Below are 63,568 nucleotides of genomic sequence, written 5' to 3' on the forward strand. Positions count from 1 at the left end.
GATGCAAATTGGGTAAATGACGGTGATGATGTAAGCTCAACTAGTGGATATGTGTTCACTATGTGTGGAGCTGCTATATCATGGAAGTCAAGAAAACAATCATGCATTGCCAGATCAACCATGAAAGCTGAATTTATAGCTCTAGATCTGGCAAGCCAAGAGGCCGAGTGGCTAAGAAACTTACTGGTAGACGTGCCATTGTGGGGGTGTCCAGCACCCGCGATTCCTATACATTGTGATTCACAAACTGTCATTTGTGTTGAGCAAAATAGTGTCTACAATGGGAAAAGAAGATACATAAGAGTCAGACATGAGTCTATACGACAGTTGATACTAAATGGGTGATCACAATGAAATTTGTGAGATCAGAAAGGAATATTGCAGATCCTTTCACAAAAGGCCGAAATCGAAATGTCATCCTTGATACTTCAAGGGAGATGGGTTTGAAACCCAATGATGTAAGAAATTCGTGATGGACACCACCTCTGTGGTCAAACGAAGTCACGGAAAACCTTACATTAAAAGACTGTAAATCAGTGCTTACTCTGTAGCATGTTGTGAGTGGTCTATGATGAGATAGACTTGACAGAGATGTCTATGCTGAGATAGACTTGACAGAGATGTCTATGCTGAGATAGACTGAGCTGGGATTCATTCGAGGTCAAAGAGTGTGATTACACACAATCTGTGATCGTTAGAGTTAATAAGTGCATATAAGTTCAAAATTCAACTAACCGATGAGTTTAAGAGTCAATTCACTCTCAGGTAGCAAATTACTTAATGTCACTACATGACATTTCAAGTTTCATACATTAGCATGAAAGTTAGCGCTTGTGCTTACTCAGACGTTGTTAGAACTAGCCTTGTCCCTTTAAATGTGTGGGGGATTGTTGGAAAACATTTAAATGCAAAGGAATTTATTGAGTTTGTCTTTACCTAGTTGTCCCACATTACTTTGCTAACTCATCTTTTGTTTCCTTGTATACTCAAACACATTATAGAAAGCTTGAATGGCCCGTTTGGTTCACAGAATAAATTTGGACGGAATAGGAATGTTATTCCATAGGGAATGGAATAGGTAAGGAATAGAATATGAATTATATTCTGTTGTTTGGTTGGTTAAGAAATAGGAATGAAATATATGTTCAACAGCGAATAGACATTGGGAATTGTATTGTAATGTTTGGTTGGTTAAGGAATAGGAATGAAATATATGTTCAAAAGACATAAATACCCTTGTACAAAAATTATTATTATTATTATTATTATTATTATTATTATTATTATTATTATTATTATTATTATTATCATTATTATTATTATTATTATTATCATTATCATCATCATCATCATCATCATTATCATTATCATTATCATTATTATCATTATTATCATTATTATTATTATTATTATTATTATTATTATTATTATTATTATTATTATTATTATTATTATTATTATTATTACTATTATTATTATCAATATTATTATCATTATCATTATCATTCAGAAGCTTTTGTCGATCCGATGAGTGCTTTTATGACGGCCAAATTGGTTCCGTTTTCTCCATTTTCAACCGCAAGCTTTTGTTAGATGCGGAACAGAATTGAATCAAGGAGATGAAGATAAGGAGGAATTGTGTGCTAGTGATGTGGATAGTTTCCGCTGAGGGAGATGAAGGTAAGGAAGATAATGACCTCGAACCGCAGTCGTCCTCATCGTCATCTATAGTCGATCATAATATTATTGTTCTGTTAAGAGCCTAACTCACCGATGGAAACTTTTTCCCCTTTGTCTTGATTGAAATAATGTGCTGAAACTATCTTTTGCTGCTGTTGGAGTTTGATTTTTCTATGAAGATTATTGGCTGATGTAAAAAAAGAAAAAAAAAAAAAAAAAAAAAAAAAAAAAACTAACTGTATTGTGTCAACCTCCATACGCCGTCTTTTCATCCGACTTCCCTCCTATTGAATGTAAGAAGAGTAGCTCTACAGGATTGGCATTGAAGCGATGGAAGCTTCACCATTTGTTGTGCTGGATGAACAATGACGTAAATGGTGGAAGAGTTGAAAAGACAAAGAGAAAGATAGTTTAAAAATCTTTAGGTTAAACAAGGGTAAAATAGGACATGAAATATAAAAGCTATTCCTGCGAATTGAGGAATAACTTAGTAGTAGTAGTAGTAGTAGTAGTAGTAGTAGTAGTAGTAGTAGTAGTAGTAGCAGTAGCAGCAGCAGCAGTAGGAGTAGTAGTAGTAGTAGCAGCAGCAGCAGCAGCAGCAGCAGCAGTAGTAGCAGTAGTAGTAGTAGCAGTAGTAGCAGTAGTAGCAGCAGTAGTAGCAGCAGCAGTAGCAGCAGCAGCAGCAGCAGCAGCAGCAGCAGTAGTAGTAGAACTACTACTACTACTGATGATGGGCGGCTCTAGGAACTAGAACCCGCCATGGACAAGTTTTTTGATACATCAGACATTGCAACATCCTCCTCATCACCTCCAAACCGCCGACCACACTCATCCAATTGTTCCCTTCGGCGTTTCGACACAGCCACCACCGCCAGTAGCAATAGCAGTAGTAGCAGTACCAGTAACAGTAGCAGTAGTAGCAGTAGTAGCAGCAGTAGCAGTAGTAATAGTAGTAGCAGCAGCAGCAACAACAGTAGTAGCAGTAGCAGTAGCAGTAGTAGTAGCAGTACTACTACTACTACTGATGATGGGCGGCTTTGGGAACCATAACCCGCCATGGACAAGTTTTTTGACACATCAGACATCGCAACATCCTCCCCATCACCTCCAAATCGCCGGCCACACTCATCCAATTCTTCCCTTCGGCGTTTCGACGCAGCCACCACCGCCGGACTGTCCTCCTGCCCGTCCTCCACCCTAACCCCAACCACCGAACCACCCCTAGCCACCGTGGATTCCCCAACACCTGTGGAACCCGTCGTCGGAATTAACCATGGTTCTCCGGCCAGTCTCGGACCGATCCTACCCCCTGCCCGCATTCATTCCCCGAACAGGTATATCTCAACCGGTAGCGTTGAATTTCTTGCCTTTAGACAAAATTTAACCGAGTGCCCTAACATACCGCAAAAGAAACAAAAGGTATGCAATCGTTCATATTTGAAATTTACCCAACATGCGAACTTGTCACGTTTGAGCAACTTCATACGGCGTCGTAAGGATGAAGCGGCCTAGGAAGTTTCCGACCTGTTCGAGAATGACATCCGAGGTATACCCCATAGGAAGCGCATGGCACTGCACCCACATATCCACAGAATCCAAGACCACATCCCCCGGGAGCACACCATCCTTGACCTGACGACACACGAGTGTATGATTATCAAACGACCAAGGCCCCTCCTCAAGAACCCTAGTCATATCAGTTTCATGCCGGAATGCAAACAGGAACAGATTAGGTTGCAACTCCGTCACCTGAACACCCAAGACCGGTTGCCAGACCGACGCCATGACCTGACGCATGAACTCAATTTTGATCAATTTTGTCGTTAAAAAGCATCCGACGATCGTCCAGACTCCATCGCCTGCAGCATCCTCCTTCCCGGCGTCAACTACCGGTTCGAAGGCCATCGCTTCCTCCTCCTCTAGGATCAAATCTGCCCATCGTGCCGTGATACCCGCTACCTCGTTCTCCGTCGTTGTTGTAGCCATGAGAAGCGAAACAAAATGTAACAAAGACAGCGGAGTTTCGCCGGAGAAAACCCAAGAACACCGAAACCCTAGCAAAAAACCGGAGAGAAACCTTAAAACCCTAGGTTTACGTAGGGAGAGAATTTTCCATAAGGGGTGTTTGGTACACCGTAATTGTAATTCTTTAACTTGACAAATTACATTGTTTGGTTGGAAGGAATTGCAATTCCCTCTTATTGAATTGGAATTCATACCTCCCCTATGGATGACAATTTCAATCCGCACTGCGGATATCTACCCCGCATGGATCGAGTTTTTTAGGTGGTAGTGGGTGGTGGGTCAGAGGTGGGTATTTAAAAAGTGAACCGGCAGTGGGTCGGGTTTGATTTAGGTTCTATGTACAAAACCCACCTAGAACCCCACTCGACCCACCATGTGTGTGTCTATATATATATATATAATTTTATAATAAGTACTAGTATGTAGTTATGAGTTAATTCCTTTTTTGGTCTTGGATTTATAAGTGACAATCTACTTTTAGTCTTTTTTTATCAAAACATCCCTTTTTGGTCCTAGTATTATTGTGACATGGCCAATTTTGGTCCTCTATCAACAAAATCGTTGATTCCATTTTTAGACCTAGATTTATAGGTGGCAATCCACTTTTAGTTCTCTTTTATCAGAACATCCATTTTTGGTCCTTTATAAAAAAATCGTTGAAATTTCGTTAAATACAAGGACATGACCCGTTATTTTTTTTACGTTTATTTTTTTTGAAAAAATTCATAATTGAAGAGCGAAATGCCCTTGTATTTAACGAAATTTCAACGATTTTTTTATAAAGGACCAAAAATGAATGTTCTGATAAAAAAGAACTAAAAGTGGATTGCCACCTATAAATCTAGGACTAGGACTAAAAATGGAATCAACTCATTAGCTATTTATAAAAGTTTCTATAACTTCGTGTAACTTTTTACTATTTTTATATCTAAACAACTAAGTTTACTTTTAAAATTTAAAAATTTAGTTATTATATTTAAATATTTCTATTATTTTATATTTTAGTATAACTAATGAATTTTATTACGAGTATTCTATTATAAGTAAATTAAATATTTTATTTTGAAAAAATAATAATAAGATAATAAGTAGTGGGTACCCGTACTGGGCACGTGCACCCAGTGAGAAGGGTGGGTTTTGAAAAAGTTCACCCGGTGCGGGTTGGGGGTGGAGGTGAGTGAAAAAAAAATATACGGTGGGTCGGATGATGGATGTAGCCCTCCCCTATGAATTTCAATTCCATGAAGCATGAAAGAAAAAAGATAAGAGATTTATTTACCCTTGGCATTTATTATTATTATTATTACACATATGCGTTTTAGTCTTTATATCACTCTTCTTTTCTCATCCTCAATAATTTTATTTCTCACAACTAAACAATGAAATTTAAATTTCTATTTTATTCACACATTATTCATTTTCCATGGAATTACCATTCATTTCCCTCTAATTCCTTTTTTCCAACCACAAGCCCCGTAATATTTTTCCTCTTCAATATAGTTTATAGTTTATTTTTATTGAGTGATAAATTAATTGACCCCACACACATTTAATTAAATGCTAAATAATAATCCAATTACATTGTGTCATATTGAGAGAGAAGTTTTATAGAAGAGATACCTAATATTACTGAAATTACAATTTCATAATAACATAAGAAAAAAGTTTAAAATGTGAGTACCAAATTGTCCTCCCTAACTAACTTTTTCAATTCTCAAGCACTACACTTGAAATACAATGAAATTTGACTTTATTACACCTAATTCTTTACGAAATGTTTGTGTTTTTTTGAAATTTCAATAGGTTCTATATTACTGACAAGTGTTCACATTACATCATTTCTCATGTTCAGACAATTTTGACCATTTTATGGGTTGTGTTGACAATTTTTGACATTAAGAATTTAAGACCTGGTGATGCGGTTCATTTGTGAAAACGCAGAAAATTTAACACGCAAACACGAGAAATGTAACAATTTGAGCAAAAGCAGTCAGAAATTATTTTGCTGGAAATGATTTAAGAATCCAGTTTCAGAGCACAACAAAGGTAGAAGAATCTAGAGTCGAAACCGAAATACTAAACCCAAGCTAGGCCTTTCTAATGATTCAAGCAAAAACACGCCATTTCCATCTACCTTGTTCAACACCAGCTTAAGCTTCTGCATATCTGCATAACCAAAACACGTTTAAGAGACTTGCCTTGATTATTAAATAAACCATTTCAAAGCAAAGATCCTTACCCAAGTTCAGAGAGCTTCAAATGAGCCTCAGCATAGTCAGCAAAGAAGGCATCTTCATCCTGAAACAGCATGCAAAATAACATTAGTAAATCAGTAGGTAAAACAGCTCTTTTGAATGAATGCATATCACACAATACATACTGCAGCATATTTTTCAACCAGTGGGCGGAAAACAGGATCATTAAGAAGTGCCTTGTCAGTGGGCAATTGTAGAAGCCCTTCTTTCTCACCGCTCAGAAGCTCTCTGATTGCAACATAAACAAACAATATATCAATATGATAGCCACAAAAAACATGTACATATCTTTTTGAGAAAGGCGAGTAATACTAGTCTTCTTACGTAAAGTAAGAGTTATCGAAGATGAGTGGGTTGGTAGTCCACGGGCCTTCAAATCCAGAGCGCTCCTTGTGGCACCTTCCCTGAAACCAATTTGGAACCAAATGTCAAATCACATAACAAAGAGGGGAAGGGGCAAATGGAAAACAAATTAAAGCCATAATGTTGGAAGTACCTACCAGGGTATGGCCACCAGAGAGAGCAACAATATCCTTGTCAGAGAGACCCATTTGTTTGACAAACACATCTCTTAGGTGATCATTTCCTAAATAAAGAGGAACATATCATTAATTCGCAAACAAATCTCAACTTGAGAGTATATTTGCTAATTCCCATGGGGATGACATATTAGATATAACCAAGCTACACATAAAAAGACTTACCTTGTGTGGCATCAGGAAGACGACCTTCAACTGGGGGCTCTGTCTTATCCTGATAAGAAGTAAGAACAAACACAAATTTATAGAGATGAAAAACTAACAAAGGGGTGCATGTTAATTCAAAGTACACTTCTAGTAATGATCAATAATTACTTGCACAACAGGGAAAAATGGAAATGAATTACCCTGAAGCTACTCCTCTATATTTTTGCCAATAAGATCAAACAAAATGTTTATTTCAACTTCTTTAAATAAAAGAGCTAATTTATAAGAAAGATATCAAGTCTACCTACACAGAAAATAAAATAACGAACAAGCACCAACAGGAAACTAGACTTGTACATTCAAGATATACCAAAAAGATGGCATGCTTAGTAACTGAATTTACAAAGAAAATACGCCCACTGACCTCTCTACCAGGATGGAAAGGAACATCAGGTCCTCCAGTGATTTCAACAGCAACAACACCAGCAAGCTTAAAGCATGAAAATGGTTTAAATTAGTAAAACTCCTCTTAGAAATAGAAAAGCACTGAAAATAAAATCCAGACTTTCCAAACTCCAAGCAGAACAAAGGAAATGGCAGTACCTGATAGAAATCTGCATAAGAGACAATAGGGAATTGCTCCTTGAATGGCTCCAACAACCTAACTGCAATGTCAAGACCATTATTGGCACCATGAGCTTGCTCAGCCTTGAGCCTCATGGTTCCGAATGGACCTCCAGTCTTGGTCGAGACATCAAAAGTTCCAGCAGAGTGCCATCTACAATGACATCAATCAAGCCAAATTCACATCAGCACACAACTATAAAATTCAAGAATATCAACAGACTTCCATAATGTACAAAAAGAATACAACATTAGTAAATGGCAAGGGAGATTCAGATAAAGTGAACAGATATTTACGCAAGACGAAGCATGAGAGGAGCACAGTTCTTGTCAGCAATGAATCCTCTAAGCTTTCTCCTCAATTTTTCAATAGCCTTCTGGTACTCCTCACTAACAGTGGGATAGCACTTCCCCATTGCAACTATTCTGCATTACAAACACTCACACACACAGATTAACTTCCAATCCAGCATTAAATTTAAACACATTTGTAACTGCATTTTTACACCTAAAAATACAATCCAGTGAATCCACTACACATACAACACAAAAGTAAGCAACAATTAGAGTATTAGACCAAGATCCCAACATCTGAGGTCAACACAAAATAACAGAAACAATATCTTATATTCCAATCAAACTAACAAACATATATCATCAACTTCAAATCAAACTAACAAAAAGACATATATACTAAATCCATAAAGGTTTTTAAAAAAATGACTACAACACAATTGCTCCGGGCCTCATTCAAAATGAATATTCAACAGTATTGTCTACAGACTACACAGCTAATGAAATCAGGAGAGTTCACACTAGATGTTTATACAAGCACTTACGCACAATCCACCCAAGCTCATACAGGCATATACAAAACAAACGAAAGCCAAAAATTTAGGACATGAGCGAAACAACCAAAGACAATATTTGTTTAGTTGAAAACTAGAATTACAAGCACTTACACAAAATCCACCCAAGTTCATACAGGTATATACAACAACGATCGAACGCCAAAAAATTAGGACATGAGCGAAACAACCAAAGGCAACTATCTTTATTTAGTTGAAAACTAGAATCGGGATAAACTATACTTTTTAAAACACAAATGATAAACTGAACTAGATGTAAAACCATCTTCCCCACAAACTCTCTGCAGCATTGTCCCTAGAATCATACATTTTGTAAAACTCGCAGTCACCACCCCTCTGCCTCTCATATACTTCGACATTTCGACTCTTCCGTCAAATACTTCCCTCCAAACAGACTTTCCACTACCATGGCGTGAAGCATCACCAACGCCTCTAACCTCACCCTTAAATTCTAGATCAAAACTAAAAATCTCCAGATCTTATGACAAACTCAGATTATGTTTGACTTTCCGTTTACCAGAAAATCACCCAAAAAAAAAAAAAAAAAAAAGAAATCAAAGCTGCATTGAAGTTGTGAAGAGTCGAACCTTTGGTAAGCAGAGAGAGAGGCGACAAAGGCACGAGCAGACCACAAGCAGAGAGTGAGGAATGAGGTGAAGAACAATGGGAGGATATTATTATATATAAAAGAGCAAGGGGAAAGAAAGGTACGGTGTTTTGATCTCAGCCGTTGGATCTGGATGATCTGGTGGTCCACCAATGGAAAATGAAATCTACTTTAATAGGGAAAATAGTTAATAAAATTGGAAATTGGAATTTGAAATTTGAAAACGGCCCTCTGACCAATAAAATATCAGTCGTCGTCGTGGTACTGCTGTGGCTGCTCTAATTAAATGACGATAACAACCCTGTACCCCAACCAACATTTGTATGGAGTAGATGAATTTGCACAAGCCTATTTTAGGTCATTACAATACGAGAGTCGAGAATGCAGGTGTGAACGCATTGAGCTACCGCAGATTCCTTGGGAAGAGATTGCTAAAATCACCTCACACAATATCTTTCGAATCTCACAGTCTCATTTTTTTTGGGAGAAATCTCTTTTTTTTTCTTTTTTTTTTTTGAAAACTTGGGAGAAATTTATTAAGGGGGTGTATTCCATCATGACTTTCATAGGCTTTTTTTTGGCAAACTTAACTGAAAAGCTATAAGTTATGAGCTGAAAACTGAAAAGCTATAAGCTCGGAGGTAAAAACTAAAGAACTGTTAAGTTAATTGTTATGATTGAAAGTGTTTGATAAAATTAGTTTTTTGATAAGGTGATAAATGTAAAAAGATTAAAAAGGACATATTCATAAAATTTAAATTAGTTTATTTACATATTAAAATTTAACATTTTTATATAAAACTATTAGCATAATCTATATCTATATTCTATATTCTATATATCTATCTATCTATCTATATCTATTCTATATATATATAAAAGTAAAATCCTCCTAACAAATTTTCCCTCCAAAACTTTTGTAGTAAAACTTATTTGGTAAGTAAATGTCAAATGGAAATTAAATAAATAAATAATAATAATAATAATAATGTTATTACCTTAAATAAATAAATTATTATACTTTCCCTTAAATAAATAAACTATTATACTTTCCTTTTGAATTAGTATTTTCTACCTATAAATACAAGAGCTTCTTCAATCAAAGAATCTCAGGCTCATCTTTCTGCTTTCTTTTTGTATGAATTTTCTACATTTTTCTAACTATATTCTCACGTACTCCAATATGTTTTGCAGTTTGGACATCATGAATAGCTTCATCAACGATATCTTCTTGAAGCTTGCCCGAGAGGTGACTCGCTTGGCCCACTACAACAAGAAGCCGATAATCACTTTCCGCGAGATCTAGGCTGGCATGAGATTGGTTCTTCCTGGCGAATTGGTAAAGTACGTTGTCTCTTTAAAAACACTAAAGCAGTCACCATATTTACAAGCTCTTAGATGAAATCATTTAAATCTATGTTTAGTTTTTATATAATCTCAATTAGGGATTAATAGATGTAAAGTAACTTGGATTTGAGTTTAATTTCATATTATTCTTCCAAAAGGTTTAATTTCATATTATAAGTATTGTTATCTACCTTTAACTATCAGTGAATCGATTAGCATTCTCAAAAAAATAAAATAAAATAAAATAAAATAATTGAATGTCTATATCTACGTGCATTTAAGATGCAACATGTGTATGATTCATTAGGCTTTGAGGCAGGAGAACACATCTGGGTACATTGGTGGATCTGTATATCATTGCAAAAAAATATCCATACAATTAATTAATTAATATAATTACAATTATCATTATTCTAATTCAAAAAAAAACTAAAGAATTAATTGTAATAATGAAATTTGTTATTAATATTCTGTTACTAATTGACACAGAAATCAGACTAAAAGAAAAACGAAATTAATATTAAAAATAGACTCGAATTATAAAAAAAAAATGTGTTTAATAAGTAAATAACTAATTTGCTAGACAGAAAATTAGGGTAAAGGAAAAAGAAAATGATTATTAAACATTGTACCAGATTGTTTTTATGATTGAAAATGAATATTACAAACGTACCAGATTGTTTTTATGACCAGAAATAAGAATGAATTTTACACACGAGAATCTATTATTAATATTCTGTTATACTAATAGGCATGGGAATCATGCCAAATGAAAAAAGGATTTAATATTAAAAATTTATTGGAAATATAACATAGTTTTCCAAACGAAAAAATTAGTAACCACCAAATGAAATATTAGGAAAAAATTATGAAGAAAAAAGAAATGAAAATAAATATTAACTCTTTCTATGAATGAAAAAAGGAAATGAATATATCCATATTTCACTTAAAATATAATCAGTAATTATATTATATTATTATAATTATATTAATTATTTATGAAGAAAAAAAGGAAATAAATATGAAAGGAAAAAAAAATAAAATTTAGACACGAAAATCTATTATTAATATTCTGTTATACTAATAGACACGGGAATTAGGCCAAATGAAAAAAAAAAGATTTAATATTAAAACTTTATTGAAAATATAACACCGCTACCTATGAAAAAATTAGTAACCACCACGTGAAATATTAGAAAAAATTATGAGGGAAAAAGAAATGGAAATGGAAATGAATATTAACTCTTTCTATGAGTAAAAAAGGAAATGAATATATTCATATTTCACTTAAAATATAATCAGCAATTATATAATTATAATTATTATAATTATATTAATTATTTATGAAGGAAAAATGAAATGAATATATTAATAGTTTATTGGAAATATAATCAGTAATTATATTTTTTATAATTATATTACTTTTTAATTATGTGAAAATGAATATTAATTATTTTTATGAACAAGAAAGGAAATGAATATTTCACAAAGAAATCTGTTATTAATATCATGTTACTAATCGACATGGAAATCAGGCCAATTATTCGACAATTATTAGAAAAATGAATACAAATCAATATTACTTCTTTTTATGAAGGAAAAAAAAAAGAAATATATATATTCAAAAGGAAATGAAATATGAAGAAAAACGAATGAATATGTTTATATTTCACTAAAAATATAACACAGCTTTTGGCACAGAAATCAGACCAAAAGAAATTAATATTAAAAATGGACTCGAATTAAAAAATATATATGTGCTTAATAAGTAAATAACTAATTTGCTACACAGAAAATTAGGGTAAAGGAAAAAGAAAATGATTATTAAACACGTACCAAATTGTTTTTGTGATTGAAAATGAATATTACAAACATACCATATTATTTTTATGACCAGAAATAGGAATGAATTTTACACACGAAAATCTATTATTAATTTTATGTTACTAATAGGCATGGGAATCATGCCAAATGAAAAAAGGATTTAATATTAAAAATTTATTGGAAATATAACACAATTTTCCCTACAAAAAAAAAAATAAAAATTAGTAACCACCAAATGAAATATTAGGAAAAAATTATGAAGGAAAAAGAAATGGACACAAATATTAACTCTTTCTATGAATGAAAAAGGAAATGAATATATCCATATTTCACTTAAAATATAATCAGTAATTATATTATTATAATTATATTAATTATTTATGAAGGAAAAAGGAAATAAATAAGAACAGACAAAAATGAATTTTACACACAAGAATCTATTATTAAATTTTGTTACTAATAGAAACAGGAATCAGGCCAAATGAAAAAAAGATTTAATATTAAAAATTTATTGAAAATATAACACCGCTTTTCCTACGAAAAAATTAGTAACCACCACATGAAATATTAGGAAAAAATTATGAAGGAAAAAGAAATGGAAATGAATATTAACTCTTTCTATGAGTGAAAAAGGAAATGAATATTACCCATAATGAATAAATATATGAATTATTATACATAGTAGCATGGAATTAATTAGTAGGACAATTATATTAGGTAATCTAATTAATAATTTACTTTTTAAATTATATTCCCTTTTTAATAATGAATATTTTCTTAAAGTATATACACAGATTATGCTTATCAATATAGAATTAAAAGTGTATAGATGTATAATATTATTAGTACAAAATCAATTATACTTGCCTTAATAATTAATTATTAATATTATTGCCTAATAATTATGTGTTGTCACCTTTTTCGGGGTAATTATTATGGTAATTTATATACATATATATTTTTATACTTAATGTATAATATTATTGGGCACAAAATAAATATACTTACCTTAATATATATAGATTATTTTTAATATAATTTCCTAATTTATTAAATGTAATTATTCTCATAATTTTTCTTTCCTTCTTTTGTGTAATTATTATGGTAATGTATTTAAATATTGGAAGAGAAAAAATGTTATAATTAATATAATTAATGAAATTATTATTGTAATTGCCACAATATTTGGTAATTATAAATAATATAATTAAGAAATTTGAGAAATATAAGATTTCTTCCGTAGAAATATTTGTGACAATTTCATTAAATTATAATTAATAAAATATGAAATATAATTAAAGAAATGAAATTATAAAATTAACAAAACATGAATATTTATAAATTTTTTTTAAATATACATACATACACTTTTTAAATTTCTAAATATAAATTTTTAAGTATAAATCTATCAATATAAATTAAAATTAATGAAATTATATTATAATTTTCCTATATACATATTAATAAATATTATGTGTATACAATGTATTATACAATCATATAAGGATATGCGTCCGATTAGAGTTTATATTTGTTCATACAACATTTAGAATTTACATTTTTATTGATTTCTAAATACAATTCTCTTAGTTATTATTATTCATATTTTTAGAATTAATAATATATATAATACAATTTGGAATAAATCAACTTAATTATATGAAATTTTTCTATAAATTTATCTAAATATGTACATGATTAGAGATTATATTAACGATACAAAATTTAAATTTAGATTTTGTATGTTATGAAAATAGATACTTGACCAAATATATAAAAGTCCAACTATATTATTATATTGTACATTTTAATATTTTTTTATTTTTTATTTTAATTTTAAATTCATAAAAACAAAAAAGCAAAAAAAAAAAAAAAATTCCGTGCAACACACGGGTAAAACACTACATTTAAAAAAAAATACAATTTCATAAATATCATAAATTAATTAGTACAATATCATTTATATTTATAACAATTAAAGAAAAAATAAATAATTTCAAATATATGAACTAATGATTTCAAAATGAAACTAATATACAGTTACAAATAAATATAGCATGATTAGATTTACTTTAATTAGTTTTAATTCCCTTAATGATATGACTTTTCTTTATCAGTTTTTTTGTGAGAGACTAAGGGAGTGCTTGAGTTGCTGGAAATTATTATTATTTTTTGAATACTTACTAATAAAAAAAAATTAAAATATTTTTTTACCCCTCTCCCCTTCCCCCAATAACATGTGTAAATCTTATATTTTTTAAAATTACAATTTGATAAATATTATAAATTAATTAGTAGAATATCATTTCTATTTATAAATTATAATAATTAAAAAAAATCATATATGTGAACCAATGATTTCAAAATGAAATTAATATACAGTTACAAATAAATATAGCATGATTTGATTTACTTTAATTAATTTTAATTTCCTTAGTGAAATGACTTTTCTTTTATCAGTTTTTTATGGGAGGCTAATGGAGTGTTTGGATTGCTATAAAATATTTTAAAATAAAAATTCATACTAATAAAAAATCATTTTAAAATATTTTTTTAACCCCTCATAATATGTGTAAATCTTATATTTTTAAAAAATACAATATGATAAATATCATAAATTAATTAGTACAATATCGTTTCTGTTTATAATAATTAAAGAAAAAATAAATAATTGAAATATGTGAACCAATTATATCACAATAAATCTTTCAAAATTTAAAAGAAAAGAACGGAAATTAAAAATAGAACGAAAATATTTCAATAATAATATTCTACATCATCAAGTAAAAGTAAATTAAAAATGAAAAGATAATATTTCAATAATAATATTCTACATCATCAATAGTAAAGACATATTTTAAACAATAGTAAAGGTAAATTAAAAATGGAACGGAAATATTTCAATAATAATATTCTACATCACCAATTAAAAATAAAACTGAAATTAGGTAAAAATACCATTGCATATGATATTCTAATTGATTAATTGACGGAAAATAAAAAGAATAATTGGTTGAAAATGAATATGATATTACTAATTGACTGATATTTTACGATGATATATTTTCACCCGAGTCACCCATTCTAATGGACTGAAGATGTTAGCTATAGACGATGACGGACAAGATTATGTTGTTACTACCAACATCGTCTACAATATGAGGTTTTAATAATGTGTAAATACAATTGGTGATATTATGTTTTTTTTTAATGACAAAATTGCTATATATCTACACACAAAAAAATAAAATTTTTTAAAGCAATTTAGACAAAAAAATAAAAAATAAAAAATTCATACAAATGAATTAGGATAACAATTCATTCCTATAACTGAGTTGCTAAAGAATGAGCACGTTTGCCTAATTTATAAAAATACTAAACAATGATAAATAAAAGCTTCAAAGTTACAACACTGCATGCGTATATCTACACATTAGCTATTAATTTGAGCAATTATTTGTTTAAATTCAAGCAACGATAACATCAAAACATATAAACGGTCCAAACTATATCTTCAATTGCACTATATAATATTTAATGTTCTAATTTAAATAATTATATATCAATCCAGATATTCTTAATATATTACAACAAATTCACGGGCGAAACCATATCTTTAATTGCACTATATAATATTTGAGTTATTACTGAAAAAATCAGTCTTTAATCACGGTTAATTGTATGTTACTTTTTTCCGAATCACCCATCCTGATAGTCTGATAGTTTTAACTTTAGATGATGATGGATAAAATTCCGTTACTACTACCAATGTCGTCTAGCTATAAAGAGATTTTCAATAATGTATAATTTAAGCCATTGATATTATGTTTTTTTTTTACATACAAAAATGACAAAATTGCTATATAGCTGATCTACATAGAAAATATATCTTCCGTATAAATAATTTATATAACTGAGTTGCTAGACAACGAGCTAATTAGCCCAATTAATACAAATTATAAACACTGATATATAAAATCTCTAAAGTTGCAACACCGAATGCGTATATCTACACGTTAGCTATTAATTGGGCAATTATTTATTCGAATTCAAGCATTGATAACATCAGAAAACATAATCGGTGCAACTCAATTCTTCAATTATATTATATAATATTCGATTTTATAATTTATACAATTGTATATCGATATAAATATTTTTAAAATTTTATAACAAATTCATTCCGTGCAAAGCACGGGCGCAAATACTAGTCATGATCTAACAATATTGTTGCAAATCTCATAATAATAATAATAATAATAATAATAATAATAATAATAATAATAATAATAATAATAATAATAATAATAATTATAATAATAATTGCGTTGAAAGTTGCGAATAAGGAGAAGAGAAAAAGAGTTTTAATTGGGAAGGATAAATTATATCATTTCTTTAAAATAATAAGGATAAAGATGGAAAAAAAAAATTAGGAAGCTAGGAGCTTATTTTGAAACGCTACCTAAGGTAGCGTTCTAAAATAAAGTCTTATTTTAAGCTAGGAACTTATTTTGAGAATATTACCAAACAGAGCTTATAGTTTATTAGTAGCTTAAAATAAGCTATAAGCTCCTAAATAAGCTCTGTCAAACAGAGCCATAGAGTTTTAAAGACTTTTATAAACTTTAAAAGTTTGGAGGTATTCAATTTAAACTTTTAGAGAGTTTTTAAAAGTCGGGCGAAATTCAATCAAAATTTTTAAAAGTCATGTGGTATTCAAAAAGTTATAAACTTTTGTAGACTTTTTAATTTTAAGACTGGTAGGGAATATCCCGACCGACATAGCTTTACCCCGACCGGTGTGCCTTTGTCCTTTCCTTCTTGTCTTTGCAGGTAACAGGTCGGGCTTCTTGTGAAGAACCCGGTCGGGGTCCGACCGGGAGTTGCCCGAGCGGCAGTGTCGACCACCGAGCGGTAGCCCTTTGGCGAGAAAGCTGACAAAGGACACGTGGCGGCTCCTTGCGACGACAGACAGGGCGCCCGGGAGGATGACACGTGGTGGCTACGTGGAGAGCATGCTGAACGACCGGATTTGTGTCTCAGGCGCAGCGGCTATAAATACCCACAGTAGCTACAGTGTGGGGGACTTTTGGACGATCGATAGGTTGTTGTTAGAGATTCCCGACCGCAGTCAGTCGGTACTCAGAGCAACCAAGTAGATTGTACTTAGGGCCTTCGCCGTGATCAATAAAGATATTTACTTGCTTTAATTGGTCTCGTGTTTATTTATTTACTGCGTACGTGGCAATTAGCAGTATCATTTTGGCGCCGTATGTGGGGACCCGTGCAAGAAAGCAAATGTCTTGACGAGCACCCGATCCTTCCTCAACAATGTATCCGTGGGCACAAAACCTCTTTGCCGACGACCAGGCGGATGCAGCGAGCTCATCCGACCACCAGGCGACACAACAACAAGGTCAGACGATGGACCTCAACCTCAATCTCTCACCACCACATCCATCCAACACATACCCGGCCGCCCAACAGATGGTGAACTACATTCAACCGGGGTATCCAACACCCGGTCACCAATATCCACCGCAGCCGATGATGTATCCCGGCCAGTATCCATACCCGGTCCCACCTCAGCCGTACGGGTATTGGCCTGGTCAACCGATGTATTACACGCCCCCGGTTGGCTACCCACCATACACGCCTGCGTACACGGCTCCAGCCGCCGCCCCTCCAGTCTACCCGGCCGCACAAGTAGAGCCGCAGCATCAGCCCGCTTCCCGGGCTCGACGCTCGGCTCGTTCGCGGTTGGGGTCGGGGGGTGCTGATGCGATTGAGGCACCACGGCAGGCCCAGCAAGCAGCCGAGGTTCCCACCCAAGTGGAGGACCCCGAAGAAGTTGCCCGACTGGTAGCTTTTGATCGTCTTCGACCGGAGATGCGGCAACGTTTGGGGCCCCAGGACCCGAACTGCCAGCCGAAAGACATACAGATGCAGGAAGCCAGCCAGGAGGCTTCATCCGGGCATAGCGGGTCGAGATCTCATCGACGACGACGCGCTCGGGACGCAGCCCAAGCTGCCCAAGCCGCCGAGCTCAACGAGACCCGAGGATTGCTCTACAACCTCCAGGCGGAGTTTGCGCAATTCAGAAATGCGCACCCTGCAACACCCCCGGTCGACCAATCGACCTTACTCCGGACACCCTTTACGGCGGCAGTGATGGCTCAGCCTTACCCGCTTGACTTAAAGGTCTCCGAGGAGAAAAGTTATGATAGCCGTACGGACCCCGAGGTCCATGTCAATGACTTCTACGGCAATATGATGCTGAAGGGCGTATCAGACGCCGTAATGTGTAGGGTTTTTTATTCCATGCTTACTGGTCGAGCGGCGGAATGGTTCCGAACTTTGCAGCCGGGTTCAATCGACAATTTTGATGCCCTGGCGATCAAGTTCGTGAGGAAATTCATCACCTCCAAGGTGGTGAAGAAGTCCTATATGTACCTGGAGAAGGCCAAGCAGCTTGAAGGGGAGAGCTTGACCGACTTCCTTGTCAAATGGAAGGCGGCGGTCGGGGAGGTCGAGCCCATGGATGACGCGACCGCCACCCACATGCTACACATCTCCCTCCGGGCGGGTTACTTGTATCAGGATTTCATTCTACACCCCCCGGCCACATATGAGGAGGCCCTTCGAAGGGTCACAGATTATGCCAACGCCGGCGAGGCGAATGCCGTAAAGCGCTCGCAGGAGGTCGGGTCTTCGTCCCGTAAACCGGCCGGCCGGGCGGAACATCGATCGGGTGATGACCATCCCCGATCCCGCACCAGGCCTGGTGAGTTTACGGCCTTGAACCGATCCGCAGCGGAGGCCATGCAGTACGCTCAGTCCTGCAATCTCATCAAACTCCCCCATCCCGATCGAGACGGCCCTAACAAGAGTAAGCATTGCGCTTACCATCGATGTGCCGGGCATGACACTGAGGAGTGTACCCACTTGCGCCAACTGTTGGAGGATTTGCTCAATCTTGGGAAATTGGACAAGTGTGTGGGGAAGAGAGAAGACACCAAGAGGAGTACCGATCGGAGAGAATACGGGCGTTTCCATCACCGCTCCGATCGTTCTGATCGTGATGGACGCTCCGATCGTTCAGGTCAGGACTGAAGAGACGATCGAAGAGACGATCATCGCGATGACCGACGGGACCCTGACCCTCCGTCTAGCAGCCGACCATCAGGAAAGCCGACCATCCATGTCATTTTTGGTGGATTGGAAGACGCTTCCCGACCGAGGAGTAATTGCCCGGTCGCCATAGTGGATTCCCGGGAGACCGGGAAGAGGCAAAAGATGGAGCCCATAACCTTCACCCTCGAAGATCAACCCAACAGCGGTGACCATGGCATGGAAGCGCTCGTGGTCACGATTGATGTGAAAGGGACGGATGTCCAGAGGGTTATGGTGGACACTGGCAGCAGTGTGAACGTCCTTTATTTGGACGTGTTCGAGAAACTTGGACTTGACAGGAAGGAGCTGACTCCGGTCGGTGTACCACTATCGGGTTTTACCAGGGCTCTTGTTTACCCCGAGGGAAAAATAACGCTCCCGGTTGAGATCGGCACATCCCCAAAGTCGATCAAGACGGAGCTAGAGTTCGTTGTGGTCAACCTCCATTGCGTCCACAACATTATCTTGGGCCGACCCGCCATTATGAAGATCGGTGGGATAATTTCTATGCCCCACCTGTGCATGAAATTCCCCACCCCCAATGGAGTCGGTATAGTCCGCGGCGACGTCCAATCCGCCCGGAAGTATTACACCCGAGCGGTTAACAGACGCGACTCCGGTCAGTCTTCCCGGGTGAACACCATAGCCAAAGAAGAGGCTAAAGACTGGAAGGAACAACCCGAGCCTTCCGAGGAAATAGAAGAAGTTCCCCTGTCCGAGGACCGACCGGATAGGAAGATCAAAATTGGCCGGGCCCTCACCCCCGAGCTACGAACAGAAATCTTGGCCATACTCCGGGAGTATGCCGATATCTTCGCGTGGGGGCCTGAAGACATGCCCGGGATCGATCGATCGGTAATTTGTCACAAGTTAGCTGTCGATCCCGCAGCAAAGCTGGTCGTACAGAAGACCCGGCACCTTTCTTCCGATCGCTGCGAGTTTGTTAGGGAAGAAGTCAAGAAGATGGCGGCGATTGAGCACATCCGACCGGTGATCTATCCCGAGTGGGTGGCCAACATTGTTCTTGTTTCGAAGCCCCCAGCTTGGAGGATGTGCATAAACTTCACCGACCTCAACAAGGCCTATCCGCTCGACCCGTATCCTCTACCGAGTATCCATCAGATGGTCGACGAGACGGCCGGGGCCGAGTTGATGAGCTTCATGGATGCATTCAAGGGATATCATCAGATAATGATGCACCATGAAGATGAGAGCAAGACAGCCTTTGTGACCCCGGACGGGCTGTATTGCTACCGAGTGATGCCGTTCGGCCTCCGTAACGCGGGAGCGACCTACCAAAGGATGGTCAATATGTTTTTCGCTGATCTACTGGGCTGAACGATGGAGGCCTACATTGATGATATGCTGGTCAAGAGTCGAGACCGATCCGACCATACTCGGGATCTCAGGGAGTGCTTCCAGATCATGAGGAAGTACCAGTTGCGGCTGAATCCGACCAAGTGCACATTTACGGTTCAGACCGGCAAGTTCCTCGGCTACATGATGACCAAGAGGGGAATCGAGCCCAACCCGGCCAAAGTAAAAGCGATTCTGGACATGCAACCACCTTCTACCGTTCGGGAGGTCCAACAATTGACCGGTCGGTTGGCAGCTCTCAGCCGGTTCCTCTCTAAGTTAGCCGAACGCGCTTTACCTTTCTTCAAGGTATTGCGGAAAGTTAATGGATTCGTCTGGGACGAAGAATGCCGAGCGGCTTTCGATGAGCTGAAGGAATATCTCATGTCACCAATCGTGCTCTCAAAGCCCGAGCTCGGAGAAGAGCTAGACGTGTACCTCGCCGTCTCCGATCGTGCAGTAAGCGCAGTATTGTGCCGAACCGATCCGGAAGGGGTCCAGCGACCGGTGTACTATGTAAGCCACGCGCTACATGGTCCCGAGCTCTGGTACTCCCGGTTAGAGAAGGTCGTCTACGCCTTGTACATTGCCGCGAAGAAGTTGGCTCCCTATTTCCAGGGTCGAGCAATTCGCGTGTTGACCGATCAGCCGATCGGGCCAGTCCTCCGAATTGCTTCATCATCCGGTCGCCTAGTCAAGTGGGCGTTAATGCTAACCCAGTACGCGATCGAATACCGACCAAGACCAGCCATTAAAGGTCAAGCCCTTGCTGATTTCTTGGTCGAGTGCACCGCCCGGGATACCCGACCCCCTGAGGTTGCGGATCCCGAGGCTGAGTGGTGGTCGTTGGCTACTGATGGGTCAAGTAGCAAGAAAGGAGCAGGAGGAGGAGTGGTGGTCACGAGCCCGGAAGGATTCAAAGTTTATTTTGCTCTTATGTATCAGTTCCATCCGACCAACAATGAAGCCGAGTACGAAGCCTTTGTGAATGGCTTACAGTGCGCTCGAGACTTGGAGGCTGAATACATTCGAGCTCAAACAGACTCCGCGCTCGTGGTCGGGCAGGTTCTCGGAGAATATGAAGTCAATGGAGAGCGTCTACAGCTATACCGAGACCTGGCCATGGAGAAGCTTGCTCAGTTCCGGGGGTATACCGTCCGGCATATACCCCGATTGGATAATGCCGATGCGGACATCTTGTCTAAGTTGGCTCAAGACGCCCCGGAACACATGTCAAAGATAGCTCGGATTCTGGTGATCCCGAGACACAGCATCCATCGCCTACTGGTCAATCCAATCTAACCGGTAGAAGACAGTTGGATCATCGATCTGAAGGAGTTCCTTGAGCACGGTCGGCTTTCGGACGACCCTCAACGTGCTCAGAAGGCCAAGCTTAGAGCCCCGAGGTTCCAAGTCTTGGACGGTCGTCTCTACAGGCGATCGTACGGAGGCCCTCTTATGCGTTGCTTGACCGCATTTGAGGCCGATTTGGTTATGAAGGAATTGCATTCGGGAATATGTTCTTCACATCAAGGAGGCCGATCACTAGCCCGTCGTATCATGCTGATCGGGTACTATTGGCCGTCCCTCCAGCTAGACTGTGAAAAGTTAGCTCGGGAATGTGAGACGTGCCAACTGTTTGCCCGGATGCCTGGACGACCGGCAACCTTCTATCAGCCGGTCACGACTGCAATTCCCTTTGCTAGGTGGGGGGTAGACATCTTGGGCCCCTTCCCACAGCTCTCCGGTCGGAGAACGTTCGTGATTGTCGCCATCGATTACTTCTCCAAGTGGATAGAAGCCGAGCCCTTAGCCACGATCACCTCTCAGCAGTGTGCTCGGTTCCTTTGGCGCAATGTGATTTCCCGCTTTGGCATGCCTGTGCATCTCATCAGCGACAATGGCGCCAATTTGTAAGCCAGTATTTCCAAAACTTCTTGGCCACGATCGGGACGACTCACGTCCGGTCGTCGGTGGCTTACCCGCAGGGGAATGGGCAGGTTGAAAATGCTAACCGGACGATTTTGGAAGGTCTAGAAAAGAAGCTACACTCGGCCGGTCGTAGTTGGGCCGATGAGTTGCCATATGTATTGTGGACTTATCGGACGACCCCGATGGAGGCTAGTTTGGAGACCCCTTTCGCCCTGGTTTATGGAGCAGAAGCCCGACTCCCGATCGAGGCTTGGATCCCGACCGATCGAGAGAGAACTTATAACGCGGAGGAGAACGAACATGCGATGGTCGTGGATCTCGATGGGGTTGAAGAGAAGAGAGAGCTAGCCGCTCGGCGTATGGCCGAGTATCAGAAGCGAGTCAAGAGTTCAAAGGACGTCCGGGTCAACCCTCGTTACTTTCAGGTGGGAGACTACATTCTACGACGAAGGGAGGTCAGTCAACCTTTGGAAGGAGGGAAGCTAGCTCAAAATTGGGAATGGCCGTACATCATCAGCGCTATCATACGGCCGGGGACATATCGACTAGAGACAACAACCGGTCGGGTAATCGAGGGGACTTGGAATTCCGAGCACCTCGTTATGTTTAGGCACTAGCCTATTTTTTGTAATTTTTGGATGGGGGCTCGACCTGCGAGTTAGTCCCGGTCGTCATTTGTAATTAAGTTTATTGTTGTAAATATTTATTTAACCGCCTGCGAGCGGGAAGGTTTAATGTATATACGATCGGTGATTGCTCGACCGTTTGCATACGGCGGCCCGGTCGGTTATTTCCTTTACCTTCATTGCGCACAGATCAATCCATCATCAAGTTACATCGATCGGGCGAGTCTATCGACCGGTCAAATGCGCTCCTCTTCGGGGGACATTTGGGTCACGCCACTGATCGGGAAAGCCAGAGCTCTCAGCACAATTCCCCGATCCGTCCAACTTCTTTCCACTATCACACCCACTCGTGCCTTGAGGGCACAATAGTGTGGGGGCTGGGATGAAGGAAGTGTCTAAAGGCCCGTCGCTCGGGAAAAACCCGACCGTGGAGGCTTACCTGGAGATCGGGTAGGCCAGTTTGACGTCGAAATCTTGGACACATGACCGGACCGTAAGGCCATAAGGTCGGATGTCGAACGAGTCGAGTAGTGCATGACCGGGCCAAAAGGCCATGAGGTCGAGTATTCAGGGTCGGCACATGCATGATTAAAAATAGAAATGCGAAAAAAAGAAAAAACGAATGATACAAGTTTGTCAAAAATAAATTTCATTGATTAAAGGATAGTGCCCGGTACAAATTCGGGACCGGGTTCCCGATCGAGGTCATTACAACAAGAAGTAAACCCTATTCTACTTCTTCGCGGCCTCGGCATCGCCCTTCTTCGGCAGCTCCGCTCCGCTTGGGGTGGCCACGGTTCCGCTCGCCTTAGTTTGCTCCTTTGGCTCGAAGGGTGCTGGCCCCGGGTCGGGTATGTTATCAGGGAGCGTAGTTAGGACCAGCTGAAGATCATCCCCTTCAAGGGCTTGCTCCATGATCTTCTTTGTCTGTTCGCGCATCTTCCGTTGGCCGGCTTTGTATGCCCACCGGCCAAACGTCCATACAGCTTCTCCCCGATCTCGGTACCCCGAACGGACCGGAGAAAACGAGTGCCCGACTCGTTGTCCCGGAAGAGGTGTCGGGCGAGTTCGTCCGGGTCGTTTTGACGAGCCTTCAGCTCGGCCACTTCCCCGACCGCCTGCTGAGCGACCTGCTCCGAGAGATCCCGCTCGGCTTTCACCTTCTTGAGCTCGGCCTCGAGGTCCTGGATCTCCTGTAATCGTCGGTTGGCGACTTTCTTCAGGGCCTCGGCTTCATTGGCCTGTAAGGCCCGTTGTTGAAGAAACTGGGCCGCTCGGGAGATCTGCAGTGCATAAAACGATCGAATTTTAGCCGAGTGGAGTTACTTAAAAGAAAACTTAAAAGAAGAAAACGTGTTTACCTCGGCTAGGTCATGGCCGATCTTCTCGGCTACCTGGCTTGGGGTCAGCTTCGTGACGTCCTCCTTGGCCGGCCCGGCGTTCCCGATCCGGGCGAGGATCGAAGATCCGCCTTTGCTGCCCCCTCCTGAGGGACTCGGGCTGTGCTGCTCACGGCGCCGTTTCAAGGCCCCGGCCTCGGAGACATTCTTCTCCGTCATCTTCTCCTTGCCCTTCCCGGCCGCCACCCGGGTCACCAGGATCTCAGATGCGTCCACCATGTAGCCTTCAGCCGTGGTGACGGTCGATGCCCCTATGGGTCGGGCAACCGGGACCTCTTTTTCCCCGGCCGGCTTGGCCTGGGCTTTCTTCTTGCCCAGCGAAATCTTGGCCACCGGGCGTAGTGGGATGTCTTCATCTCCAAAACTGGCCATCTCTGCAAGCAAAAGAAAGGGTTAGATCAAGTTAGAAGCACGGTCGGGCTATTAGGGTCGGAAGAGGAGTTAATGTTGGACCTTTGCCCTTCCGTTTGCCCCGAGCGGGCATCCTTGCGATCGTCACGCCCTGGGGCTCGGGCTTGTACTTCTCAGGCAAGTCGTATACGGGCTCGGGCAAGTTGGCCGCCTCGAGGGACTCGGGCATCTTGAAGATTCGGTATTCATAAATCTCGCCCGAGATCTTGGTAACGGCGTCTATAAGGGCCTGAGTCTCGGTTGGGATGACTTGCTTTCGGAAGCGCTGACTCCAGACCCTCTCGACCGGGAGGATCCACGGATCGTATTTCACTGAGAAGATCCGGTTCTTCCACCCCCGGTTGTTCCCGGGCAGCCCCTCAATCGAGCGCTTATCTGCTCGGGACTGAGTCATTAAAAATCCGCCCCCGTACGTGGTCGCCAACACCTTCACCTGGTAGACAAAATTGAACAGCTCCATGGTGCAGGCCAAGTTGTGCCGACTGCAGATTTGGGGGAAGCACGCGATCATCTGGTGCGCGTTCGGGCAGATCTGTCCGGGCATAACCTGGTAGTAGCCCAAGAATGCGGTGAGGAGGCTTGAAAAGGGGAAAGTGATCGGGGCCATTAATGAATCATAATGCATCCTGAGCCACTTCCCCCTGTGCCGCTCGATAATGTTCCCGAGCTGCCTGCTAGTGTCGAACTCGACCCGACCGGCAAGAGTTGCAGCGATTCTGCTTGCTTCTCCTATTGTCAGCAAGCTCATCTGGCTTTCGACGCTCTCGCTGTTAAGGAATTCAAACCCGTCCCCGCTTGGCGCCGCCGGCCCGGCCGGGTCTTCCTCGACCGCTTCCGCGTCGTCTGCCCGGTGGCCCTCTTCGGGCTCGACCTGAGGGTAATCCCCTATTACCCTCGTAGGCGTTCCCCTGGCGTCTTCAGCTGGGGAATTCCGTCCGCTCGTGGACGTTTCGTCGCTCCCCGACCCGCTGGAGCTCGACCCCGATGTCCCCGATGTCCCCGATGAGCTTGATGACCCTTCTGGCTCGGGGGCTCGGTCGGGGATTTGTTGTGGTCGTTGCTCGACCTCTGGAGAATAGGACATGATGTCCACCTCCTCACTGGTTTGCTCGACCGTGTCGTCGTAATCTGCGATCGAGACATTCTGGCTATCCGAGTCTGACATCTTTCTACCTAAAGGTCAGTCGGGGTTAGTACAGGGCTCGGGACGTTAGGTCGGAGTTAGTCCTACCCTACTCCTATGAAAATCTAAAACTAAAGAAAAAGATAGGGAGTAGAGAGCTTACCGATCAGGGAAACTTAGCTGAAGTTTGCAGGTGAGTTGCTCGGTTGATCTGCTGAATAGCTCGCTCGGGACTCTCTGAGGGTACCGATTGGATCAGAAGATTGGAAAAAGTTCAAATGAGGGCCTCAAGGGCCTATTTATAGGAGGACATTTAGGCGGGAAACGACTCCACTTGCATGACACGACCCGCGCTGATTCCAAGGCGACCGTTGCAGTCGCAGAGGCCGACAGTGGCCGACACGTGGCGAGGGAAGGAATGACAGCTGGCTGGTCGGTTTGATGGCTGACGGTTGAGCTTCTTCATCCCGTTCCGTTTTTTCCCGGACGGTCAAAAAGGCCCGGGCTGGGGGGCTCTTGGTAGGGAATATCCCGACCGACATAGCTTTACCCCGACCGGTGTGCCTTTGTCCTTTCCTTCTTGTCTTTGCAGGTAACAGGTCGGGCTTCTTGTGAAGAACCCGGTCGGGGTCCGACCGGGAGTTGCCCGAGCGGCAGTGTCGACCACCGAGCGGTAGCCCTTTGGCGAGAAAGCTGACAAAGGACACGTGGCGGCTCCTTGCGACGACAGACAGGGCGCCCGGGAGGATGACACGTGGTGGCTACGTGGAGAGCATGCCGAACGACCGGATTTGTGTCTCCGGCGCAGCGGCTATAAATACCCACAGTAGCTACAGTGTGGGGGACTTTTGGACGATCGATAGGTTGTTGTTAGAGATTCCCGACCGCAGTCAGTCGGTACTCAGAGCAACCAAGTAGATTGTACTTAGGGCCTTCACCGTGATCAATAAAGATATTTACTTGCTTTAATTGGTCTCGTGTTTATTTATTTACTGCGTACGTGGCAATTAGCAGTATCAAAGACTTTTGTAAACTTTTCCTTCTCAAATATAAATAGTTGAAATCCAACCATCAACCTTTATTTAAACTCTATTTTTTCTCCCTATTTAAACTCTATAAACCTATCTAAATTCAATAAAATTATTTTTTTCTTCATTATCCTATATTTTCCTCACACCTAAATTCTACCAATTTTTCTCTCTCTCCTAAACTTTAGAATCTTCACCTAAAAATTTGAAATAATATTGTTTTTACTTCATTATTGCTTATTTATATTGATTTTTATTTTTTTCTAAGAATTTTGTATCCCTAAGTTTCTCTAATTCTCCATAAATACATGAACAAAGTAAAATTTTCATTGTCAAATTTTAGTATATGCTTCATAATATTCATATAAATACTTATACATTTTGATTTTTATTCTTTTTATGTTTATATTCGTAATATATATATATATATATATATATATATATATATATATATATATATATATATATGTATTATTAATATTAGATTTTTATTTTTTTATTTTATGCAACTTGTAATTATATTTTTTAATATTTTATTTGATCAAGTATTTTATTAGAAATTTTATTGTTCAATATTGTTATGAATTTCTAATGAAATAGTTTTTTTTTATTGATGTTTATTAATAATATATATATATAAGTAATTAGCATATAAGTCTCAGCATACTGTGGATAAAAATAATAATGTTGAGAATGTTGATGTGGGTGAAGAACTATATAATAAGAAGAATTTTATGACATATTATAAATGTTTTGTAAGAAAATTGAAAATGATAAGAATCAAAATCATTGAAAGTTTGTAAAGATGTATTCAATTTAAAATTTCAAAGACTTTTGTAGACTTTTTAAAATAAAAATTTGATAAAAATCTATGATGTTTTTTATATAAACTTTTATAGAGTCTTATAATGTTTTAAAAAGTTTTGAACGACTCTATGAAAGTCATTCAAAGTTTATTAAAATCTATCATTTTAAAAGTCTTTAAAACTTTACAAAAGTCTTTATTGAATACACCCCCTTAAATTAGTCTCATTGATTTGTGAATTCTTAATCGAATATTTGGTATGATAGAATTGTAATTTCATTCTTATCAAATTTTACTAGTATTTCATATGCGCGATGTGTAAAAATATATGTCCAATATTAATACTTAATGTTAAAATCTTAGTTATATTATTTTTTTTTAAATAATTGTGTGTGCGTGTGTGTGTGCGCGTTTGTATATATATATATATATATATATATATATATATATATATATATATATATATATATATAATTGTAGAATTCATATTAATATTAATGAAGTAACAATTATAGAAATGATATATTACTAAATATAACTATGGTAACATTTAATTAAAATTTAAATAAAATTAAACTTACTATTGAAGAATGTATGAAAAGGATATTGTGTATGCATGTGCATGGTAATAATAATGTGAAAAAATATAACAGAAATTATGACGGCATGGATATTTTTATCCAAAAAATTATGTAGTACAACATTTATAGCATAAGGTACAAAAAAAGTTAATAGAAAATACAAACATAAAATCAGAACATAACCTGGATTGAAACTTATTATATTTTTAGATTTAGATTATAGAATTTTTATTCCATTATTTTGTTGGTTGGAATTGTAATTTTATGAAATTATAATTTTCTCCAATTATAGAATAGCAATTACTTGTAGAATTGAAATTTCACCGTAAATTACAACCTTTCCATTATTATTATTATTATTATTATAATTATTATTATTATTATTATTATTATTATTATTATTATTATTATTATTTTTTTTTTTTTTTTTTTTTTTTATTATTATTATTATTATTATTATTTTATTATTATTATTTTTTTTTTTTTATTATTATTATTATTATTATTATTATTATTATTATTATTATTATTATTATTATTATTATTTATTATTATTATTATTATTATTATTATTATTATTATTATTATTATTTATTATTATTATTATTATTATTATTATTAATTATTATTATTATTATTATTATTATTATTATATTATTATTATTATTATTATTATTATTATTATTATTATTATTATTATTATTATTATTATTATTATTATTTTATTATTATTATTATTATTATTATTATTATTATTATTATTATTATTATTATTATTATTATTATTATTATTATTATTATTATTATTATTATTATTATTATTATTATTATTATTATTATTATTATTATTATTATTATTATTATTATTATTATTTATTATTATTATTATTATTATTATTATTATTATTATTATTATTTTATTATTATTATTATTATTTTATTATTATTATTATTATTATTATTATTATTATTATTATTATTATTATTATTATTATTATTATTATTATTATTATTATTATTATTATTATTAATTATTATTATTATTATTATTATTATTATTATTATTATTATTATTATTATTATTATTATTATTATTATTATTATTATTATTATTATTATTATTATTATTATTATTATTATTATTATTATTATTATTATTATTATTATTATTATTATTATTATTATTATTATTATTATTATTTTATTATTATTATTATTATTATTATTATTATTTATTATTATTATTATTATTATTATTATTATTATTATTATTATTTATTATTATTAGTTATTATTATTATTATTATTATTATTATTATTATTATTATTATTATTATTATTATTATTATTATTATTATTATTATTATTATTATTATTATTATTATTATTATTATTATTATTATTATTATTATTTAAGGATAAGGACATTTTAGTTATTATAAACTTCTTCCCTTTCAATTTCTAATAATTCTATTAATATCTATTAAACAATGAAATTTGAATTCTACCTTATTCTTTTTTCTTTTTTTTTGAGAAAAATTCTACCTTATTCCTTTTTTATTAAATTACAATTTGTGTCTCTCCTTCAAAGCAAACACCCCATAAGTTATATGCATTATGCTTAGTTTGATTTTGTTTCCTCTTTATTTCATAGTTTAACAAATTAAAACTTGTCACATTAGAAATGACAAATTTGTGAGTGGTAAATATCGAGGTACTAAGAATGGTCCTATTATGATAGATTTATTAATGAAAAAGATTTTAAAGGTATGTTTAATTCACTTTTCTTAATTTTTCTCTTTTACAATTTTTTTTATTTTAAATTAGAAAATAGGTTTATTATCATATTACTTTACAAGTAAAAAGTTACAAAGATTTTTAAAATTAAATTAGTTTTTCATTTTAACATACAATAATATTGAGCAGTGCGCGTAAGAAAAAAGTTGTTTTAAAATTTGTTGTTAAGTTGAAAAATGAAAATTTATTTTTAATTTAAAAATATGATAAATATTGTTAGAAAATATGTTTTCTATTTACTAAATACACCCTTAAATTTTGATTTTTAAAAATAATTATAACTAATTTTTCAAAGTTATACTTTTGTACCAACATTTAAAATTTTAATACTAAATCACTAATTTTAAAATGTTTGATTAAAATTATTAGACATCGAAATATTTTAAATTTCTACATCAATAAAGTTTTATTATGCATGTTAGTTTATTATAATGAGGATCATAAGAGCAAGTTGAGGTAGGTGTGGCCGACTTTAGGATAAGGTTTATTATAAATATAAATAATTAGGATCAATTACTTTAGTATTTTAAAATACTAGTATTTGCACCCGTGCGATGCACGGAATGGATTTGTTGCAATATATTAAGAATATACGAATTGATATATAATTATTTAAATTAGAACATCAAATATTATATAGTGCAATTAAATATATGATTTGGATCGTTTATATATTTTGGTGTTATCATTGCTTGAATTTGTGTAAATAATTGCTCAAATTAATAGATAATGTCTAGATGTACGCATACGGTGCTATAACTTTGAAGATTTTATTTATCATTGTTTAGAATTTTCATAAATTAGGAAAATGTGCTCGTTCTCTAACAACTCAGTTATAGAAATGAATTGGTATCCTTATTCATTTGTATGGAAGATATATTTTTTTGTCTAGATATATAACAATTTTTTTATTAAAAAAAAACTTAATATCACCGATTATATTTACACATTATTGAAACCTCTTTGTAGACGACATTGGTAGTGATAACACAATCCTATTCATCTTCGTCTAGAGCTAACACCTTCAATCCATCAGGACGGATTACTTGGATTAAAATATATAATGGTAGAATATTATTCAATTAGTTATCCTTTTATATTTTCAATCAATTAGTGATATCAGATTCATTTTCAGCCAATTATTCTTTTTTATTTTCAGACAATTAATCAATTAGAATATCAAATGTAGTGATACTTTTACCTAATTTTCATTCCATTTTTAATTGATGATGTAGATATTATTATTGAAATATTTCCGTTTCATTTTTAATTTACCTTTACTATTATTTAAAATATGCATTTACTATTGATAATGTAGAATATTATTATTGAAATATTTTTTTTTTCAATTTTTAATTTCCATTCCATTTTTAATTAAAATGCAATGATATGATCATTTCTTTTTTTTTTTTAGTCAATTATGGAGCATTTTTTTTATTTGCAGTCAATTATTAATATTCATTTCCTTTTAAAATTTTCAGTCAATTAGTAATATTAGATTCATTTTCAGTCAATTATTTTTTTTTATTTTCAGTCAATTAGAATATAGATGTATTGATATTTTTTCCTAATTTCCGTCACATTTTAATTTGATGATGTAGAATATTATTAATGAAATATTTTCGTTCCATTTTTAATTTACATTTACTATTTTTAAAAATATGCATTTACTCCTTGATGATGTGAAATATTATTATTGAAATATTTTCTTTCTATTTTTAATATTCCTTTACTTCTAAACAAAAAGGAAACAAAAAAAAAAAACTTTGGACTTCTTACTACTTGCCCACATTGATGGCAAGCAATTATGTTTGTAAACATTTTCAAGAGCCCCCCTTTCCAAACATTTTCAATGTGAGATTAAAATGATCCAACATCATTCTTCTTATTTTTTTCTAATTTTAATTTTATTTTGTATATCGTTTTGTTTGGATGATGATGATGATGGTGATTATTTTATTATTATTATTATTATTATTATTATTATTATTATTATTATTATTATTATTAATTTTAACAAATTGACATTGAAAAATTCACCAAAATTTTAATAAATTCGTCATTTTAACAGTTTATCTTTAATCAAAACACCAAAAATATTATTTAATAACTTAGTAATTTGCTCTAAACTGCTAAAAAGTAAAACAATACATACATTTTGGGTTAATCTTTCCCAATCCACTAATAATAAATAAATAAATAAATAAATAAATAAATAATAATAATAATAAATAATGAATAAATAAATAAAAACTAAAATAAGAAGACAAAGCTAAGGTTTCTTAAATAAGAACCTTTTAACTTCTCAATACTTGCAACATTGATGGACAAACAATTATGTTTGTACCTCTTATATAGAGGAGCTCAAGAGCTTATCTTTTCAAACATTTTCAATGTGGGATCAAAATAATCCCATATCATTTACAAAGGGATGGGGGGAAAACTTGGCAAGGAGGATTTTACTTATATATATATATATATATATATATATATATATATATATATATATATATATATATATAAGCTGCCTTTCTAGTGCACACTACTCTTAATGTGTGAATTTGTGGAATAATGCGGTGCAATGATATTTGTGATCTAGTGGCTCATGTTCGCAGTGCACCGGCCATGCACTAATCCGCACAACAGGGTGGTCTGGGGCACTCATGTAAAAACACACCCTTTATGTTTTAAATGTAGAACGGTGCATGCTATTCGGGTTTCAGTGATCGAGAGTATCAGTCTGGTGTCTGCGGGCGGTTGCGGAATTTAAGAACTTCCGATGTGTGACGGTGCGGGAGTAGTGATGATGGGCGGAGAAAGCAGTTCTCACACCAGGGTGGGCTTCGAGAGTGTGCATCCCCAGTTCTGGAGACCGGTTGTTGACAGCGCAATAACGCCGGCTGTGGGGCGGCGGTTTACGTCTTTGGCCGAGGGCATCCAATTCTATACAGACTACGCTCGGGCGTGTGGGTTTGACGTTCGGCTTAACACCCTCAAACGGGACCGCGATGGCGAAATCGTGATGCGATACTTGGTTTGTAGTCGACAGGGAGTTAAGGGTGGTGGTACCCGCAAGCCGATACCGGAACACGGCAGTACCGGCGGGAAGCCTAAGCAGCGTAGGCGACGGGTATCTAACCGGGTCCAGTGCCGTGCAAAAATTTGCTTTAATAAGGAAGGCCCCGAGGAGTTTGAGATCGGTATCTTTGTAGAGGAGCACACCCACCGTATGTGCTCTGAGACGTCAAAGTATTTTATGCGAATGAACCAGAAGCTGGATGCGGCTCAGCAGTCGTTCGTGGCAAGTTGTGTTAAAGCGAACATTGGATCTTCCAAAAGTTTAAATTTATGTAGGGAGGTGACTGGGTCGTATGCAAATGTGGGTGCTACAGAAACCGAATTTCACAACTTTAAACGGGACTTACAGACATATGTGGCAGCGTACGACGGTGAGATGATTATAGAGAAGTTTAGATCGAAGCGCGAGGCATGCGAGAAATTTTATTCCGATCACTACCTTGACGGTGAAAACCGCCTAACGCGACTTTTTTGGGCTGACTCAATTGGTCGCAGCAATTTTCCCCTGTTCGGTGACGTGATCTCATTCGATGCAACGTATGGCACAAACAGGTACGATTACGAATGTTGTTGTTATAAAAATGAATGGTAGTGTAGTTGTATGTAGGTAGATATGTTGGTAAGGGGGAATTAAATGGAGGATTAAAAAGAACAATGTGGTGGTGCGTACATGTGTGTGTTGTGTTGCAGTAGGGGGGCTGCGTTGTGGTAGATTACTTCTGTATAACAATTGCTCCTAAATTGTGTGTGTTAAACCTCACTGACAGGGACAACAAAAAATAAGATAATAAAAATAGTACTGGAACACAACAAAATCCCTCAAGCTTATAAATTGGACTATATGGATTATAAAACGGATTATTTGCATTATGCAGGTTAATTAGTTTTCGTGGGGTGTGTTGTGTTGCAGTAGTGGGGCTGCGTTGTGGTAGATTACTTCTGCACAACAGTTGCTCCTAATCTGAGTGTGTTAAACCTCACTAACAGGGACAACAAAAAAATAAGATAATAAAAATAGTACTAGAACACAACAAAGTCCCTCAAGCTTAACATTCTGAATGGACTAGATGGATTAGAAAATGGATTATTTGCATTATGCAGGTTACTTAGTTCGCATTATTGGTGTGTGGTGTACCGTCCATGCGTTTGTGTAAGATTACAAGTTATTGTGATTAGTTATTGTCCATCGTGCAGTGCGTATTACAAATTGTTTACCTACGTCCTAATCCCAACTACTAAAATTGTTCATTTTGATACAGGTACAGTTTGGTGTTCGTACCTTTCACTGGGGTTGATAATCATAAACGGTGCATTACGTTTGCTGCTGGTTTGCTGATTAAGGAAGATGTTGAATCGTATGCGTGGCTGTTGGATAGATTTAAGGTTGCAATGGGCAAGAGCCCGACATGCGTTGTCACTGACCAAGACCCTGCTATGAAGGTTGCGGTTGCACAAGTTTGGTCGGAGTCTCGCCACCGTTTCTGTATGTGGCACATCATGACAAAGGTCAACGAAAAGATCGGTCCTGATTTGGTAAAGGACTAGGATTTCCGTAGCAGGCTGAATGGCATTGTTTGGAATGAGACTATCAGCCGCAACGCATTTGAGGTGCAATGGGGTATGTTAATGGAGGAGTACAACTTAGCTAGCCACCGGTGGTTCACCAAATTGTATTGTGAGCGGGAGTTTTGGATTCCAGCGTACTTCACAGACATCCCGATGAGTGGGTTGCTCCGCACTACGTCTCGATCTGAAGCAGAGAATGGCGTCTACGGGAAGTGCACCCGGCCACACTTTAGTCTGGTCGAGTTCTACATGCAGTACAAGACCGTTTTGGAAACTCAGCGTCTTAAGCAATCTAAACTGCACTCACAAAGTGAGGGGTACTTGCCTGATTTGAAAACGCCCTTAGCGTTGGAACGTTATTTGGCACGGGTATTCACAATAACGATTTTATATGATCTCCAAAAGGAGATTGAGGCTGCTTGTTTCTATTGCAAGGTGGTGGGTATTCGTGAGATTGAGGGTGTTATCAGTTACATCATTACCGGGGGTTGCACCACGCAATACACTGTGAACTATACCCCTATCGATGGCAATGCATCTTGTAGTTGTAAGATGTTTGAGAGGTTGGGGCTAGTTTGCCGGCATATGTTCTTGGTGTTTAGGGATGCCCAAATGGAGAGGTTGCAACCGGCGTGTGTGATGACACGCTGGTGTAAGGGAATTGGAGTTAGCGTTTGTTGTGGGCGGTGTGACGTCCATCCGTCCGAGACTGTTCCTAGCCAACTATGGAGTGAGATACACGCATGCGTCGGGTTAGCAGGGAATAATATAGCCCATCAGTCATGATTGGTGCAAGTTTTGAAGGACCTTAAAGCTGAGTTCCTGAGAACGGGAACTAGCGTTGGCCCTACAATGGGTAACGGTGCAGCCATTGCTGCTTTGTGTGGAGTCGAGCGTCCGACGTCCATAACCATCCTACCACCAGCTCAAGCTAAGAATAAAGGGACCGGGAAACGTATTAAAAGCCAAAGAGAGTTAGCAGTGGAGAGAAGTGCCAAAGCGGTGCGAAAGTGCGGGGTGTGCGGCGAGTACGCACACCATAACGCCCGTAGTTGCCCATACAAGTGAAATGCCCCACACAAATGTGGTTCGTGCCGAGGTTTGGTAAAATCATTTACTTCATTTGTTGTCACCGTTTTTTAATTTTATATTTCGGGGTTTCAAAGTATCTGTTTGTTTTTATATCCAGATGTCCTGGTGATGTGCTGGTCGAAGTGTTCACTACTTGGGGTGCACCTGCCTGATTCGCCACATCGTTTCCTTTGCACGGGCATTTGGTGAATAATTTGTGGACAGATATGGTGTTTGAACTGTGTTTTTAGAGGAGCCATGATGTTTGTCCGTGGAATTCGTTTCAGTTTTTTTGTTGGTTTTGGTTTTTTTTTTTTTAATGCATTTTTAGACCACTCCTTTAGTGCGTTAATAATTTGGTTGTTGGCATTGCTCATTGAATGTATTGAACATCTCGCACCGTGAATTAAATTGGCATCTATACAACATATGTAGACAGGAAAAAATATAGCACAGGTATGAGCTACTGTGGTAGAGAGCATTTATTAATTCTGTAGTGACATATAGAAAACTCCAGTGCACTTGTTTGGACCATTTTAGTGATAACCTCAACACCTAAATGAAGGGACAGGGAATAAGTAACAAGAGTATATAAATTATAGAAGACCATTGCTCTTATATAATGCACCTATTGCAAACCACGCGTTAGTGGGATCAAATTGACACATCAATCAAATGACAACTATGAGCCTTATGAGGGCTAAAATCGACACATCAATCAAATGTCAACTATGAGCGTTATGACGGACATACTCATAACGAGCTGCTATGGGGTGGTGGGAAATTGTTGCTATTACTAAACTAAAAGGAAATAAACTAAACTAGCAGTGGGTGACAAGTACATGTCAGACAGTTGCAAAATGGCGGTTTCACATCTCGGATCCAGGAATTTGTTGCGTTTATTTTCTGATTGTGTTATTAGTATCAATCAGGTCATCGACATTGGGAATACTTCCAATAAATTAGTTTGGCATCACACATTCATTGGCCTCACACATTGATTACTCCCATTACTGTGTTCATATGAGCAAGTAATAATTACACATCTATTTTAAAATCTCAACATAAGTGCATGTTGGCAACTTTCTTTTGTTTGGCGCATTGGAAATACTTTCAGTATATTAGATTTCTTCTCCCAAAAGTATATTAGATTTCTATTAATATATTGGTAGGATACGTATACATAGTAATGCACCACTGCACCTAGAAATATAATGTTAAGTATTCATCTCATATTCGTTTAACATAGCAGGAAACACCAAAGAGAGTATATGTCCCGCCTGTAGAGGATAGATTTAGTAACAGCAAACTGCATCGCACCGCCACCCGAAACAACGGGCTGCACCACCAACAAAAAGAGCCCAGTGTTGCACTGTTTATTATATGCTAAAAAGAGGTGCACCCCTATTTAGCACAGCAAGACTACACATCTACACATATTATGTTTGCGAAAAGGATAAGTTAACCGACTACTGCAATCGGTCACAATGAACTAGCCCCAACCTGAAACATCCCTGTACCCAAAATAAAGGTCCCAGTTTATTAACTATTGCTTTTCAGAGCTGCCCCCTAGGCAGTTGTTAGGCCAGTTGGCGCGTCGTTGATTGAAGCATCTGTGCAACCCTCACGCGGTCGTACTCCCCCACACGTGCGATAATATTTTGCACGTGGACATTTGCGGCGCTGAGGATGATGTTGTGTAGGAAACGCTTGCGAAGGTTGAGCATCAGCGGCGTGCCCCCTGCTTGTAACCCACAATACCAGGTGGTGGATTTCTGACCAACATATGACTCCATGTGCCTCATCGTATATACCGCTGACTCTACACCGGCAGTGGGTTCTCCCCATGCCACCATCATCCTTTTAGGTTGCATATCCCTCAGACGTAGTGCACGCACCGGCTGTTGTTTTCTCTCAAGATATGCAGCTAGGAGGTCCCTCTGTAATGCCGACCAACTTTAACTAGTAAGTGGATTAGAACTAATGGGTGTGACACATGGTTAGCCGCATGTGATACTCACCAATTCCCCCGGGATGCGTCCGTATATCTCTATGCTATCGCTGACAGCTGGAGCGCTGTCAATAATGTCAAAGGTCCCATGCTTGAAGCTGATGCTGATCATGAAGAACCGGCTGTTATGCATAATCGGGAAGATATACTGCAAGAACAAGTACAACATATTACACGGTAAACACATACAAACTTTAATATTGCAGGCAATTAGACAGCGTGTACGACTTGGTACTGTAGCAACTGCCATTCTTTTTTTTACATCAACCAACAAGATTCTAAATTACAAGGCAATATAGAAGATAGCAGCAGGAATTCTACTTGAAACTGAGAATATAGTACTGAAATGCACAACTATTTCCCATGGTATTGTTATTCAATGCAGCTTTGTGTTATTATTGAGCCTTATTCGTTGTGTTTTTTTTTTTTTTTTTTACTGAAATCTTGTTGGTATCACAGTACATTTTTTTTGTCCCACACTATTTTTTTTTTTGTTTTGTTTTGTTTTTTTTTTTTTTTTTTTTCTGAAATGTCGTCACTAACATAGCATTTGCACAGATATAACGAACAAAAAAGCAGTTGTAATTCTACTCGAAACTACTAATACAATCCTCCAATGCACAACTACTCCCCATGGTATTGCTGTTAAGTGTCGCTCTGTGTTTGTGCCTTATTCGTGGAGAGTTTTTTTTTTTTTTTTTTTTTTTTTTTTTTTTTTTTTTTTTACTGAAATCTTGTTAATATCACAATACCATTTTTTTTTTAATTCACACTGCACTTTTTTTTTTTAAAACCGAAATGTTGTAGGTAACACACTGCACTTTTGTGTTTTATTTTTCTTTTGTTTTTTTTTTTTTTTTTTTCAAACTCACACTGCACTGAAATGTTGTAACGTGTATGCACCCCAGATTAAAGGAACCTGAAAGTTTCTGGCAATTAAAAACAAAACGGTGAGCAAAGGTTACCATGTCGAGCGTGGCGATCCCCACATGGTCGGTAGCTTGCACCTCTATATCAAGTCTTCGTGTGAACCACGCTAGTCTATCATTCCGGCTGCAAGTAGCAGCGACCACCGTCCCAATCTGCATGCACACATTGTTATGGATTGCCAGGGAGCACGTAATTAGTGTATGCACTAACAAAGTAGCCCCGCAAGTGGTTTCTGTTTTTTTTTTTTTTTTTTTTTTTTTTTTTTTTGCAGTCCGTATTACTAACAGACTGACAGTGAGAGGAACCTGATTTTTAGATGCGTAAGTACTAACAGTAACACTAGGTATGCATTATAATCTTCCAATTAACCGCCTTTTAAAGTTATGATAAACCCAGAAGCTAAAAGTATGACTACCCTAATTTTAGTGCACAAGAAATAGAAAGGACAATGAAGACATAGGGGACTGCTAATGGTACGTAGAGCTACATACCGTAGTGGCTGGAGTTAAAAACATGCGTGAAGATACCCCGGGCTTCCTATAGTTTTCCCTCGTATTGAGTACAAAGCACTAGGCATCGACCATCACTTTAGAGATGTTTGACCCCTCCTTGAGTGTGGTGAAGTCCGCCCATCTCGCTTTTCGGGCCGCATGATGGAACAGCACTTCATTGCTAATAAAGCAACACATACAACGCGTGTTATATAGAGTTAATGCCCCCTCCCCCCTCATTTTCCAAGCTATGGTGTACGGTACTTACCGGTCGCCGTGCGGTGAGTCAAAAAGCCACTTCCAGACGACATAAATGGGTGGGAGGGGAGCCGAGGGGTACCCGTTTGCGGCGTTGAAAACCATACAAAACGGTTCGCTGTCATTCCCAAGTGGGCTCTTGCCTTTGTGGAGTGCTCCAGGCCTCTTGCCCAGTGGCACACACGGCGGTGGTGATTCCAGGATGAACCCCCCCTGCTGTGCAGGGCGGTGTACCTGCACGAGCTAATTAAATACCCCTGCATTACTGCCCTAGTGCACACACTGCGTGATGTCTAACCTGTTACCTGGGGAGTCAGCGTGGTAGCATCTGACGGGCCAGGCGTCCTACGCTCAAACCTCAATGATGCCAGCGTGCGCAACCCCCGCTGCGGCGTAATGGTCCCCCCGTCTACTGTCCCTGTAACGGTTAAGTGCACGCATCAGAAGATAACACATGTAAACCCTTAAGATAAGAAAAAACTAAAGTAAATCAGTAACCTGCATAAGTTGTGTGGTCGCATTTGACGGGCCAGCTGTCAACCCCTCCATCCCTGGACGCGTCTCCCTTACCTGCACCACCTGACATGGGGTAGTAAATCAATCACCCATTAAGATCGAAATGAAAGCTTAACTAGACTAGACCCCAGCACATATTACATTCAACGAGCCAGCCGGCATATCCTCCACCCTCTGTGATGCCAGCTCTTGTGTCATCCCTAGGCTAAAACTCGGTGGCTCAAACCCTTCTGGACTGGGCTCCCTGACTTGCACCCCCTGAAACAAACAATTGCATAAGACATGTAAGTTTTAACGCCCTACCCTCGTAGTGCACTGTTGATAAAATAAAACAAAAATATTTGCATCGGCACTAACTATAGGAAGCAGAATGAGTGGCGAGATAATCGGAAAACTAAATCACAAGAAAACTTCCATAATGGTATAGTAAGTCAATAGAATATAAATATAATAGCCAGCAGAATGAGTGGCGTTTAGGCCGTAACCTGTCGAGATTGCATGGTTCCATTTGCCTGGCCAACTGGCATATCCACCACCCGCTGTGTCGCTAGGTCCCGCGTGACGGCCTCCTCAACCCGATTGACCTCCCTGAATAACTGGGAGGAGTGCCAGAACGGGTCTTCAAGGTGCTCTGGAGGTAAGACTGGCGCGGTGGTCACTTCAGGGACCCGATTGGGTGCGACTTCAGCCGGGGCCGGTATAAAACCCGAGATCAAACTGGCGACCCCACCGAGGTGGTGGTGTACCTGCACGAGCTAATTAAAAAACCCTGCACGTGATGTCTAACCTGTTACCTGGGGAGTCAGCGTGGTAGCATCTGACGGGCCAGGCGTCTTACGCTCAAACCTCAATGATGCCAGCGTGCGCAACCCCGGCTGCGGCGTAATGGTCCCCCCGTCTACTGTCCCTGTAACGGTTAAGTGCACGCATCAGAAGATAACACATGTAAACCCTTAAGATAGGCAAAAACTAAAGTAAATCAGTAACCTGCATAAGTTGTGTGGTCGCATTTGACGGGCCAGCTGTCAACCCCTCCATCCCTGGACGCGTCTCCCTTACCTGCACCACCTGACATGGGGTAGTAAATCAATCACCCATTAAGATCGAAATGAAAGCTTAACTAGACTAGACCCCAGCACATATTACATTCAACGAGCCAGCCGGCATATCCTCTACCCTCTGCGATGCCAGCTCTTGTGTCATCCCTAGGCTAAAACTCGGTGGCTCAAATCCTTCCGGACTGGGCTCCCTGACTTGCACCCCCTGAAACAAACGATTGCATAAGACATATAAGTTTTAACGCCCTACCCCCGCAGTGCACTGTCGATAAAATAAAACAAAAATATTTGCATCGGCACTAACTATAGGAAGCAGAATGAGTGGCGAGATAATCGGAAAACTAAATCACAAGAAAACTTCCATAATGGTATCGTAAGTCAATAGAATATAAAAATAATAGCCAGCAGAATGAGTGGCGTTTAGGCCGTAACCTGTCGAGATTGCATGGTTCCATTTGCCTGGCCAACTGGCATACCCACCACCCGCTGTGTCGCTAGGTCCCGCGTGACGGCCTCCTCAAACCCGATTGACCTCCCTGAATAACTGGGAGGAGTGCCAGAACGGATCTTCATGGTGCTCTGGAGGTAAGACTGGCGCGGTGGTCACTTCAGGGACGCGATTGGGTGCGACTTCAGCCGGGGCCGGTATCAAACCCGAGATCAAACTGGCGACCCCACCGAGGTGGTGGTGTACTTGCACGAGCTAATTAAATACCCCTGCATGTGATGTCTAACCTGTTACCTGGGGAGTCAGCGTGGTAGCATCTGACGGGCCAGGCGTCCTGCGCTCAAACCTCAATGATGCCAACGTGCGCAACCCCCGCTGCGGCGTAATGGTCCCCCCCGTCTGCTGTCCCTGTAACGGTTACGTGCACGCATCAGAAGGTAACACATGTAAACCCTCAAGATAGGCAAAAACTAAAGTAAATCAGTAACCTGCATAAGGTTTGTGGTCGCATTTGACGGGCCAGCTGTCAACCCCTCCATCCCTGGACGCGTCTCCCTTACCTGCACCACCTGACATGGGGTAGTAAATCAATCACCCATTATGATCGAAATGAAAGCTTAACTAGACTAGACCCCAGCACATATTACATTCAACGGGCCAGCCGGCATATCCTCTACCCTCTGTGATGCCAGCTCTTGTGTCATCCCTAGGCTAAAACTCGGTGGCTCAAACCCTTCCGGACTGGGCTCCCTGACTTGCACCCCCTGAAACAAACGATTACATAAGACATGTAAGTTTTAACGCCCTACCCCCGCAGTGCAATGTTGATAAAATAAAACAAAAATATTTGCATCGGCACTAACTATAGGAAGCATAATGAGTGGCGAGATAATCGAAAAACTAAATCACAAGAATATAATGGTATCGTAAGTCAATAGAATATAAAAATAATAGCCAGCAGAATGAGTGGCGTTTAGGCCGTAACCTGTCGAGATTGCATGGTTCCATTTGCCTGGCCAACTGGCATACCCACCACCCGCTGTGTCGCTAGGTCCCGCGTGACGGCCTCCTCAACCCGATTGACCTCCCTGAATAACTGGGAGGAGTGCTAGAACGGGTCTTCATGGTGCTCTGGAGGTAAGACTGGCGCGGTGGTCACTTCAGGTGTAACACCCCAGATTTTCAAGATATTTAAAACTTATAAAATAAAGGTGAAATCTCATTAAATCCCAAAACAGAACACAAGAGTACGAGGTGCTATGCCACACCTGAGCTAGAAAACTCAGGTGCACAGGCTAACTAACTAATGTCTTAATAATGTAAATGCGTAAACATGGCACGCAGGCCGAAAGGGAAACTAACTACTTCTACGTTCCAAGTTCTAGCGCGCTCCAGTGACTTATTCTTCTGTGCCTGAAAGCCAAATATATCTGTTCAGCGAGAGATGCTGGTAACCCACTCCAACGCGTTGAAATACAATACATATAGATATATATAGATATACGAAAACCATTTTGAACATGAAGATATATCCTACGAACTCTAGCCTTTAAAACAGGGATAGACTCATCAGATAGGGCTAAGCACAGACAGCAGTTAAACCAACATGTATAGTTACAAACAGGCAAGGCAGGTAAAGATAAGCATAATTAATGATCATAACCCAACACATGCGATTCCCAGTATAAATCCCCTAGTCACATCCCCAAGATACTCATAACAACAACTCATCCGTATTTCATCACATAGCACACTTTGTTGGCGCCACAGGACCAATCGCATGCCCATACATGAGGGTCAGCGCATATAGCTCTGACACGGCCCCGCAGCACCCTGCCCCGTATCGCAACACGGAGGGGTCGATCGCAACCGACCGATGAACCGCAGCTCATCATAGTTTGATCGCAACCAAACAGTGGACCGCAGCCCAAGAGTATGTCATCTGACCGCAGCCAGGAAAGTATGAACCGCAGCTCATATAGAAACGTTTGATCGCAACCAAACGGTGGACCGCAGCCCAAGAGTGTAAATCTGACTGCAGCCAGCTTCTGAACCGCAGCTCAGGAATAACCAATCTGATCGCAACCGGATTGGGTATCATGCACACATAACACATAGCAAGCACATGCAACCCACATTATCACATTGGGAAGGGGGAGAAAACGTATAACAAAACCTATGCGTGATCCTTCACATACTAAGAATAATCCTAAGGGGTTCATACTTCTTTCACCTAGGTCAACGGGATACCAATTCAACTAGCATGCAATATATAAGACACATTCAACCTACGAACGGTACCCGAAATATTAAACTAGACATAGGCACGATAGACGGAGTCCGTTGAGACACCACGGGGGTCGGGGGAACATCAAACGGGGAAGCCAAAATCCCAAAGTGGGGTTCAAACCAGCGGGTAGCCGGTGGGTGAGGGATCACCCGCCGGCTGCCCGCAAATCCGGGCAGCGGGTGCCCGGGGGCAGCTGCCCGCCCGCCGGCGTTGCCCAAGAAGGCCGCGGGTAGGTGGCGGGTCCCCTACCCCCACCTACCCCCCACTGACTCTTTCATCACAAAAACGCCCCGGGAACCTTTGTGGAACCCGAAACCATGCTTAGACACTTTCCAACGCAATTGATGACGCACGTAGACAATTAACGGATCAAAATCAAGAAACATACGGCACATAACCTATCATGCTTTTCTAAACACAATCAACACCCAATCATGCGAATTCCCACCCCATATACCAAGAATGATATCATACGATACAACCTAGGGTTCTAATCACTTTTAAATCAACAAGGACACAATTCATCTTCTAATATCAAGATTCGGTAAGAATATTACATAAACATCAAGAACATCTTACAATTATCAAGAACATCATATAATCATCAAGAATGTCATATAATTATCAAGAACACCATAATTATCAAGAACCTCTCATCATCAAGATCACCCATGGAATCATCCCACCAATAATCAATAATAATATCACAATCATCAATACACAATAATATGGGGAAATCCTAAGAGGGGAATCATAGCTATGAAAATAGGTTTTGTTCAGACATGGGTTATCTCTTAGCCTTAATTAATTCCTTGGCTATGAAGGGTCTTTCTTTAAGCTTTCTTGCTTTCTTGATTTCTTCTAAGGGGATTCTTGGAGCTCTTTTGGGGTGGTGGGGCGTTATTCTCGTGGGGATTCTAGGTGCCTCCTTATGTTCCCTATTTATATACCTAAGAGTCTTACTTAGGCCTAATTACTATAGGTTTGCTAACTCTATTCCTTTTGGGACTAAGGATTGGGTTTAGGGATAAGGGCCCATGGATTATGGTGGGCCTCCCTAATTAATTGTTGTGATTTAATTCTTTCTCTTAGGTGATTAATTAAATGATTTAATTGGTTTTTAGGGATCGTAACACGGGGTGTTACACTCTCCCCCCTTACAAGGGGCTTCGTCCCCGAAGCCCGGCGCGTTTAATCCATTCTTTCACCCCTAGGCATTCCGCATCTTGGCCTCCCGGTTAGGAATGCGGCCCCACGTTTTGCCTTAGCTGGGGTGACTGGATTTCTGGTGGTGTTGTGATAGAAAGGTTTTGGGTCTACCTCGGTCTCCTGCTCCTGAGCTGGATGCCCCGCGGGTGCCCAAGGTGGCCTTAATCGCTGCCACCCTCTGATCTAGCGCGCGCGTCGTACGGATCAAGGTTGAGAACCCTTCCTCCATGATTTGGTTTTGTCGGTTAAGTTGCGCGAGTATGCGCTCATCGATCGAGCCCTCGTCTAGCTCCCTTGGGTTCCCTCTTGATCGTGGGTGCAACGATGGGTCAGGCTCGTCATCCTCCTCAGGGTTCTCATTTCCCTCTAGGATTCCGCAATCTTGCATTGCTCGTTTGAGCTTCTTGTTGGAGATGTCTAATTGGTCGACCAATTCCCTTCGTTCTTCCTCGGGTTTTTGGCAAATCTCTTCGAGGGTGAGGTACTGTCCTCCCTCGGTGTAGTAGATATCATTACGGCGTAGGTTCTGGGCATTAAAGACCATGCCATTTGCGGTCTTGACCTCGGTGTGGCTTAGGTCCACCCCCTTTTTCTCCATGATCCAACTTAGGATCATCCCGTAGGGTAGGCTAAGTCGGTTGCTTGATTTGCAAAACTCCATGTGTTTTAGAATGAGGGCCGGCAGGTTGAACTTGATTTTGTGTTTCAAGAAGTAGGCAAAGGTGCACTCTAAGCTCCCCACGTCCTTGCTTTTATTGTTTGTGGGCAAGAGGCTATCGGTTACAATCATAACCAATATCTTTTGTTCCGCCGATAGCCACTTTCTATTCGGTCGTGTGGCCGAGGTGAATCCTTCCTCTTTCCCGAGGAGGTACCCGAGGTAGTCCTTGTACCCCGTGTTTTGGGTATCAATCCACCCCTTTCGGTCATAGCTTGACACACCCGTGGTGGTCAATTTCAAAAGCTTGGCCAACCGGCCTTCGGAGAGTATAATTTCCTTGCCGCGGACCTTGGTGGTGATTTCTAGTTTATCACCCCGTTTGGTGGCTATAAGATGTTGATAGAATTCTTTCACCAATTCGGGGTACGTATCCCCTTTGATGGTGAGGTACGTATCCAAAAGCCCTTGGTGTTTAAGCATATCAACTAATCCCGGAGAAAATTGGTCGGGTTCAAGGGCTTTACCTCCGATTACGGTGTAATCGGCGTTGCTCCATTCCGGGGTACGGGTCCCGAGGGGTTTCTTTGGCATTGTGATGCTTCACTTGATGGTGACGTTTTTCCGGCGAGTTTTTTCGGCGACTTTCCGGCGGGGCTGCGGCGGGGCTCCGGTGTATTTTTCCGGCGGTCTTTGGCGGTGCGGCTCTGTTGCGAGGGAGGCAGCGGCGACTGGGCTCCGGTGTTGGCTTGGCGAGGTGGGGCGGTGGCTTTCGGTGGCGTCGGCAGTGGTGGCAGCGGGTGGAGCTCGGGCAGGTGGCGGGCGGCGCTGGCGTCGCGGGCGTCCTTCGGCAGCGAGGTCGGCGTGCGGTGGGGCGCCGTCTGGGTGGTCGATGGCGGCTCAGGCCATGGGCGGCGATCGAATGGGGCTGCTGGTTCGGTATTTTTGGGTGGCGGGGAGTTGTGTAGGAGAGGGAAGGGGAGAAGGTGAGGGAGAAGAAGAAGAAGAAGGGTTTTTGATTTGGGGATTTTGTGGGTTTTAGGGATTTGTAGGAGCTTTAACAAGGGAGTGTTCCCTTTACATTTCAAGAAACACCTTTAGTCTAGTGGTCAAGACCTTGGTCTTGTGAGTGGGAGGTCAAGGGTTCCATTCCCATTAGTAACACTAGGCCTTTCTTGATGGTGCGGTCCTTCTTTTTTTCCCTCTTTCGTCATCTAGTGATGGGAGGCTTGGCTTGTTATATAATTTTTGGTTTCGTCTTTATAAGCAGGATCGAATTTCGATCAAATCTTTTATTTATAATAATTCCAAAGTAATCGCTAAATAAGTAGTTTCACTATGAAGGTGATTACAAGGAATTGCTGGTTTATCCTAGACAGAATTCGTCTTCTTGATTTTCTCCCGCGGGGTTTGCGTGGTCCTCGTCTTCCGGGGTTAGGTCCCCCTCCTCGAGGTTGCTCTCTTTCCCGAGGTCGGCCTGAGTACGGCTCATGACGAATATTTTCCTGGGAGCGCCGTAGTTCCCTTGGTGGGTGGTGTCTCCGTGTTGACCTGTGGTGGTGGGGCGTGGCCTTTGGGGTTGAACGCACTGGAAGGCCTTGTGCCCTTCTTCTCCGCAGTTGAAGCATCGCCAGGGATTGCCCATGCAATCTTTTCCTCTATGGCTTTTGTTGCATTTTGGGCAAGGGAAGCTCCTTGGGTTTGCTTCATTGTTCCCTAGGGACGGTCTTTGGTTGGTCAGGTTGCTTGGTCTTGTGTTAGTGTCGTTCCTTGTTCTTTTTACCAGTGGTGCTCCCCCTCCGGTGTTCCTTTTTCGTATCTATTCCTGAACCCCGCGCTGGAGTAGTTGGATTCGATAGAGATTGGCGGCACTGGCGTAAGCCTCGTTGAGTGTCCGAGGTCTGCTTACCACTAGTGCTTTCCGGGCTTCGAAGTTGAGGCCCGAGACGAATCTTTCTATTTTGGTTACTTCGGTGGGGACTAGCTCTGGTGCGAAGCGCGCTAGTTCGAGGAATCGCCTGTGGTATTCCATGACGGTGGCTGTCCCTTGTTTTAGATGGAGGAACTCTTCGTACATGGATGCCTTTACGTGTGTTGGGTAGAATCGTTCCCGTAGTCGTGTTTTGAGGTTTTCCCAATTGAACCCTGGTTCTTGTTGGTAAGCGGGACCCTCGTGGATCCACCAAAGATCGGCCTCGTGTCCGAAGTAGAACGAGACTATCTCTACGCGGCGTTCTTCTGGGCATTCCACTAACCCGAGAATTTTGTCGAGGGTTCGGATCCATTCCTCCAGGATCACGGGGTCCTCTTCTCCTGAGAACGTGGGTGGTTGATGATTCGAAACTTGTCGGGCGACGTCTGAGTTCGTGTTTGATGGAGGAGGCGGGGGCCTGTTGTTGCGAAGGGCTACGTCGCTTAGTGCCTGGGCGACTTGCGTTAGTTGTTGTAGTGTTTGGGTCAGGGGGTCGTGTGTGGCGGGTTCTGGAGTCCTTGATTGTCTTCTGTTTGGTGTCATGCTGTCGCCTTTCTGAGTCAATGTTTATAAGGACATTAAATTAGAGTTTGGTGTCCTTCTTTGACGTGATAAGTGGAGGAAGGTTTTCTTTAGACAAGGAAGGAATGAAGTGAAGGGGTTTATGCGTAGGTTTCACAACCTCACCGCGCGTCCTAAAATTCCCGAGTCCTATGTTCCTAAATACCTAGAGTTCAAGCCTAATGTCCTAAAGTTCGGTTTTAAGAGTCTTATCCTAGGGTCAAACTTAGGCTCTGATACCAACTGTAACACCCCAGATTTTCAAGATATTTAAAACTTATAAAATAAAGGTGAAATCTCATTAAATCCCAAAACAGAATACAAGAGTACGGGGTGCTATGCCACACCTGAGCTAGAAAACTCAGGTGCACAGGCTAACTAACTAATGTCTCAATAATGTAAATGCGTAAACATGGCACGCAGGCCGAAAGGGAAACTAACTACTTCTACGTTCCAAGTTCTAGCGCGCTCCAGTGACTTATTCTTCTGTGCCTGAAAGCCAAATATATCTGTTCAGCGAGAGATGCTGGTAACCCACTCCAACACGTTGAAATACAATACATATAGATATATATAGATATACGAAAACCATTTTGAACATGAAGATATATCCTACGAACTCTAGCCTTTAAAACAGGGATAGACTCATCAGATAGGGCTAAGCACAGACAGCAGTTAAACCAACATGTATAGTTACAAACAGGCAAGGCAGGTAAAGATAAGCATAATTAATGATCATAACCCAACACATGCGATTCCCAGTATAAATCCCCTAGTCACATCCCCAAGATACTCATAACAACAACTCATCTGTATTTCATCACATAGCACACTTTGTTGGCGCCACAGGACCAATCGCATGCCCATACATGAGGGTCAGCGCATATAGCTCTGACACGGCCCCGCAGCACCCTACCCCGTATCGCAACACGGAGGGGTCGATCGCAACCGACCGATGAACCGCAGCTCATCATAGTTTGATCGCAACCAAACAGTGGACCGCAGCCCAAGAGTATGTCATCTGACAGCAGCCAGGAAAGTATGAACCGCAGCTCATGTAGAAACGTTCGATCGCAACCAAACGGTGGACCGCAGCCCAAGAGTGTAAATCTGACCGCAGCCAGCTTCTGAACCGCAGCTCAGGAATAACGAATCCGATCGCAACCGGATTGGGGTATCATGTACACATAACACATAGCAAGCACATGCAACCCACATTATCACATTGGAAAGGGGGAGAAAACGTATAACAAAACCTATGCGTGATCCTTCACATACTAAGAATAATCCTAAGGGGTTCATACTTCTTTCACCTAGGTCAACGGGATACCAATTCAACTAGCATGCAATATATAAGACACATTCAACCTACGAACGGTACCCGAAATATTAAACTAGACATAGGCACGATAGACGGAGTCCGTTGAGACACCACGGGGGTCGGGGGAACATCAAACGGGGAAGCCAAAATCCCAAAGTGGGGTTCAAACCAGCGGGTAGCCGGTGGGTGAGGGATCACCCGCCGGCTGCCCGCAAATCCGGGCAGCGGGTGCCCGGGGGCAGCTGCCCGCCCGCCGGCGTTGCCCAAGAAGGCCGCGGGTAGGTGGCGGGTCCCCTACCCCCACCTACCCCCCACTGACTCTTTCATCACAAAAACGCCCCGGGAACCTTTGTGGAACCCGAAACCATGCTTAAACACTTTCCAACGCAATTGATGACGCACGTAGACAATTTACGGATCAAAATCAAGAAACATACGGCACATAACCTATCATGCTTTTCTAAACACAATCAACACCCAATCATGCGAATTCCCACCCCATATACCAAGAATGATATCATACGATACAACCTAGGGTTCTAATCACTTTTAAATCAACAAGGACACAATTCATCTTCTAATATCAAGATTCGGTAAGAATATCACATAAACATCAAGAACATCTTACAATTATCAAGAACATCATATAATCATCAAGAATGTCATATAATTATCAAGAACACCATAATTATCAAGAACCTCTCATCATCAAGATCACCCATGGAATCATCCCACCAATCATCAATAATAATATCACAATCATCAAAACACAATAATATGGGGAAATCCTAAGAGGGGAATCATAGCTATGAAAATAGGTTTTGTTGAGACATGGGTTACCTCTTAGCCTTAATTAATTCCTTGGCTATGAAGGGTCTTTCTTTAAGCTTTCTTGCTTTCTTGATTTCTTCTAAGGGGATTCTTGGAGCTCTTTTGGGGTGGTGGGGCGTTATTCTCGTGGGGATTCTAGGTGCCTCCTTATGTTCCCTATTTATATACCTAAGAGTCTTACTTAGGCCTAATTACTATAGGTTTGCTAACTCTATTCCTTTTGGGACTAAGGATTGGGTTTAGGGATAAGGGCCCATGGACTATGGTAGGCCTCCCTAATTAATTGTTGTGATTTAATTCTTTCTCTTAGGTGATTAATTAAATGATTTAATTGGTTTTTAGGGATCGTAACACGGGGTGTTACATCAGGGACCCGATTGGGTGCGATTTCAGCCGGGGCGGGTATCAAACCCGAGATCAAACTGGCGACCCCACCGAGGTGGTGGTGTACCTGCACGAGCTAATTAAATACCCCTGCACGTGATGTCTGACCTGTTACCTGGGGAGACAGCGTGGTAGCATCTGACGGGCCAGGCGTCCTACGCTCAAACCTCAATGATGCCAGCGTGCGCAACCCCCGCTGCGGCGTAATGGTCCCCCTGTCTGCTGTCCCTGTAACGGTTAAGTGCACGCATCAGAAGATAACACATGTAAACCCTCAAGATAGGCAAAAACTAAAGTGAATCAGTAACCTGCATAAGTTGTATGGTCGCATTTGACTGGCCAGCTGTCAACCCCTCCATCCCTGGACGCGTCTCCCTTACTTGCACCACCTGACATGGGGTAGTAAATCAATCACCCATTAAGATCGAAATGAAAGCTTAACTAGACTAGACCCCAGCACATATTACATTCAACGAGCCAGCCGGCATATCCTCTACCCTCTGTGATGCCAGCTCTTGTGTCATCCCTAGGCTAAAACTCGGTGGCTCAAACCCTTCCGGACTGGGCTCCCTGACTTGCACCCCCTGAAACAAACGATTGCATAAGACATGTAAGTTTTAACGCCCTACCCCCGCAGTGCACTGTTGATAAAATAAAACAAAAATATTTTCATCGGCACTAACTATAGGAAACAGAATGAGTGGCGAGATAATCGGAAAACTAAATCACAAGAAAACTTCCAGAATGGTATCGTAAGTCAATAGAATATAAAAATAATAGCCAGCAGTATGAGTGGCGTTTAGGCCGTAACATGTCGAGATTGCATGGTTCCATTTGCCTGGCCAACTGGCATACCCACCACCCGCTGTGTCGCTAGGTCCCTCGTGACGGCCTCCTCAACCCGATTGACCTCCCTGAATAACTGGGAGGAGTGCCAGAACGGGTCTTCATGGTGCTCTGGAGGTAAGACTGGCGCGGTGGTCACTTCAGGGACCCGATTGGGTGCGACTTTAGCCGGGGCCGGTATCAAACCCGAGATCAAACTGGCGATCCCACCGAGGTGGTGGAAACACTGGTGTCCCTGGGCCTGTCTGGGGTCTTCGCGAACCTTATCTGCAACGCGTGAGGCTACTTTACGGAGGTCAGCAATCATGGAATCTAGTTCACAGCCAAACCCCTACAGGATGAACATGGCCCACCCACAGAAAAACCGCGGGGAACAAGTTAACTACGCCACCATCATGATGTCTTAGCACATTTAGCAAATCGCCGCATGAGTATTTATACCTTGTTTGCATCCGGAATGAGGTCATGGTGCACCGGGTGGTCCCCTGTAGCGCCACCGCTGCCCGTGGTATCCCCTTGAGGGCTTGGAACCGTTGGAGCACGGGACGCTGCGCTGACCTGCAACCACACGTAGAGGGTGTCTAAAAGATTTTGGCAGTTGTAGAATTTTAATTACCTAACACTAGAATATCATACTACAACTTCCAGCTCACACCTCCAATAAAAACTACTAGGAATGTCGCCTACAAATTTCATTTTTCCCAAAACTGTGCTAGTGTGAAAAAACCTAGGTTGGGTTCAGTAGTGCCCCAAAAATGTAACCGTACCATGCTAACACCTGGTGTGTGACCTTGTTGCACTGGTTGTGGTCTGCTATCAGCCCGGCCATACCGTGTCTGTTCCACGGAGCTACGACACCTGGGTTGCGAGGCTGATGTCGAAAACGGTTCCTCCAACTGCCCGTACCCGAACCCCCCCGCATCAACCTCCTGTTGCTCCCGTGCATCCAACGCCCTTTTAGGCCACCCGTGTGCGGCCGGGTTGGCCCTGGGTACATTCCGCTCACCGGCTTTGACCCTGTCAACATAAAACAGCTGCACAAATATGTTTGCACGCATTATAACCCCATAAAACAAGCACCAGCAAGTTTACGCATCTACTCGTACATCCAAGCAAATGCATAACTTACAGTCAGCCCGGCCATACCGTGTCTGTTCCACGGAGCTACGACACCTGGGTTGCGAGGCTGATGTCGAAAACGGTTCCTCCAACTGCCCGTACCCGAACCCCCCCGCATCAACCTCCTGTTGCTCCCGTGCATCCAACGACCTTTTAGGCCACCCGTGTGCGGCCGGGTTGGCCCTGGGTACATTCCGCTCACCGGCTTTGACCCTGTCAACATAAAACAGCTGCACAAATATGTTTGCACGCATTATAACCCCATAAAACAAGCACCAGCAAGTTTACGCATCTACTCGTACATCCAAGCAAATGCATAACTTACAGTCAAGAACAGCAACGGGCCCGGGAATTTCCTTGCGGTGGTTTGGGACCAGCTATCATGGGTATTTACCAGGGAGCTTAGAAGATAACCACACCAATCAAGATCCTTGATCATCCTCACATCCTTAAACATGTGTACGGTCTTCTGGTTGGCATAGTCGTTGAGTGTGCTCGCCACTACCACACAAAAATGGCGTTTGAACCACACCCCACCTTCTTTGAGACTTAACGCCAGCGTGGCCAGCGCGTGCACCATGATATTACCGTTACGCTTCTTAACCTTACACCGCCATGCAAGCAAGTCTGGACCAACCATATGGGTATCCCGTTCGGTCATCGTAACGGATCCATTCGGGAGGCCCAGCACAGCTGCCACGCCTTCCTCCGTGATGCGTAGGAACCTCCCGTCGCTCAACTTTATGGCCATTTGTGCAGGGTTGAAGTTGCTTACCAACCAATGGCCTAGACGCAAGGGTAAAGCATTAACCCGGAGGCCCAGCAACCCCCCATGCCAATAGAAATAACATCCTTCCTCTGCTTTGTCGATAATCCGGTGAGCAGCCGTACAAGCTCACTCGGCCTCCCCCGCGTCTCAATCTGGGGGAACGGGGACACGATATCATGCACCGGCTCCGTATCATCCAACTCCTCGGGGTCACGAGGGGGGTGGGGGCCTCGTCATCCACATCGGTCCCATCGTTACTTAAAACGATTGGTTGTCTAGCATCAGCCCCTGTACCACCACAGAATTTGGTTACTAGCAGCATGGAAATGAAAGGGAATTTATAGTAGCAGTAACTACCTTTTATGGCAGCATACATTTAGGACACTACCTGCCTGTATTTAAGAAGTTACCCTCTGTTAAATGACTAGGTATCATTACTGAAACTGCTTACAAGTTATTTAATTCATTCCCTACTACTTACGAGAATTTGAGAGCTGTGGAGTAGTCCCTCGGGCCAAAATTAGGACTGTGCACAATTAAATAGCTTTTAAAGACCTGATTAATTAATTGGCAGTTCTTTTGGAAACCAGTTGTTTAATGTAAGTGCACTGCATGTAATTCTGCACATGTAACCTTCCTCTGCATATACATATGCAATTAATACCATATATTTGAAGAATCCCTATCTAAAATGGAGATATCGAGTTTGAAATATCAAGTTTGAAATAGTCGGGGATCATTTGAGATGTTCACCAAATATATAATGTCAAGAAGGATTTGGACAGTATTTAACGATATGATTAATTAACTGGTATTTAAAACACAAACTAGATGTTTAATGAAAATGCAGTGCATGTAATGGGGTCACCAGTAGGCACTACACATGTAACCTTCCTCCGTATATACATATGTAATTAATAACATATATTCGGAGAATTCGTTTATAAAATGGTGTTACTGAGTTTGAAATAGTCGCGGATCATTTGAGATGATCACCAAATATGTAATGTCAAGAAGGATTAGGACAACATTTAACGATATGATTAATTAACTGGTATTTAAAACACAAACTAGATGTTTAATGAAAATGCAGTGCATGTAATGTGCCTCACGCCAACCTTAGTGATCAAGTGAACAATCAAACTAAAAAATAAATAAAAAAGTACTTAATGCTACCAGCAAATACTGTACACTAACAAAAAAAAATAACAAATGATGTGGCAACTAAGCTCAGTATATAACATATGCAATTAATACCATATATTTGAAGAATCCATATCTAAAATGGAGATATCGAGTTTGAAATAGTCGGGGATCATTTGAGATGTTCACCAAATATATAATGTCAAGAAGGATTTGGACAGCATTTAACGATATGATTAATTAACTGGTATTTAAAATACAAACTAGATGTTTAATGAAAATGCAGTGCATGTAATGGGGTCACCAGTAGGCACTACACATGTAACCTTCCTCCGTATATACATATGTAATTAATAACATATATTCGGAGAATTCGTTTATAAAATGGTGTTACTGAGTTTGAAATAGTCGCGGATCATTTGAGATGATCACCAAATATGTAATGTCAAGAAGGATTAGGACAACATTTAACGATATGATTAATTAACTGGTATTTAAAACACAAACTAGATGTTTAATGAAAATGCAGTGCATGTAATGTGCCTCTAGCCAACCTTAGTGATCAAGTGAACAATCAAACTAAAAAATAAATAAAAAAAAGTACTTAATGCTACCAGCAAATACTGTACACTAACAAAAAAAATTAACAAATGATGTGGCAACTAAGCTCAGTATATAACATAGAACATTAAAAATGCAAGCTTTCACATAAACTGGAGTTTTCATCTGTTTCAAAGACAGTAGCTACCTTTTAGATGGGAATACTCCTAATAAGGATGCAACCATAAATCAAGAATTAACCGTTTTCATTAGATTGTGGGAATGCAGACAGGTAGCACCCTACTGTAAAACATATTAATAGCATATATTAGAAGAATCCCACAACCAAATGAAGAAGGCAACTGTGATCAACTAAACTAATTCTTTGCCTAGTACTAATAAGCATTTGGTGGGCTATGCAGTAAGTGGGCTATGCAGTTGTGCCTCAAGCCAACCTTAGTGATCAAGTGAACAATCAAACTAAAAAATAAATAAATAAGTACTTAATGCTACGAGCAAATACTATACACTAACAAAAAAAATTAACAAATGATGTGGCAACTAAACTTAGTATATAACATAGAACATTAAAAATGCTAGCTTTCACATAAACTGGAGTTTGAATTTGTTAAAATCCCATTTTAGTCTTGAATGTACCATAGAAACCCCCACTGTCTGCTTACTTCTGATAACCCTAGGAGCTAAAACTACGCCCAGGCCCAGTTCAGTTCTCCCAGCCCTCAAAGAACTACCCTAATTAGAGTGCATCACCAGTAGTGCACACCGATTTTAACCCCCCCCCCCCCCCCCCCCAACCCGCCAATATGAGCAAAACCAGAGGTGCATAACAAGGGACTGTTCTAACCTGAATGATTAAGTTGGAGCGCCGCCTGACGCCGGGCTGCGACCCTAGCCGCTATGCCGGACGCAGACAGAACCCCGCTGTCGGACCGGCGTTTAAACGGCGGTGTCACCGGCGACACTGGCTGACCCGCCACCCTCCTCCTCGAACCCCGCGCGCCACTGAATCTAGCCATCACGAGCTTGTGAATGCACGGCGTTGCTTGTGATCTTTGATTACACCGGAGCGAACGTCTCTGGTGAGTAGACTAGTCCGATTAGTCAGCTGGTGAAACACCCCCCCCCCCCCCCCCCCCCGCCTTGGGAGTCAAAAAAAGACTCGGGAATGCACTCCAGTGCTTGGTTGAGATTACAAACACACCCATTCCACAAGTGAAGTGTTAATAATTAGGCGTGATCCGGTGCACCAGCCTAATGTGCACTCTCGCTGATGGCCGTGCATCATGCCACATGCATGGCTGCTAAAAGTGCACAAGTGCACATACTAAGAGGAATTTGCACCAGAACTTTCTCTCTCTCTCTCTCTCTCTCTCTCTATATATATATATATATATATATATATATATATATAGATAGATATATAGATATAGATATAGATGGTAAGAGGATTATTGCTCTCTCTTTTCAAACATTTTTAATGTGCGATAAAAATGATCCCAGATCATTTACAAAGGGAGCCCGTGATTCTTTTTTTTTTTTAATTTTAATTTTATTTTGTATATAGTTTTGTTTTGGACTATTATTATTGTTGTTGTTGTTGTTATTATTATTGTTGTTGTTGATATTATTATTATTGTTGTTGTTATTCTAATTTGATTATTTGACAAATTCGTCAAAATTTTAAGAAATCCGTCTGTTTAACATTTTATATTTAAACAAAAAACCAAAAATATTATTGAATAACTTAGCAATTTGCTCCAAACTGCTAAAAACTAAAACAACTCATATATGTTTTGGGTTAATCTTTCTTAAACCCCCTAATAAATTTAAAAAAAAAATTAAAAAAAAAAAACTAAAATAAGAAGCCATTAAGATAAGGTTTCTTAAATAAAAGCATTTTGACACGTTGGTCTTCAATAGGTTGAGAAAGTGTACATGTAACAGGGTCAATCGAATAGTTATGCTATGGAACTGTGTCCACCTTGCAAGGTGGACACAATTCCATGTTTATAATTACTGAACTATATGTTCATTATTATAAAGTTATATATTCATAATCTTTGAACTTCATATTCATAATTATTGAACTCTATATTTACAATTACAGAACTTTATGTTCATAATTACTAAACTATATGTTCAAAATTATGTTCACAACACTATGTTCATAATAGTAGAATTATATACTCATAATTATTAACAATTTTGGAACAGATCTTGCAAGATGGATGGATACGGTTCCACAACACAATTTACCGGGTCAATAGTACTAAAAAAAAATTAAGAGCCTTTGAACTTCTCATTTGTAAAAAGCCTTTGGACTTCTTAATACTTACCCACATTGATGGGCAAGCAATTGTATGGTTATATAGAGGAGATCAAGAGCTTCTCTTTCCAAACATTATCAATGTGGGATCAAAATGATCCCACATCATTTACTAAGGGGAGCCACCTTTGTCTTCTTCTTATTTTTTTTAATTTTAATTTTATTTTGTATATAGTTTTGTTTGGGTTATTATTATTATTATTATTATTATTATTATTATTATTATTATTGTTATTATTATTATTATAATTATTGTTTTTGTTGTTATTGTTATTATTCTAATTTTATTTTATACTTGAACAATAATATTTTTATTATACTTGAACAATAATATTATCAATTATATTATATTATAGAATATAATACCATATATAATATTACCAATTAATAGATTTCATTTTTCAGTTGAGTTACCATGATTACATCCTCCCAAATGCTCTGTCAAGTCGGAGTGTGGGGGGCCCTTAGGGTTCAGGTTCATCCTTTTGGAAGAATTAATAGATTTTATTTAATTTCCATTTGACATTTACTTACAAAAAAAGTTTTGAATCTCTATATTCATAATTACATAACTATATGTTCATAATTATGCTCACAACACTATGTTCATAATTATAGAACTATATGTTCATAATTGTTGAACTATATATATTCATAATTATGAACAATTTTGGAATCGTGTCTACCTTGCAAGGTGGACACCATTTCACAACATAATTTATCGGGTCAATAGTACAAAATAAAAAATAAAAATCTTTGGACTTCTCAATACTTGTCCACATTGATGGGCAAGCAATTATGTTTGCAAAAGGAGCATTGCTCTTCTTATATAGAGGAGTTCAAGAGCTCCTTTTCTAAACATTTTCAATGTGGGATCAAATGATCCAACATCATTTACAAAGGGGAGTCCGTGGCACCCTTTTGTCTTCTTCTTATTTATTTTAGTTTTAATTTTATTTTGTATATCGTTTTGATTGGATTACTATTATTATTATTATTATTATTATTATTATTATTATTATTATTATTATTATTATTATTATTATTATTATTATTATTATTATTATTATTATTATTATTATTATTTTATTTGATTGTTGATAGATTCGCCAAAATTTTAACAAATTTGTCATTTTAACATTTTAACTTATATAGTAACTCAGTAGTTTGCTTCAAATAGCTAAAAAACTAATACAACACAAACATTTTGTGTTAATCTTTCACAACCCCCATTAATAATAAATAATAAATAAATATATAAATAAAAACTAAAATAAGAAGACAAAGTTGAGGCTTCTTAAATAAGAACCTTTTGATATCTCAATACTTGCCCACATTGATGGGCAAGAAATTATGTTTGTAAGGAAATCGTTTCTCCTCTTATATAGAGGAGCTCTCTCTTTTCAAGCATTTTTAAATGTGGGATAAAAATTATTTCAAAATCATTTACAAAGGGAGCACGTGACTCCCCTTTGTCTTTTTTTTTTTTTGTTTTTAATTTTAATTTTATTTTGTATATAGTTTTGTTTGGATTATTATTATTGTTGTTGTTGTTGTTGTTGTTGTTGTTGTTGTTGTTATTGTAATTTGATTATTTGGCAAATTCGTCAAAATTTTAAGAAATTCGTTTGTTTAACATTTTATATTTATCAATACATCAATATTATTTAATAACTTAACAATTTGCTCGAAACTGCTAAAAACTAAAACAACTCATATACATTTTTGGTTAATCTTTCCCAAATCCCCTAATAAATTAAAAAAGAATTAAAAAAAATTAAGAATCCATTAAGATAAGTTTTTTTTTTTTTTTTTTTTTTTAAATAAGAGCCATTTGACACGTTGGATTTTAGGTTGTGGAACCGTGTCCACCTTGCAGTTCTATGTTCATAAATACTGAACTATAAGTTCATTATTATAAAGCTATGTATTCATAATCTTTAAACTTCATATTCATAATTATTAAACTCTATATTCATAATTACAAAATTCTATGTTCATAGTTATTGAATTATATGTTCATAATTATAAAGATATATATTCATAATTTATGAACTTCATATTCACAATTCACAATTATTGAATCTCTATATTCATAATTACATAACTATGTGTTCATAATTATGCTCACAACACTCTGTTCATAATTATAGAACTATATGTTCATAATTTTTGAACTATATATTGATTATTATATTCATAGTTATGAACTATTTTTGAACCACGTCTATCTTGCAAGGTGGACACAGTTCCACAGCATAATTTGGCGGGTCAATAGTACTATAAAAAGCCTTTGGACTTCTCAATACTTGCCCACATTGATGGGCAAGCAATTGTATGGTTATATAGAGGAGATCAAGAGCTCCTCTTTCCAAACATTTTCAATGTGGGATCAAAATGATCCCACATTATTTACTAAAGAGAGCCACTTTTTTTTTTTTTTTTTTAATTTTAATTTTATTTTGTATATAATTTTGTTTGGATTATTATTATTATTATTATTATTATTATTATTATTATTATTATTATTATTATTATTATTATTATTGTTGTTGTTGCTGTTGTTATTGTTGTTATTTTAATTTTATTTTATACTTGAACAATAATATTTTTATTATACTTGAACAATAATAGTATCAATTATATTATATTATAGAATATAATACCATATATAATATTACCAATTAATAGATTTTATTTAATTTCCATTTGACATTTACTTACCAAATAAGTTTTGAATCTCTATATTCATAATTAAATAACTATATATTCATAATTATGCTCACAACACTATGTTCATAATTATAGAACTATATGTTCATAATTGTTGAACTATATATTCATAATTATGAACAGTTTTGGAATCGTGTCTACCTTGCAAGGTGAACACAATTCCACAGCATAATTTATCGGGTCAATAGTACAAAAAAAAAAAAAAAAAAAAGATCTTTGGACCTCTCAATATTTGCCCACATTGATGGGCAAGCATATATATGTTTGTAAAAGGAGCATTGCTCCTCTTATATATAGGAGCTCAAGATCCTTTTCTAAACATTTTCAATGTGGGATCAAATGATCCAACATCATTTACAAAGGGGAGTCCGTGGCACCCTTGTCTCTTCTTCTTATTTATTTTAGTTTTAATTTTATTTTGTATATCGTTTTTTTTTTTTTGGATTACTATTATTATTATTATATATTATATTATATTATATTATATTATTATTATTTATTTGATTGTTGATAAATTCTCCAAAATTTTAACAGATTCGTCATTTTAACTCAGTAATTTGCTCCAAATGGCTAAAAATTAATACAACACATACATTTTGTGTTAATCTTTCACAACCCCCATTAATAATAAATAAATAAATAAATAAATAATAAATAAATAAATAAATAAAAACTAAAATAAGAAGACAGAGTTGGGGCTTCTTAAATAAGAACCTTTTGACATCTCAATACTTGCCCACATTGATGGGCAAGAAATTATGTTTGTAAGGGGATCATTGCTCCTCTTATATATAGGAGCTCTCTCTTTTCAAACATTTTCAATGTGTGATAAAAATTATCTCAAAATCATTTACAAAGGGAGCCCGTGACTCCCCTTTATTTTTTGTTTTTAATTTTAATTTTATTTTGTATATAGTTTTGTTTGGATTATTATTGTTGTTGTTGTTGTTGTTGTTATTGTAATTTGATTATTTGGCAAATTCGTCAAAATTTTAAGAAATTCGTTTGTTTAACATTTTATATTTTATCAAAACACCAAAAATATTATTTAATTTAATAACTTAACAATTTGCTCGAAACTGCTAAAAACTAAAATAACTCATAAACATTTTTGGTTAATCTTTCCCAAACCCCCTAAAATTAAAAAAAAAATTAAAAAAATAATTAAGAATCCATTAAGATAAGTTTATTTAAATAAGAGCCATTTGACACGTTGGGTTTTAATAGGTTGTGGAACCGTGTCCACCTTGCAAGGTGGACATAGTTCTATGTTCATAAATACTGCACTATAAGTTCATTATTATAAAGCTATATATTCATAATCTTTGAACTTCATATTCATAATTATTGAACTCTATATTCATAATTACAGAACTCTATGTTCATAGTTATTGAATTATATGTTCATAATTATAAAGATATATATTCCTAATTTTTAAACTTCATATTCACAATTATTGAATCTCTATATTAATAATTAGATAACTATGTGTTCATAATTATTTTCACAACACTATGTTCATAATTATAGAACTATATGTTCATAATTTTTGAACTATATATTGATTATTATATTTATAATTATGAACTATTTTTGAACCATGTCTACCTTGCAAGGTGGACACAGTTCCACAACATAATTTGTCGGGTCAATAGTAGTACTATAAAAAGCCTTTGGACTTCTCAATACTTGCCCACATTGATGGGCAAGCAATTGTATGGTTGTAAGAGGAGCATTGCTCCTCTTATATAGAGGATATCAAGAGCTCCTCTTTCCAAACATTTTCAATGTGGGATCAAAATGATCCCACATCATTTACTAAGGGGAGCCACCTTTGTCTTCTAATTATTTTTTTTTAATTTTAATTTTATTTTGTATATAGTTTTGTTTGGATTATTATTATTATTATTATTATTATTATTATTATTATTATTATTATTATTATTGTAAACACAAAAAAGCAAACTTTGTATATATTCACAAAATTCCGTGTACAGCGTGTGTATAATTCAATGCAGGTACAAAATCTCTGTCTAGTCCTCTGATTCTTCACTGACGTTATCTATTGAAGTGCCTCCGGGATTCAAATAGCGTAGCCTCCGGGATTTAATTGGCGTAGCTTCCGGAATTTAATTGGCGTGACTTCCAACAACGAGCGTTAAGAATCTAGAAGTAATCAATCCTGCAAAATCTCAAAAACACATGCAATGAACTCAAGCCGCCTGAAGATCCTCAAATGCATTCAAAAGGCCTCAAGATCTTCGAGACAATCAATTCTGTGGAGCTCCAAAGTACCTGCAAAATATTCAAAAGATGCCTCCACGCCTTCAAGCGTTCTTCAAATGCCCTCAACTCCTTAAGTCTTCAAGTTGTTAAATGCCCTCAAGCTCTAAGCCTTTGAGTTCTTCAAGCCTTTTAGTGTGTTTTGGAATGAAAATGAAGGCTCTATTTATAGCTGAAGCCTAACCAACATTCCTCAACAAACTCCCCATTTTAATTAATTAATTAATTAATTAATTAATTAGGAAAATGAACCTTGTTCAAGATCAAGTCCAGGTTCATTATTGTATAATTAAATTCAAATTCAAATTCAAATTAAATTATAATTACTTAATTCAAATATAATAAAATTGATATTATATTTAAATTATAACTATAATTCAAATTCAAATATCAAATGGGCTCGAACCAATTAATTAATTAGTTCAATGGCCCAAATCAAATCTAATTGGGCTAATCAAATTAAATTAATTTCTATGACCCGATTAATTAAATTGGCCCAATCGTCAATCTCAACATTGGCCCAATAACACTTTAGTCGGTCCATTTATCGGGTTCAAATTTTCAGTGTCTACAAATTGCCCCCTCGAGACTTGCCGGGACATGTCGCTTAATGTGCTTGGAGTGAGAAAGTCTCGAAACCTAACAAAACGATCCTTTAACTTCATCGTAGTGCATCTATCTCCATGGGCCCGAATGATGTCTGGATATTTTGCAAACCCAAACCAAAAGATTAAATAGTCACAAAATGAGCCCAAGTCATTTTAATAACATCTGCCTGGATTTTTATGAGCCCAAATGATAATATAGTAAAATAAATCCTGGCTGCATAACAAGTTCTATTTGCCTGAGAGTAGGATTAGGTCGCTCAAATTCAAAGTGATGATAAATCTTCAATGAAATAACCGTCCAGTTTATCCCCTACGAGATTCTAGCAACAACACTGTTGAGCTTCAATTCAATTCTAACTATAACACCTCTTGACAAT

The 63,568-nt window shown here is 38.7% G+C and overlaps 4 protein-coding genes across 6 annotated transcripts in view; 2 read left to right on the forward strand and 2 right to left on the reverse strand.

Annotated features, from left to right (window-relative positions):
- LOC109163297 (L-ascorbate peroxidase, cytosolic) overlaps positions 1–8,833 on the reverse strand; it is an 18,665-nt gene extending 9,832 nt beyond the window's left edge. Inside the window, exons 1-10 of one of the 2 annotated variants that reach the window (XM_019312048.1) lie at positions 8,727–8,833; positions 7,568–7,696; positions 7,250–7,424; positions 7,071–7,136; positions 6,665–6,713; positions 6,461–6,546; positions 6,285–6,364; positions 6,086–6,188; positions 5,945–6,003; positions 5,673–5,871 (exon numbers count right to left, since the gene is read on the reverse strand). In XM_019312048.1, coding sequence (XP_019167593.1) covers positions 5,856–5,871; positions 5,945–6,003; positions 6,086–6,188; positions 6,285–6,364; positions 6,461–6,546; positions 6,665–6,713; positions 7,071–7,136; positions 7,250–7,424; positions 7,568–7,686 — 753 coding nt within the window. In that variant the 5' untranslated portion in view covers positions 7,687–7,696; positions 8,727–8,833 and the 3' untranslated portion in view covers positions 5,673–5,855. Of the gene's footprint in view, positions 1–5,672; positions 5,872–5,944; positions 6,004–6,048; positions 6,189–6,284; positions 6,365–6,460; positions 6,547–6,664; positions 6,714–7,070; positions 7,137–7,249; positions 7,425–7,567; positions 7,697–8,726 lie in introns of those variants that run through there. The other variant, XM_019312049.1, reaches the window with a different exon arrangement.
- Positions 8,834–32,955: 24,122 nt separating this feature from the next.
- LOC109163255 (protein FAR1-RELATED SEQUENCE 5-like) lies at positions 32,956–34,772 on the forward strand. Its single transcript, XM_019312008.1, has 2 exons — positions 32,956–33,779; positions 34,487–34,772. Exons 1-2 carry the CDS (start codon positions 32,956–32,958, stop codon positions 34,770–34,772), a joined length of 1,110 nt encoding a protein of 369 aa, XP_019167553.1.
- Positions 34,773–34,853: 81 nt separating this feature from the next.
- LOC109163256 (protein FAR1-RELATED SEQUENCE 5-like) lies at positions 34,854–35,579 on the forward strand. The gene has a single exon (XM_019312009.1). The coding sequence runs from the start codon at positions 34,854–34,856 to the stop codon at positions 35,577–35,579; it is 726 nt and encodes a 241-aa protein (XP_019167554.1).
- Positions 35,580–37,076: 1,497 nt separating this feature from the next.
- LOC109163239 lies at positions 37,077–56,356 on the reverse strand. Of its 2 annotated transcripts, none has more exons than XR_002051229.1 (12): positions 52,778–52,911; positions 52,416–52,682; positions 52,090–52,206; positions 51,911–51,979; positions 51,270–51,386; positions 51,111–51,191; positions 41,871–41,984; positions 39,565–39,788; positions 39,297–39,477; positions 38,841–38,957; positions 37,886–38,023; positions 37,077–37,804 (listed from the first exon to the last, which is right to left on the reverse strand). XR_002051229.1 is itself a non-coding variant. In XM_019311999.1 (12 exons), the coding sequence occupies exons 2-12, from the start codon at positions 53,516–53,518 to the stop codon at positions 40,969–40,971; spliced, it is 1,398 nt and encodes a 465-aa protein (XP_019167544.1). In that variant the 5' UTR covers positions 53,519–53,824; positions 56,085–56,356; the 3' UTR covers positions 40,723–40,968. The 2 variants fall into 2 exon arrangements, 1 of the variants encoding a protein (XP_019167544.1); XM_019311999.1 differs by lacking the exons at positions 37,077–37,804; positions 37,886–38,023; positions 38,841–38,957; positions 39,297–39,477; positions 39,565–39,788 and adding exons at positions 40,723–40,977; positions 41,058–41,138; positions 41,217–41,333; positions 53,093–53,824; positions 56,085–56,356 and having other exon boundaries at positions 52,416–52,510; positions 52,826–52,997.
- Between the last annotated feature and the right edge of the window lie 7,212 nt (positions 56,357–63,568).

Source organism: Ipomoea nil, unplaced genomic scaffold (assembly GCF_001879475.1).
Source record: "Ipomoea nil cultivar Tokyo-kokei standard unplaced genomic scaffold, Asagao_1.1 scaffold3016, whole genome shotgun sequence".
Classification (NCBI taxonomy): Eukaryota; Viridiplantae; Streptophyta; class Magnoliopsida; order Solanales; family Convolvulaceae; genus Ipomoea; species Ipomoea nil.

Coding starts and splice junctions, on each gene's coding strand:
- LOC109163255 (XM_019312008.1), top strand. CDS start 32,956: ATGGGCGGAGAAAGCAGTTCTCACACCAGGGTGGGCTTCGAGAGTGTG. Junction 33,780..34,486: donor GCAACGTATGGCACAAACAG/GTACGATTACGA, acceptor ATTTTGATACAG/GTACAGTTTGGTGTTCGTAC.
- LOC109163256 (XM_019312009.1), top strand. CDS start 34,854: ATGGAGGAGTACAACTTAGCTAGCCACCGGTGGTTCACCAAATTGTAT.
- LOC109163239 (XM_019311999.1), bottom strand. CDS start 53,518: ATGGCCATAAAGTTGAGCGACGGGAGGTTCCTACGCATCACGGAGGAA. Junction 51,192..51,269: donor TGCCGGCTGGCTCGTTGAAT/GTAATATGTGCT, acceptor ACCCCATGTCAG/GTGGTGCAAGTAAGGGAGAC. Junction 41,985..51,110: donor CGACCATACAACTTATGCAG/GTTACTGATTCA, acceptor TAACCGTTACAG/GGACAGCAGACGGGGGGGAC.